The sequence below is a fragment of the Hypanus sabinus genome, chromosome 6 (genome assembly GCF_030144855.1).
Source record: "Hypanus sabinus isolate sHypSab1 chromosome 6, sHypSab1.hap1, whole genome shotgun sequence".
In the NCBI taxonomy this organism is placed as follows: domain Eukaryota; kingdom Metazoa; phylum Chordata; class Chondrichthyes; order Myliobatiformes; family Dasyatidae; genus Hypanus; species Hypanus sabinus.
Genome location: NC_082711.1, coordinates 56033854 through 56105942, shown reverse-complemented (window position 1 = coordinate 56105942; position 72089 = coordinate 56033854). Strand labels below are relative to the sequence as shown.

The following is a 72089-nucleotide window of genomic DNA, read 5'->3' as shown; positions in this document are numbered from 1 at the left end:
CTCCAAGCTGATCGCCAAACTTCACCAGTTTGGTATCAGCTCATCCCTCTGCAATTGGACCTTGGACTTTCTGACTAACAGACCCCAATCTGTTAAGTTAGACAACCTCTCCTCCTCCACTCTCACCCTGAACACCAGCATGCCTCAAGTCTGTGTGCTGAGCCCTCTTCTGTACTCCCTTTTCACCTATGACTGAATTCCTGTACATAGTTCTAACTCCATAATCAAGTTTGCAGACGGCACCATGGTGGTTGGCCTGATCAGAGGGGATGACGAGATGGCCCTACAGGGACAAGGTCCAGCACCTGCCGCATGGTGTGCCGACAACAACCTGGCCCTTAACACCTAGAAGACCAAGGAGATCATTGTGGACTTCAGGTATGCTAGGAGCCACACTCATGTCCCCATCTACTTTAACGGAGCTGCAGTGGAGTATGTATCAAGCTTCAAATTCCTTGGTGTCCACAGTCCTCACCTGGTCCCTGAACTCCTCCATCCTAATCAAAAAGGCACAACAGTGCCTTTATTTCCTGCAGAGCATCAAAAAAGCTCATCTCTGTCCCAAGATACTGACAGACATTTACCACTGTACCATTGAGAGCATACTCACCAACTGCATCTCAGTGTGGTATGGCAATTGTCCCTTATCGGAGCGCAAAGCACTCCAGTGTGTGGTGAAAACTGCCCAGTGGATTATCAGCACCCAATTGCCCACCACTGAGAACATCTACCATAAGCGCTGCCTGGGCAAGGAGAAATGCATTATCAAGGATGCATCTCACCCTAACAATGGATTTTTTTACTCTCCTCCCATCTGGTAGGTGCTACAGGAGCCTCCACTTCCGCACCAGCAGGCACAGGAAGAGCTTCTTCCAAGGCTGTGACCCTGCTGAACCTCACATGACAGAACTAAGCAGTATTGCATCCATATTGTACTGTCTCAGTACTTTTATATTTGTGTGCTGTAGCACTTACATTTTATTAGCAGTTATTTTGTAAATAACACTATGCATTTCTGGTTAGATGCTAACTGCATTTCGTTGGCTTTGTATCTGTACTCGGCACAATAACAATAAAGTTGAATCTAATCTAATCTAATCTAAACTCTGATGCCCCAAGCTGTAATAATGACACACTAACCACATGCTACCATGGTACTGAAGGTGAAAACTTTGATGAATTGTGCACTGATGCAGAAGCAGTTATCAATGTAACAGTGAAATACTGGTGAGTGCTACTATAGAATATTTGGAGTAAAGGTTGTTCCATATAGCAATTGCAAAGGTGGGCACAGTAAGGACTCATGTGAATACCCATAGTTACGCCTGTGATTTATAGGAACCATAGAACATTACAGCACAGTACAGGCCCTTCAGCCTTCCATGTTGTGCTGACCCATATAATCCTTAAAAAAAAGTACCAAACCCACACTACCCCATAACCCTCTATTTTCCCTTCACTCCCTTCACAAACCCATGTTGACTATCCATGAGTAGACTGTACTTCTCCAAATGCTCATAGATCCTATCCTTAAGAATCCTTTCCAGTAGTTTGCAGACTACCAACGTAAAACTCACCGGTCTATGGTTCCCAGGTTTCTCCCTATTATGTTTTCTAAACAAGGGAACTACATTTGCCATTCTCCAGTCCTCCAGCACTTCCCCTGTAGCCAAAGAGGATTCAAATATCATAGCACTGCTTCTTCTTCAGTAATCTCCACATTGTCCAGCACACAGGCCTGTTCTATTTCGACCTCACCCTGATCAAGATCCTTTTCACTTGTGAATACTGAAGCAAAGTATTCATTTAGGATTTCCCGAACCTCCTCCGCCTCCGGGCACATGTTGCCCTCTTTATCCTTTAGCGGTCCCACCTTCATTCTCATCATCCTCCTGTTCTTCACATATGCATAGAACGCCTTGGGGTTCTCCTTAATCCTACATGCCAAGGCCTTCTCATGCCCCCTTTGAGTTCTCCTAAGTCTTTTCTATAGCTCCTTCCTAGCTACCCTATATTTCTCATGAGCCCCTCCTACTTCCTGCTTCTTATATCTAACATATGCTTCCTTTTTCCTCTTGACGAGTTGCTTCACATGTTTCATCAGCTACGGTTCCCTTTTCCTACCACTTTTTCCTTGCCTCAGTGGGACAAACCTATCCTGAACCCAGGTCAAATGGTCCCTAAACTTCTCCCACATTACTTCTTTGTTTTCCCCTTTGAACATCTGTTTCCAATTTACTCTCGCTAGTTCCTGCCTCATCCCTTCAAAGTTAGCCCTTCCCCAGTTAAGCACTTTACCATTTTGTCTGATTTTATCACTTTCCATAGCTATGCTGAAGCTAAGGGAGTTGTGGTTACTGGGAAGTGAGAGGAGTCAAAAGAAAAATTGTACAGGCTAAGAACAAGTTCAGCAAGGTGGATAAGAGTGTTGGTAGAGGGGGACTGGTTAGATCTTTGTTGCAGCCAGCAGCAGAAGGTTTTAAAAACTTTTAAAATCTTCCTAATGGGGCTGAGGAGTGTATAAAGTCTGATTGTCCATACTGAAGGTGAGATAATGGGTGCCAGGGAATTCAAAGTTGTTCAAATGAAGGTGAAGGGAATGCGAGGTGTCTTGGATGTAGCTGAGAAACACATAAATATAGAAAATCTACAGCACAATACAGGCCCTTCAGCCCACAAAGTGGTGCCGAACATGTCCCTACCCTAGAAATTACTAGGCTTACCTATAGCCCTCTATTTTTCTAAGATCCGTGTACCTAACTAAAAGTCTCTTAAAAGACCCTATTGTATCTGCCTCCACCACCGTTACTGGCAGCCCATTCCATGCACTCACCACTCTCTGAGTAAAAAAGTTACCCCTGATATCTCCTCTGTACCTACTGTCCAGCACCTTAAACCTGTGTCCTCTTGTGGCAAACATTTCAGCCCTGGGAAAAAGCCTCTGACAATCAATGCTTCTCATCATCATAGGAGCGTCATAGGAAGTCATTCCTGCCTGTGGCCATCAAACTTTACAACTCCTCCCTCGGAGTGTCAGACACCCTGTGCCAATATGCTGGTCCTGAACTTATTTCCACTTGGAATAATTTATTTATTATTATTTAATTATTTATGGTTTTATATTGCTATATTTCTACACTATTCTTGGTTGGTGCGACTGTAACAAAACCCAATTTTCCTTGGGATCAATAAAGTATATCTGTCTGTGTGTATCTTACACACCTCTAACAGGTCATCTCTCATTCTCCGTCGCTCCAAGGAGAAAAGGCCAAGTTCACTCAACCTACTCTCATAAGGCATGCTCTCCAATCCAGTCAACATCCTTGTAAATCTCCTCTGCACCCTTTCTATGGCTTCCACATCCTTCCTGTAGTGAGGCGACCAGAACTGAGCAAGGTACTACAAGTGGGGTCTGACCAGGGTCCTATATGGCTGCAACATTACCTCCCGGCTCCTAAATTCAATTCCACGATTGATGAAGGCCAATGCACTGTATGCCTTCTTAACCATTGAGTTAACTGCATAGCAGTTTTGAATGTCTCATGGACTCAAACCCCAAGATCCCTCTGAACTTCCACACTGCCAAGAGTCTTACCATTAATACTATATTTTTTCATCATATTTGACCTACCAAAATGGACCACCTCACACTTATCTGGGTTGAACTCCATCTGCCACTACTCATCCCAGTTTTACATCCTATCAATGTCCTGCTGTAGCATCTGATAGCCCTCCTGACTATCCACAACACCTCCAACCTTTGTGTCATCAGCAAACTTACTAACCCATCCCTCAACTTCCTCATCCAGGTCATTTATAAAAATCACGAAGAGTAAGGGTCCCAGAACAGATCCCTGAGGCGCACCACTGGTCATCGACCTCTATGCAGAATCTGACCCATCTACAACCACTCTTTGCCTTCTGTGGGCAAGCCAGTTCTGGATCCACAAAGCAATGTTCCCTTGGATCCCATGCCTCTTTACTTTCTCAATAAGCCTTGCATATGGTACCTTATCAAATGCCTTGCTGAAATCCATATACACTACATCTACTGCTCTTCCTTCATCAATGTGTTTAGTCTCGTAAGGCATGTCCTGTCTTGCTGACTACTAATCAAATTATACCTCTCCAAATTTTCATAAATCCTGCTTTTCAGGATGTTCTCCATCAACTTACCAACCACAGAGGTAAGACTCGCTGGTCTACAATTTCTTGGGCTATCTTTACTCCCTTTCTTGAATAAAGGAACAACATTCACAACCCTCCAATCCTTTGGAACCTCTCCCGTCCCCACTGATGATGCAACGAGCTTCGCCAGAGGCTCAGCAATCTCCTCCCTCCCCTCCCACAGTAGCCTGGGGAACATCTCATCCGGTCCCGGTGACTTATCTAACTTGATGCTTTCCAAAAGCTAGCACATCCTCTTTCTTAATATCTACATGCTCAAGCTTTTCAGTCTTCTGAAAGTGACTGACCAAGGGGAGGGGTTCACAAGGATGATTTTGGGAATGAAAAGGTTATCATATGAGCAATGTTTGATGGCTTTGTGTCTGTTCTCATTGGAATTGAGAAGGATGGGGCTAGGGATCTCAGTGAAACTGTCATGATCCCAATTGTTAATCCCCTATCTTGCCCCTAATCTCCTTTGATTATGCCTTGATTCCAATCGTTAATTTCCCACTTGCTGTGGGAAATTAACAATTTCAGTTAATGCAACGGGAGTCCTACATTTTCTGAGATGCAATTTTCATCATTGTTCAACTTCTGTCAAAGAGAAGTTGTACCTCAACCTTGTTAAGCCACATCTGGAATATGCAGCTGCTGCATAGGACCCATACACAAACAAAAACACTACTTCCACCGAGCGAGTCCAAAGACAGGCATCCCGATTTGTCAAGAACACCTATGAGAGAGAAGTGTGTGTTACCCAACTTCTGTGTTCATTAAAGTGGAACTCTCTCCAAGATAGATGTGAAGCACACTGTCTGACCTGTTTTCACAAAATGTTAAATAGTCAGTTTGACATAGACTACCAATCCTACACCAAACCCAAACCTATTAGGAGCACTCATTTCAATTTGAAGCACTAACTACCAAGTCAGATGTGTACAGCAATTCATTCTTCCTCCTGCACAATTAAAGCATGGAATAATCTTCAACCTACCATAGTCACACAATCAAATCCAATTAAATTTAGACAGCTCTTCTTCTTCAAAAAAATCTCCTTAAGTCCACCTTCCACCACCTCCAGTTTAAATTATATGCAGAATATTTCGGAGGGTCAAGAACCAAGAACTGCTAATTCGCTTGATGACGGCACACCTGGTCTCCATCAAAAACTGCACTATAAGAACCCTGGCGTCACAACCACTGATTGCCAGTTTATTGGTCTATTCCCATGTGATAACTTTGTTTCCCAATTGCTTAGAACTATTAGTTCTAAGTTCAGCTCCAGTTTCTAGATATTCCATGAAAACCCTATCTCCATGTCAAGACTCCTTATCAGAGGTCCACGTCAAGATTCCTCCTGTTTGCTGTTCAACGTTCACATCTGTGCCAACATCCCCAACTCAATCGCCATGCCTGTGTCCTGCACTTGGGTTCTCCTCAGTCGCTCATTGCAACAGAAACCTTCAGAATGTTGAAAGGCCTAGACAAAGTAGATATGGAAAGGATTTTTCCCGTGGTGGGAGAGTCTAGGACAAAAGAGCACAGACTCAGCATAGAAGGGCATCCATTTAAAACAGATGTGGAGAAATTTCTTTAGCCAGAGGGTGGTGAATTTGTGGAATTTTTTATGACAGGCAGCTGTGGAGGCCAGGTCATTGGGTGTATTTAAGGCAGAGCTTGATAGGTTCTTGATTGGACATGGCATCAAAGGTTATGGAAAGAAGGCCAGGGAGTGGGCTGCAGAGAGAAAAAAAGGATTAGCCATGATTGAAGGGCAGAAAAAACTCGATGGGCCAAATTGCCTAATTCTCCTCCTATATCTTATGGGCTAAATGAGGTGCAAGTATGAGGAGATTTCACCGGGGAAAGACTCGGCAGTAACATTGAAACAATCAAGACAGCCTAGTTTCTGTATTTTGGGTAAGACATAGAAGTGAGAAGAGTGGAATTGGTGCTCTGTCATGTTCAAAAGTTCTGCAGCCAACTTAGATGAACAGGTCACCATCATTGTAGACTTTATCAGCAAGTGTGTAGAGGACTGTAACCGCCCTCAGTACAAATCCACCTCCAAACTCCTAGACCTAGGATTCAACAACTGCCTTTGCAATTGAACCCTTAAATTTCTGAGCAACAGATTACAATCAGAAAGGATAGGCAGCACCACCTCCATTATGATTATCCTCAACAGTGATAACCACAAGGCTGTGTCCCTACTTTTCTCACTATACACTCACACATTGTGGTGAATACTGCCCTAACTCCATTTACAATTTTGCACATGACACCACTGTACCGGGCTGAATCTCAAATAATGATGAGTTGGAGTACAGGAAGAAGATTGAGAGCCTAGCAGCATGATGTCATGACAACAACCTCTCCCTTCAGGTCAGCCAAAGAAATGATCATTGACTTCAGGAAAGGGGACAACGCATACATTCCTGTTTACACGCTCCTGCTGAGGTCGACATGGTTGAGAGCTTCAGATTCCTGGGAGTGAATATCACCATTAGCCTGTCCAACCACGTAGGTGCCATTTCCAAGAAAGTGCACCAGCACTTCTACTTCTTCAGAAGACTAAAAAAAATAGGCATGTCCCATTTTACCTTCAACAACTTTTATATAGGAAGCATGCTACCCAGATTATGGCTCACTATGACAACTTTACTGCCCAAAATCACTAGAAACTGCAGAGATGTGGACACAGCTCAGCACATCATAATAACTAACCTCCCTACAATTCTCACTGTTCTGGTAAAGGAAAAAGCATAATCAAAGAGCCCACCCATCCCAGACATTTTCTCTTCTTTTGTATTGAAAATGCCAAAGCCTGAAAGCACATGCCACCAGGGCAGGTCCTTTACTGCTGCTATAGGATTATTGAACAATGTAATAAGAATGGAATCTTGAGCTTGCTATCTACCTTGTTGTGGCCTTGCACTTCATTTCTGCCTGCAGTAAACTTGCTCTGGAACAGAAATATTCTGCATTCTGTTATTGTTTTCCCTTGACCTACGTCAATGCATTGAAGTGATTAAATGATCTGTATGGATGTTCTTCACTCTACCTTTGTCATGGTACATTGACATTAATAATTCTATTTACCTATGTGATTAGGTCAAACAAGATGTGATAAAATAATCAGGTCCTCTTGTTCCCATAAGTTGTGCAGTTTGACATGTATATTATTCTGCTCGCCTCTGCCAAAGTGTATCATTTCTCAGCAGTGAATTTCATCTCTTACATCTCCTCATTTATTCAACCTGTCTATGCATTCTTGCAGTATAGCACAATCATCCTGTATGTCTACCATACATCTCAGCTTTCGTCCATTACAAATTAAAAAAAATTAATGTCCTTAAGAAAGCAATTGAAATAAAACACGAGGAAAAGAATTTGAACAAAGATGAAGGTCTTGCTCGAAGTCAAAACTGGAATTTGATTGCAAATCAGGTGGGACAGCGGAAACCTGATTGGATGAGGACTAACCAATCAGGAGGGATGGATGATGGGTATAAATACCTCTGAACTAGACATGCTCAGGCATCATCCCTTATAAAGATGGCAGAGTTATCATTGACGCATCGGTTAAAATCAATACCTGTACCTGGCTGGCAGCACGCGAAGGATTTATTCATCATATACAACAGGAAAACACTATATCCTTTTTGTCCTCAATATAGTTCAAAATATATTAAGGCATGATACAAATGTGATACACCAACGTGCTTTGTTATATCACAACATATCAAAAAAAATTTACTGAGTTTCTTCAGCATTTGAAATCTGAACCTTCACCATGTTAATTTATTTTCAGCAAGCTGGCTCAATGCACCTGTAAACTGTCACAAACCTTACAGATTAAACAAAATAGCATTTGCCAAAAATGAAAACTATTGGCTTCGAGGTAAACTATCATCATTATACAAAATATCTATAACTAAGTAAATTATATTCATTATATTCATTAAGCTCATTTAATATTATTTAACAAAATCTTCTCTGATGGAGCATTAGACATGGACTGTGGAAGAACAGCTTGTTTCTGAGTCAACTTGTCTGAAGGAGGAAATTCCTCTGACGCAGTCATCTGAGAAGACATTGTCTCTAGCATAAACAAAATGCAGTCAACTCCATAACTTTTCATGCACACCAAAAACTGCAACGGATCAGAAACAGATACATTTCTATTTTCTTGACAATGCACCCAACTCATCTCTAAAATCTGCTTCATGTTTCCCAATTACCTCCTGTAATGTTACATCTTCACCCATTTTAAAATGAATGAACTCCTGGTATGGAGGCTCCAATGCACAGGATCAAAAAAAGTTTTGGAGGCGTGTAGACTCAGCCAACTCCATCATGGCTCTCGCCTCCTCACTACTGAGGATATCTTTAAAAGGTGGTGCCTCAAGAAGGTGGCAGCCATCACTGGGCACCCTCACCATCTGAGATATGCCCTCTCTTCATTATTGCCATCAGAGAGGAGGTACAAGAGCCTGACACACTAAATGTTTAGGAACAGCTTTTTCTCCTTTACCATCAGATTTCAAATGTTTATTTTATTGTCAAATTAAGCATGTACAATAGAACTCTGATATTTGTACTGGTTCTGTCCTACCTTGGAGAAATTCTGGAAAGATGTCTTGACTACATTATCGTGTATTCTGAATCAGCACACAGAACCAAACCCCTTAATTGCTCTGTTCGGTTTTTGGGGCGAGACAGATTTATGTCTGGGTCCGACCAAATGCCGAATATTATCCTTTGCCTCTCTCCTGGCTAGACGCTTGATCCTCCTTAGATGGAGAGATGTTGCCCCGCACACTCATGCTCAATGGCTTAACGACATCATGGCCTGTTTGGACCTTGAAAAAATTCATTATTCAGTTCTCAATTCGGATCTAAAGTTCCATAAGGTCTGGGGACCTTTTATCGAGTACTTTCATAACCTTCCTCTTGACTAGGGTTTTTTTTTCTTTTCAGTCCCTTGCTTTCAGCTCCCTTTTTTTTCTGGTAGAAGGCATTATTATCCTCTGTTGCTAAGTGTATTCACAGTCTGGGAGTTTGGCTGTCCTGACTTATACTCTCTATATTGTGTTGTGGTTGGTCTGGAGTTGCTGTTGTTTTTTCTTGTGTTGTGGAGCTTGGGGAGGACACTAAGCTTACTTGTCTTTAATTCAGGTGCTTTTTTTTTGCTAAATTCTCTTCCTTTGTAGTATATTGTTATTGTATGCTTAATTTTGCACTGTTTTAATATTCCTCATTGGGATTTGGGGTTTTTAATTTGTAAAATGTTTTGAAAAACTAATAAAAAAAATTTTAAAAAAAGAACTCTGATATTTATCTACTCCAGATAGCCATGAAATTCTGAAAGACCAACTCCCCCCACACACAAAAAAGAAACAAAACTGGCAGACCCTACAATCCCCTACCCCTCCCCCATAGAAAAAAACTGCGGCAATAACTATCCTCAAATCCTCACCCTCAGAAAAAACAGCAATTATAACAATCCCCAACCCCCTAACACTTCCAAAAAAGAACAGTAACAGTAGCACCAAAGATCAACAACCCCCAATCTCCCACCCTCAGTTACACATAAACTAACAGATCACCCACCCACCAATCGGCCACAAGAAAGAAAATGGCGAAGAACTGAAGGAGACCAATATAAAGTACAGTCCAATCACATAAGTCTCAGAATATTGAACAGTCCTTCTGTGACTCAGACCTCACGCCTGGTATGAGCACCTCAGAGGCCTCGGTTAGGAGCGATCACTGAACCCCTCGACATTCACCTCAAAGCTCCATGGTTTTGAATAGATCATGGATGCATGAACACTACCTCACTATTTTTTATTTCTTTTTGCATTTATTTTATATTCCTTATTTTCACATAGAGTAATTTTTATGCATTGCATTCTACTGCTGCTGCAAAACAACAAATTTCATGATACATATTAGTGATAATAAACCTGATTCTGATTCTGTCTCCAGTATCAAGCTCAAATATCCCATCTGTCATTTTATTTTCATACAACAGTTAGTTACTCTACTTATGTTCATTCATCTCCTTTCCATTAAATCGAGCTCATTTCCACCATATTGCATTTGGTTCATTATGTGAAAATGAAGTCCTCCAGTGGTGGGAGAGACTGGTCAAGATACATACATCCAAAATAGAAGCATGTACATGAATGTCATCAATTTGAATGCAATATGTCCATATATGGGACTGCATTAAAATGCTTGACCTCTTCAAAGATACCTCTCATTGTCTGTGCCATGAATTTATTAGTATCATTGATTTCCCTCCCAGCTTCTCTTAAGTCATCCCCTAAATTTACCCGGAGGGTGGTGACTATATTTGCATTAAGTTGCAGGCCCATCAACTTACCTTGTCTTTTATGCCATTAACTCTAACTTCTAGTTCAAAATGTTATTAATGCCTTTCCTTTTCAATAAAAAAAAGCACTTCAACCCTCTTCTTGCTAACCACAAACCAGCCTACAACCACCATTTCCCCTCCAAAGTATTTGATTGCTCTGCTGCCTGTCAGATGCAAGGCTTCTTGCTAGTCTGATGGTGCCATGCATACTCTATTCAAGCTCATTCTTCTAAACACATCTTCAGAGTCTGACATAGTGGTCTACAGTATCATCCTCAATTGCCTCTCCAATATTATCTACCCAAGTTGAATAGAACTTGTTTGGTTTTGTCTTTATTATTCTAGTCATAGTCAGAAAACCAAATCTAATGTCCTTTCATTCCACTTCCATGTTACCTTTGGTATTCTTCTGCCCTCTTCCTTCTAATGTCTTCTCATTCCATTTCCATCATGTTACATATAGTGTTCTGCTCCCCTCTTCTCTCTACTACCCTGGGCAACATGACCCAAGAAAACCTTAGCATCAGTGTTCACATGAAATCTGGTGGCATCAAGATCACCTCAACAGACTTGGCTTTATCCCTGCAGAATTTTTAAATTGTTGCTCTTTTTGAAAAAAGCAGAAATGTTCTTCAACTATGATGAATGAGGGCTACTTGTAATAGTGAATGACTTCTATGGTAGTTGGTTATTTCCACTGGCTGTTGGTTTAATATTGCACAATCTTCTGCTTGCTTATGAAATATATACTACAGGTTTGAATAGACTGGAAGAAGTGGTTGGTTGATTCTGAATGCCTTTCTGAATGATTTTATGTTTGTGCAGAAACAAGCACCTTTCAGGGACAAGTAGTGTATGAAAACTTACTCTTCAACTTTTGTGTTACTGGAAAAAAACAGAGGGGGAATGTAGAGCAGGAATAACTGTAGAGTAGTGAGGAGAGAGAAGACTTTCTCATCACAAAAGCCAAGTCTGTTTACAGAGCAATTCTCCTACCACAGCAAGGGTAAGGTCTAGTAGCCAACATATCTTTAATTCAGGAAGGGGCCTAATCAATGAAACTTTCTTACTGCTGCTACCACTGCTGCAAAGCTATGCAGGGTAAGAATGACATTGTTTGCCCCTGTCATATATACAAAAGCCATGATTACTTTGATAGTGTCCTTTCAGACTGTTGTTGGAATACTGTAACCAACATTGCCCACTTCCTGTATTCTGTATTTTATGAGAGGTTGCCAAGGTTTTGTAATCAAAGAGAAAGAGCTTCATTTACTCCACTTCTGGAATTCTCAGCAGCACATTTATTTTTGATCCCACACGATATCTGGTAACCACGCAAATAAAAATGTGATATGGGCAGGATTTTCTTCCAGTATCCATGCACCATGCAAAGCACTGCACAATGAGAAGAACATCACCATTCTGCAGTGTTAGTGCGCTTAGGTAACTTTTCTGTTATCAGAAAGAATCCAGCAGTAACTAGATGAGCAAATAATATGTAGAAATACACTGCATGCTGCACTATCAGACTACTTTGAAGGGACAGCCTTTATAATAGCAGACATGAAGCTAAAGAACACAAGGAACAAGAAAGAACAGAATAAAGAGGAAGAAGAAGAAATGATGGAGGCAATCCAACCACAAGTGGAGAAATACAATATGGAGGGTACAATGTGGTCTAAAAACTTCCTGGGTTCTACATAACCAAATAATTCCACTGTGTGAAATGCCACACGTTCTTTGCTGAAGTTGTATTTACCCTTGCTGAGTAGAGGGGATGGTAACCTACCTGATGGCAAGATTTTTATTCTTCCTTCCATTTTTATGCTAATGTAAAACCTACAGCAAATGATGTCAACAATAATGTTACACACAAGCTCATTTTCAACTTTGCTGGTCTGAGGAACAATAAAATTCATTCAGGATGCAACTATCCATTCCAGGAGCTTCTCCTTTAAAGAACGGGGTTTTCCCTCCCTCTACAATTGGTGCTGCCATCACCCACATCTCCTCAGTTTCCCATACATCTGCTCTCACCCCACGTTCCCACTGTCTTCATGGTGATAAAGTTCCTCTTGTCTTTACCTACCACCCCATCAGCCTCCACATCTAACACATCATCCTCTGCAACTTCCACCATCTCCAATGGGTTCCTACCACTAACATATCTTTACCTCCCCTCCCCCTTCATTTCCAGTAGGGATTGCTCCCACCTTAATTCCCTTGTCCATTCGTCCTTCCCCATTAATCTCTCTCCAGGTACATAACCCTCCAAGCAGCCTAAGTGGTACACCTGCCCACATACCCTCCCTCACTTCCATTCCTGGCCTCAAACGGTCCTCCAGATGAGGCAACACTTCACCTGCAATTCTGCTGGGATCATCTTTTGTGTCCGGTGCTCCCAATGCGGTCTACTCTACATTGGTGAGACCCATCGTAAATTGGGGGACCACTTCATCGAGCACCTCTGCACCATTCCCCACAAGCAGGAGTTCCTGGAGCCTAAACATTTTAATTCCAATTCTTAACCCCTTTCTGACCTGTTGATTTATGTCCTCCTTTTGTACAAAGATAAGGCGTGGAGGAGCAACACCTTATATTTCATCTAGGTACCATCCAATCTGATAGCATGACCATCAATTTTTCCTTCTGGTGTACAAATTCCCATCCCCACCACCCCCCTCCTCTATTCCCCACTCTGACCTTTCATTTCTTCTCACCTGCCTATTACTTTCCCCTGAGTCCCCTCCTCCTTACCTTTCTCCCATTGTCCACTCACTTCTCTATCAAATTCTTTCTTCTCCTGCCCTTAACCTTAGCCACCCACCTGGCTTCACCTATCACCTTCCAGCTAGCCTCTTTCCCTTCCCCCCACTGTTTTTATTTCAGGCATCTTCCCCCTTCGTTTTCAGTCCTGAAGAAGTTTCTTGGCCAGAAACTTTGTTTACTCTTTTCCTAGATACTGCCTGACCTGCTGAGCTTCCCCCAGCATTTTGTGTGTTGCTTTGGATTTCCAGCATCTGCATGTTTGTCATTCATAGAACAACCTGCTTTTCCCCAACCAAAAAAAAAAATGACGCTAAAAGGGCCAACAGTCAAACTGAATTCTTATCCTCACTTAGTCCCGTGACTCCCTACAACTTCAAGCACAGTTCCAAATGCAGCTTGACTGGTTTGTCTGTGGAAATCAGGCTTGAGTTCACACACAGCTTTCAAGCCACAGGATCACTGCTATTGATCTCTGCAACACCTCACAATTTTCTATTCACTGCCTCATTGGGGAGGTGTATTCAGTCTCCACACTCAAGGACAGTAAATTTCATCTAATTTCCTTTTTTTTCCCCCACAGCAGCACATAGACCAAACATGGGAACTTGCCGACATTGCTAGCTTCCCCAAAGTGCAGGAATGAACTCACAGAGGCTTCACAGGCAAACTCCAATCTGAAAGACCACACTGAAACCAAGAAGGGCATAGGTTTTGCCTGGCCTGCTGAGCTCCTCCAGCACTTTGTGCGTCTTGCTTGGATTTCCAGCATCTGCAGATTTTCACATCTTTGGGCCTCCACAGTCCTCCTACTTGTCAGTTCCAACTGTCTCTCTAGGAGTTTTGTCCCAACCTCATCCCATCTTCTTGACATTTCAAGTCAAGAACCCTCAATTAGTAGTGAAAAAGCAAAAAGCATGATTTAAGTTGCTGAGAAGGGAAGGGTCAAAGAAACAGGGTGAATGTCTGTGAGAGGATGCAGGTGTTGTTTCTTGCCCCACTGATGCTGTCTGACCTGCTTAGCATGCCCTGTATTTTCTGATTACCTTTAAGAGCTGGCTGCAAAGATAATACTTGCCATGCTATGTGTGTCAGCAATCAAAAGAAAGTACAACATATCAAAAGGCAAAGCTATTTTGAAATTGAAGTTTCAGCATGATTTTGCACAGGAAAACCTGGCAATGTTGATATGTGAATTTGGCAATTGACATTACTATTTATGCAAGTTTTACAGTGATCAATAAAACTATATTAATGTCAAAAATGCGGTGAGTAGCAACATCTAGTTTCTAAAACTTCATGACAATATCTACTTGTGATTTAATTCTGCTAGTCAATAAATGCACCTCAGCAATCTGCATGGGATGTTTTTCTTGAAGTGCAGCCATGGAAGAATTTCACATGTATAGTTGTTTTGCCTAATAAGGCAAAAAAAAATTCATGCCCTCATCTGATCTGGATTACTAAAGAATTTCAGGTAAGGTTTAAAAGTAGGACAGTGAAAAGCTGATAATAGCACTTGTGTGTAATGACCGATATTTATTTTTGTTTAAGGATATATATTAAAACACATTAATGATCTGAATACAAATAACTGACTTATGAAATCTTGCACAGGAAGACAGAAAATAGCAGAAGTAGCAGTTGTGCAATGTGTAACGAAACTTTGCATATCAACACCTAAAAAAAGTGAACATTCAACATGCTAGCAAAGATTTCACCGCATCGCTCCTCAATTCTTATTGTTTAAATGAGCTATGACTGACAGCTGTAAGGAAGTCTTAACTACTATTGGTTGGGTATTTGCAATGTCAATCACAGTATCAGTTGCCACCTCAAAAGTTTGAAGCAATTTAGAGAAGTGTATCATAAGCAACATTTGAGAGCTGCTAAGCAAGAGCAACTCTTCGGAAAGTGTCTTTGTTAGAAAAATATAAATTGAAATATGTCTTTCCGTAGTAAAGCAGGTCCCGGGTCTTCATATCGCCGAATAATTTTGCAGTCAAAATCAGCTGCTGGCAACTTATACTCTTCTCCAATACATCAGTCCTTCGCAAGCGCAAGGACCTACTCAACTTCAAACTCTGCATCTGTCAATAATAATGCATTGGACTTTTCCCTGCTGGACGCCTTAAGTGATGAATTCAAAGCCAACCGCACTAACGAGAAGGACAAACTCGTTGAGCTGAATAACCGCTTTGTCAGCTACATTGAGAAGGTGAGGTCCATGGAGCAACAAAACAAAATTCTACAAACTGAACTACAAGAACTGAAAGGCAAAAGCAATTCCAGGAAAGGGAATATCTATGAACAGGAGATCAGGAAACTGCGGCAAGAAGTAGATCAGCTCACCAAGGAGAAAACCAGGATTGAAGTGGCAAGAGACAACTTGCTGGATGATATTCACAAACTCAAAAACAGGTACAATTGTTTTTTCACTTGTGTTTTTGTAGAAGCCTGGTGTATGGCTAGCAGGAGGTAGATAATATTCTATTTACACCCCTGATTTATTAAATCAAAAAGTCAGCATTTTTGTTAGAAAAGACATCATGCCAAATTTAAATCTTGCAAAATTAATGGTGTACTGATTTTCTTAATTAACTGTTGACACAGCAAATTTGGAAACAGTCAAGTGGTAAGCATGTGCACAATAAATAAACAACTGGGTCCTCACTTGCCTTATGTGGTTGTTGTCACTCAGTACTGAACTTACTTGGTATGGTTTATGATTTATTGTGTTTGATAATAGAAACAGAATCTCATTTTCAAGTCTATTCCCAACCACACAAAGAAAGAAAACTAGCCAGAAAGGTAATTGAAGTAACAATGTCAGGCATTTGTAAACATATTCTCCTTAGTGGTGCGGCACAGTTAATAGAGCTAATAGAATGCAGTCTCACAGATCTGTGAACTCAAGCTGCTGCTGTGTGGAGTTTGAATGTTCCCCCTGTGGCCACATAGGTTTCTTACAGTTGCACTGTTTTCTGCTCAGTCTCAAAGACATTTGGACTGGTAGATTAAATAGCCAATGTAAATTGTGCTTAGCGTGTAGCTGAGTGGTAGAATCTGGGGCAGTTGTTGGGAATGGGGTGAGTGCAGATATACGTGAAATGGAAGAGATGTAGTTGAGGGCAGCCTCAATAGAAGAGGGAGGGGAACGCCGTTCTATAAAGGAGGACATCTCTGATAAACTGGAACGGAAACCTGTGTCCTGGAAACAGATGTGGTGGAGGCAAAGGAACTGAGAAAAGGAAATAGCATTTTTATAGTAGATGGGGTGGGATGAGGTATTGTCGAGATAACCATATGAATCAGTAGGTTTGTTAAAGATGTCAGTTGGCAGTTTGTTTCCAGAGATGGAGACAGAGATATCAGGACAGAGGAGGGAGGTGTCAGAGATGGACCAAGTGAACTTAAGGGCAGGGTGTAAGTTAAAGGCAAAGTTGATAAAATTGACGAGCTCAGCATGGCTGCATGAAGCAGTGCCAATGCAGTCGTCAATGCAGTGGAGGAAGAGATGGGAGTATAACCAGGGAAGGCTTCAAACATAGACTGTTCTACATAGCCGACAGAGGCAGGCATAGATTGGGCCCATGAGAGTTTCCATAGCTATCCATTGAGTTTGGACAAAGTAGAAGGAGCCACAGGAAATACTGTTCAGGGCAAGGACCAGTTCTGCCTGATGGAAGAAGGTAGCGGTGGAGGGGAATTGGTTGGTTAAATAGTGTTGTCCTGAAATTGAAACTTGTTCATCTCATTTAATATGAGTGAACTCTGGAAACATGCAGATCAGTGAGCTTCTGTCCTATTTTTCCACCATCTAAAATACTTCATTTTGCATTTGATTGAATTCTAATACATTGTTTATCTCAAACCGGATAAAAATAACTTCAACCATTTTGTATCACTAAACCTAAAATAAGTTTCCATAATTTTTATCATATTATAAAAATATAATGAGACAGATTTGCTGAAATGTAATATGAACCAATGCATGTATAAATTAGCTGTAATTTCTAACAAAGAAGAAATAAACTGTGAATTGCAAGTTTCAGCACTCAGTAAGAGGATTTGTGAAAGCAATGTCTTACATTTAACCACTCCATGATTTTAATGAAGCTACCTTATCTTCTAGTAAGTTTCAGGGATTAACAGGAAAATGATTTGATCATCATTAATCACTGGCAATCAACCTCCTTTCTTTAGGCAATGAATGAGTCCAAATATGGTATTTCATTCCTTAAGCATGATATTTTAAAAATGTAAAATTTTAAAGCTTTATTTCCTTACTTTTTTGTTCTATTTTTATTTTCTGCCCTATTTTCCTTGTCTTAATCCTATCTCTTTCCTTCACTTACACTTCTTTAGAATTTACCCATTCTAATTCAAATGCCTTATTCACTATTCCTCTGTTTACTTTTCCATCCTTTAATATAATTTATTACTATATTAGTTCCTTAAGACGAGCTCCCACTAACTATTAAAAGCTCCCAATGGTGTGCACCTCAAATAGCCTCTGACAACCAAGTCCAGCTCCTGGCCTTCACTTGTGGTCAGCCCGTTGGAATAATTTCTACTGACAGGAGAAGGGGCAAAGGCGGGTTACTGGCACCTTAAAACCAGTCGCTTCAGACAGATGGGGCTCGTCATGTGGTTGGCAGCTCGTCTGGAAGAAGGACAACTCTGATTTCAAGCCTCCATTGCCTTGTAGCTGTACCAACTCTTTGAGAAGCTTGGGAGTAAACCCCGAGGGAAAAATATGGAGCTGAAGTCCCTAAAGCATTGAGTTCAATGCTGACTGGCAACTCCTGTGACGCTGACGGTATCAAACCATATCGGTCTCTGCCATTCCTTTGGGTTCAACAGTTGTGTGTAGCTTGCTACATGGGCAACAGCTTGCTTCCCATATCATACTGCCCAGGCTTGCATGTCTAGACAGCAAGAATGCAAATTCCATGGTCAACTCTGACAGACAGAGGCCCTCACCTCACCGCTATACTAATCCTACAATTTACTGAGGCACAGTTGCCCTTTCTGTACTTTCATCAAGCATTTCCAGCAAACATATATAAAAGCTAAATGACCATAAATAAACTGACAAGGTAAAGTCATACTGTCATAGAAAGATACAATATGGAAACAGGTCCACACTGGCCATCAACCATTTACTTACACTGCTACTACATTAAACCCATTTTTTATTCCCTTCACTCTCTCATCAAATGACATCATATTTTACCATTCACTTACACACCAGGGGCAATTTACTGTGTCAAAATAACCTGCCAACACACACGTCTTTGCGATATGTCCAGAAACTGGAGCAGCTGGATGAAATCCACAATGTCACATGGAGAAATATGCAAACTCCATGTGGAGACAAACTATAGCACTCTAATAGTAACTGAGAAAAGCCATCCAATACTATTAAGGCCATTGAAACTGGGAGTTTATTTTACTTAGGAGATGGACACAAGAGTATATGGGAATAAGGGAAAGGTTATGGACCCCATACAGATTACAGAGGAGGAGGTGTTTGCTGTCTTGAAGCAAATCAGGATGGACAGATCCCCAGGACCTGACAAGGTGTTCCTTCAGACCCTCTGGGGGCGGCCCTAGCAGAGATATTTAAATCATCCTTAGCGACAGGTGAGATGCTGGAGGATTGGAGGACAGCTAATGTTGTTTAGGAAAGTCTCTAAGAATAAACCGGAAATTATAGGCTAGTGAGCCTGACAACAGTGGTGGGAAAGTTACTGGAAAGTATTTTAAGAGACTGGATATATGAGTATGTACTTGGATAGACAGGGATTGATTAAGGATAACACTCACAAAATGTTGGTGGAACACAGCAGGCCAGGCAGCATCTATAAGGAGAAGCACTGTCGACGTTTTGGGCCGAGGGTCTTGGCCCGAAACGTCGACAGTGCTTCTCCTTATAGATGCTGCCTGGCCTGCTGTGTTCCACCAGCATTTTGTGTGTGTTGTTTGAATTTCCAGCATCTCCAGATTTCCTCGTGTTTGTTGATTAAGGATAGTCAGCACTGCTTTCTGCATGGTAGTCTTTATACAAATCTTATTGAGTTTTTCAAGGATGTTACCAGGAAAGTCAATGAAGACAAGGCTGTGGCTGTCATCTACATTGACTTCAGCATGGCATTTGATAAGGTCCTACATGAGAGGTGGTCAAGAAGTTTCATTCACTCGGAATTCAAGATGAATCAGTACATTGGATAAGACGCTGGCTTTGTGGGAGAAGCCAGAGAGTGGTAGTAGATGGTTGCCTCTCTGACTGGAGGCCTGTGGCTAATGGAGTGCCACAGGGATCGGTGCTGGGTTCTTTGTTGTTGTCATCTATATCAACACTCTGGGTGATAATGTGGTTAACTGGATCAGCAAATTTGCAGATGACACCAGGATTGGAAGTGTATTTGGCAGAGAGGAAGTCTATCTAAGCTTGCAGCAGGATCTGGGCCAGTTGGAAAAATTGGCTGAAAAATGGCAGATGGAATTTAATGCAGACAAGTGTGAGCTGTTGCACTTTGGGAGGACCAACCAGGGTGGGTCTCAAACAGTGAACAGTAGGGCACCGAGGAATGCAGTACAACAAATGGAAATGAAAACTTGGGTCTATAATTCACTGAAAATGGTGTCACAGGTAGATAGAGTCATAAGGAAAGCTCTTGGCACGTTGGCCTTCATAGATCAAAGTATTGAGTGTAGGATTTAGGATGTTCTGTTCAAGTTGTATAAGACATCAGTGTATATTTACAAGGATGTTGCTGGGACTAGAGGGACTGAGTTATAAGGAAAGATTGAATAGGTTAGAATTTTATTCCCTTGAATGTCCAAACCCCATTTCCAGAAAAGTTGGGATATTTTCCAAAATGCAATAAAAACAAAAATCTGTGATATGTTAATTCACGTGAACCTTTATTTAACTGACAAAAGTACAAAGAAAAGATTTTCAATAGTTTTACTGACCAACTTAATTGTATTTTGTAAATAGACACAAATTTAGAATTTGATGGCTGCAACACACTCAACAAAAGTTGGGACAGAGGCATGCTTACCATTGTGTTACATCACCTTTCCTTTTAATAACATTTTTTAATCATTTTGGAACTGAGGATACTAATTGTAGTAGATTTGCTATTGGAAATTTTGTCCATTCTTTCTTGATATAAGACTTCAGCTGCTCAACAGTTTGTGGTCTCCGTTGTCTGATTCTCCTCTTCATGATGCACCATACATTTTCAATAGGAGAAAGATCTGGACACGCACTCTGTGTCTACAAAGCCACGCTGTTGTAGCCCGTGCAGAATGTGGTCTGGCATTGTCCTGCTGAAATAAGCATAGATGTCCCGGGAAGAGACGTCGCCTTGTTGGCAACATATGTCTCTCTAAAATCCTAATATATGCCTCAGAGTCAATGGTACCTTCACATACATGCAACTCACCCATGCCATGGGCACTGATGCACCCCCATACCATCACAGACTCTGGCTTTTGCACCTTTTGCTGATAACAATCAGGATGGTCGTTTTCATCTTTGGCACAGAGAACTCGACACCGGTTTTTTCCAAAAACTAGCTGAATTGTGGACTTACCTGACCACAGCACAGGGTTCAACGGTCTTTTGGTCCATCTGAGATGAGCTCGGACCCAGAGAAATCACCGGTGTTTCTGCATAGAGTTGATGTATGGCTTCCTCCTTGTGTTAATACAGTTTCAGGTTGCATTTCTGGATGCAGCGATGGACTGTGTTAAGTGACAATGGTTTTCCAAAGTACTCCCAAGCCCAGGTGGCTATAATTGTCACAGTAGCATGATGGTTTCTTAGGCAGTGCAGCTTGAAGGCTTGAAGATCACGTACATTCAATAGTGGTTTCCGACCTTGTCCTTTATGCACTGAGATGTCCTTGAATTCTCTGAATCTTTTCACAATATTATGTACTGTAGATGTTGAAAGACCTAAGTTCTCTGCAATCTTGCATTGAGAAATGTTCCTTTTGAACTGACTAACAATTCTCTCACAAATTTTGACACAAAGGGGTGAGCCACGACCCATCCTTGCCTGCAAAGACTAAGCCTTGGATGGATGCTACTTTTATACCCAGTCATGATACCTCACCTGCTACCAATGAGCCTGCTTAATGTGGAGTCTTCCAAACCGGTGTTACTTGAATATTCTGTGCACTTTTCAATCTTATTTTAACTCTGTCCCAACTTTTGTTGAGTGTGTTGCAGCCATCAAGTTCTAAATTTGTGTATAATTACAAAACATAATTAAGTTGGTCAGTAAAACTATTGAAAATCTTTTCTTTGTACTTTTGTCAGTTAAATAAAGGTTCACATGAATTAACATATCACAGATTTTTGTTTTTTATTGCATTTTGAAAAATATCCCAACTTTTCTGGAAATGGGGTTTGTAGATTGAAGGGAGATTTGAAAGAGGCATATGAAATCATGAGGAGTATAGATAGAGTAAATGAAACCAGGCTTTTTCCATTGAGGTTGGGTGAGACTACAACTAGAGGTCATGGATTAAGAGTGAAAGGTGGAATGTTTAAGGCAAACATGAGGGGATTCTTCACTTAGAGGGTGTTGAGAGTGTTTAACCAGTGCAAGTAGTAAATGTGATTTTGATTGCAATATTCAAGAGAAGTTTGGATAGATACATGAATGGGAAGTGTATGGAGGGCTATATGGTGCAGATCAATGGTAAATAGTTTGGCACAGACTGGATTGGCCAAAGGGCCTGTTCTTGTGCTGTAGTTTTCTACGAGTCTGTTTTATGAGGTATGAGTGGACATTGCAACTGGTTTGTGGTGGTTGATAAGTTAACTTCAACTGTTTAACTCATTTTCTGAATTATCCTATCCAGGCTGCAGATTGAAATACAACAACGCGAAGAAGCTGAAAATAACCTGTCAGATTTTAGAGAGGTAAGAACATTTGGGAAGACAACTATCATTCTGCTTTGAGACTTTTCTGTTAACATACTGGTTAATATGCAATAATTCATTGAAGTCATTAAAAGGTTAATAACTCTATTAAAGTAGCAACCATACAAACTTTGTCTAAGTACTGCAAAGAAATTATATTAAAGATAATTCCAAATATATTATGGTACCTACTGTTTGCTTGTTATTGAGTTTAAACAATGATCTTTTGAATCTTGTCAGGGTCTACTCTGAGATAGAACATAAAACATAGAAATTTACAGCACATTACAGGCCCTTCAGCCCACAATGTTCTTTCGACCATGTAACCTACTCTAGGAACTGCCTGGAATTTCTCTAGCATATAGCTCTCTATTGTTGTAAGCTCCCTGTACCTATCTAAGTGGATCTTAAAAGACACAATTGTATCCATTTCCACCACCGCCGCCAACAATGCACTCCACACACCCATCACTGTCTATGTGAAAAACTTACCCCTGACATCCACTCAGTACTTATTTCCAAGCACCTTGAAACTATGCCCCTTCATGTTAGCCATTTCAGCCCTGGGAAAAAGCCTCCGGCTATCCATACGATCTATGTCCCTCATCATCTTATACACCTCTATCAGGTCACCTCTCATCCTCCGTTGCTTCAAGGAGAAAAGGCCAAGTTCACTCAACCCTTTCTCATAAGGTATGCCCTCCAATCTAGGCAACATCCTTGTAATCACCTCTGTACTCTCTCCATAGTATCCGCATCCTTCCTGTCGTGAGGTGACCAGAATTGAACACAGTATTCCACAGAGAGATGTTTTAGAGATATCAATATTTGCTGCAAAATATATAACTAGTAGGACAAACCAAAACATGCAGCTCTTGAGTAAAGTCTAGACTACTAATGCCGAAGAAAATCCAGTTTTTAACTCCATACACCAGGGTGGATAGAGTGTAAAGATGACAACTTTTATATATTTTTCCCGACTATCACTTGGTGGAAAGTCTAGGTTCACACTTTACATTTATCAGAGCAGTGCTATACTTGACACTAAGAAATAATCCATTTTGCATACAAATTCTTGAAGAAGTTAAGAGAGAGACAAGCACGGGCTGGAAGATATACACACCATCTAAATTCAAGTGTTTTACACCAACTGAGTTACATCAATTGAGAAACAGAGCAATATATTTCAAGAACCCAAAACAGACCATGGAAAAGCCACTTAAAAAGGGACAACTGCAGCAGAATTGTTTAATTGATGTTAATACAGATAAAATTCTAACTTCTTTCCTGATGTAAGCTTAGGCAACCTTCCTCACAATCCTCAACACTATCATTTTTTGTATCATCTGCAAACTTACTAATAAATCCTCCTACATTCACCTTAAAGTTACTAATATATTGTATATCAGAAGCAAAAAGGGTTCCAGCACTGTTTCCTGCAATAAATCACTGGTCAGACTTCCAATCAGTAAAACACCTTGCACCATGCCTTCAGTCTTCCATCACCAAGCCAATTTGTTTATTATATTTATGACTGCAATATTTATGGCATCTTTTAGCACATTATTGTTTTCATCAGATTGAGAAGCTCATTGAACAGGCAGGAAAATGTGAAATAATTTACTGTAGCCAATTGCTGATTGATATCAAAGAGAAAGAAAAAAACATCAACTTTTCAAAAAAAGGAAATAAGCAGAAAATCCTGGAAATAGTCTTCAGGCCAGACAACATCCTCCGATGGAGAAACAAAGAAGAGTAGAACGCTGAAGTGATGGAATGCTGGGCCAAGATGTCATGGAGGGAGTGAACTCTTCTACACTGGCGGGGGTGGGGGGGAAGATATATTTCGTAGTGTCATCAAGCTTAAGATGTTAGAAATGGTTGCAAGTGGAAGCTGGAAGGATAGAAGGCTAGGACAAGGAGAATATTTATATGATTCTGGATTGCAGGTGGGTGGAAAACGTGAGAGCAAAAGTCCATGAAGCATAACTGACAGAGAGAGCTACATTGTGACTCTAAGTGTGCTGCGCACAGTCTGAGTGAAGGGTCCACAGTTAGAGGGAGAAAAAGAGAGAGGAGCACATATACCATTCAGTGTTTAATTGACTTGGCAGGGCTGATCTGAGAAAGAGCTAAACTCTGGAAAAGAATACTACAAATGTGACTTGTGTTATGTTGGCTGTGTACCCTTTCTAAGAATTTGTAGTATATTTTAGCTATGTGAAGAGAAAGAAGATGGTTAAGAACAATGTTGGCCCCTTGAAGAATGAATTGGGAGAAATTGTTATGGGAAACAGGGAAATGGCAACAGAATTTAATGCATACTTTAGATCTGTCTTCACCAGGGAGGACACAAGCAATCTCCCAGATGTATGGATGGGCCAGGGTCATAAGATATCAGAGGAATTGAGACAGATTGACATTAGGAAAGAAACTGTGATGAGTAGACTGGTAGGACTGAAGGCTAATAAATCCCCGGGTCCAGATGGTCTGCATCCGAAGGTTCTAAAAGAGGTGGCTCAGGAAATTGCGGATGCATTGGTAATCATTTTCCAATGTTCCTTAGATTCAGGATCAGTTCCTGAAGATTGGAGAGTGGCTAATGTTGTCCCACTTTTCAAGAAGGGAGGGAAGGAGAAAACGGAGAACTATCGCCCTGTTAGCCTAACGTCAGTCGTGGGGAAGATGCTTGAGTCCATTATTAAGGACGAAATAGTGGCACATCTAGATGGCAGAAATAGGATTAGGCCGAGCCAGCATGGATTTACCAAGGGCAAATCATGCTTGACTAATCTGTTGGAGTTTTTTGAGGGTGTAACAAGGATGTTAGATGAGGGTAAGCCAGTAGATGTTGTGTACCTAGATTTTCAGAAGGCATTCGATACGGTGCCACATAGGAGATTGGTGAGTAAAATCAGAGCTCATGGCATTGGGGGCAGGGTTTCAACATGGATAGAAAACTGGTTGGCAGATAGAAAGCAAAGGGTAGCAGTGAATGGGTGTTTCTCAGACTGGCTGGAGGTGACTAGTGGGGTACCACAGGGCTCTGTATTGGGACCACAGCTCTTCACGATTTATGTCAATGATTTAGATGAGGGCATTGAAAACTATATCAGCAAGTTTGCTGACGATACTAAACTGGGTGGCAGTGTGACATGCGAAGAGGACGTTAGGAGAATACAGGGAGACTTGGATAGGCTGAGTGAGTGGGCAGATACTTGGCAGATGTCATTCAATGTGAATAAATGTGAAGTTATCCAGTTTGGAAGCAGGAGCAAGAGGGCAGAGTATTGTCTGAACTGTGTCGAGTTAGGTAAGGGAGAAATGCAAAGAGACCTAGGAGTCCTAGTTCACCAGTCAATGAAGGTGAATGAGCAAGTGCAACAGGCAGTGAAGAGGGCAAATGGAATGTTGGCCTTTGTTACAAGGGGAATTGAACACAAGAGCAAGGATGTTCTTTTGCATTTGTACAGGGCCCTGGTGAGACCACACCTGGAATATTTTGTACAGTTTTGGTCTCCAGGTTTAAGGAAGGACATTCTGGCAATTGAGGAAGTGCAGCGTAGATTCACTAGGTTGATTCCTGGGATGGCAGGGCTGTCTTACGCAGAGAGATTGGAGAGATTGGGCTTGTACACGCTGGAATTGAGGAGATTGAGAGGGGATCTGATTGAAACGTTTAAGATAATTAAAGGATTTGATAGGATTGAGGCAGGAAATATGTTCCAGATGTTGGGAGAGTCCAGTACCAGAGGGCATGGATTGAGAATAAGAGGTCAGTTATTTAAAACAGAGTTGAGGAAGAGCTTCTTCTCCCAGAGAGTTGTGGAGGTGTGGAATGCACTGCCTCGGAAGACGGTGGAGGCCAATTCTCTGGATGCTTTCAAGAAGGAGCTGGATAGATATCTGATGGATAGGGGAATCAAGGGATATGGGGACAAGGCAGGGACTGGGTATTGATAGTGAATGATCAGCCATGATCTCAGAATGGTGGTGCAGACTCGAGGGGCTGAATGGTCTACTTCTGCACCTATTGTCTATTGTCTATTGTCTATGATAATTGCTCACTATATGTTGTTCAAATGCTTCAGTGTAGAAATGAGAAACTAGTTTGCCAACATGGGAATAAAATCACAACATAAATACTGCTGGACTTTCTGTAAGTTCTTATATTTAAAAAAATACATTGTTACGTTAAATTAGTGCATACCTTCCTGGATCTTCATAAGTGAATGAAATAATATTATTGAGGTATTGCATTGACTTAGAATTTGCACACAATGAAAAGACAATCACATTGAAAAATTAAGTGAAATATGAACAGAATCCCTACTTAATGCACCTTCAAATAAATGGATCCTGGATAAAACAGGCAACTGCTGTTCCATGTGTGTAATATAGTTTAATGGATGTTGATGGTAGTAGGTTAGGTTTATAGCTGTCGATTCAGGATTGGCAGTTAGTTAGTTCAGTACTGTGCACTGGATGTAATAAGTTAGAAGGCTAGAATTTCAAAGGACTACACTAGTGATAGGGAGACCAAAGCTCAAATCACATTTTGACCTTTGGGGAATTTAAATTGTTCTCAAATAAAAATAATGTATTAGCAAGCACTGAATTGTCATTCATATACATTCCATTCCTAATATGCTTTAATGAAAGAAATCCGGAGTCCTGTACTCATCACTCCAACTCATGACCATGTGATTGACCCTTAACTGCCAGCAAACCACAGATATGTGCCAATGACTAAATTCACTGGATTTATGCAAGCTAAAGCAATGGCTAGACCTGGTGATGCTACAAGCCTCACTGACTTAAATTGTGAGAGGTCTTCATGGCCATGTCAAAACATATGACATAGTTATTCTCAGGAAATTATACCTACCAGCTCCAATACTAGACAACTTTTTAAAAAGCTTTTCATGTTTTGGGCTCACAGACTTGCTTGCTTGGCCAGTAATTGTTGCTCATCCTGATCTGACTTACAGAGGATGATGGTGTGGAGCTATCTTGAATCACTGTAGTCCCTTGTTGTGAAGGCACTCTGACAGTCTGGTGGGTCTGAGAACCAAGGTTCAGACACTGGAACAATAAAAGATCAGTAGTATATTTCTAAATCAATAGTGGAGGGGAAAATGCAGGTGTTGGTGTTCCAATGTTCTAGATTTCAATACAGATGACCTATTTCAACCTCCATCATTTGGAAGAGACTGTGGAATCCCTCCTCAAATACAGTTGGCCACAGTAATTCCACATAGGTCCAACAGAGGAGATTAGAGGGCAAAATTAGAGCACATGGGATTGGGGGTAGTGTACTAACATGGATAGAAAATTGGTTGGCAGACAAGAAACAAAGAGTAGGGATTAACGGGTCCTTTTCAGAATGGCAGGCAGTGACTAGTGGGGTACCGCAAGGCTCGGTGCTGGGACCGCAGCAATTTACAATTTATATTAATGATTTAGATGAAGGGATTAAAAGTGACATTAGCAAGTTTACAGATGACACAAAGCTGGGTGGCAGTGTGAAATATGATGAGGATGTTAGGAGAATGCAGGATGACTTGGACAGGTTGGGTAAGTGGGCAGATGCATGGTAGGTTCAGTTTAATGTGAATAAATGTGAGGTTATCCACTTTGGTGGCAAGAACAAGAAGGCAGATATACTATCTGAATGGTGTCAAGTTAGGAAAAGGGGAAGTACAATGAGATCTGGGTGTCCTTGTTCATCAGTACTGAAAGTAAGCATGCAGGTACAGCAGGCAGTGAAGAAAGCTAATGGCATGTTGGCCTTCATAACAAGGGGAGTTGAGTATAGGAGCAAAGAGGTCCTTCTGCAGTTGTACAGGGCCCTGGTGAGACCATACCTGGAGTATTGTGTTCAGTTTTGGTCTCCAAATTTGAGGAAGGACATTCTTGCTATTGAGGGAGTGCAGCGTAGGTTCACGAGGTTGATTCCCGGGATGGTGGGACTATCATATGTTGAAAGATTGGAGCAACGGGGCTTGTATACACTGGAATTTAGAAGGATGAGAGGGGATCTGACTGAAACATATAAGATTATTAAGGGATTGGATACGCTTGAGGCAGGAAACATGTTCCCAATGTTGGGGGAGTCCAGAAGCAGAGGCCGCAGTTTAAGAATAAGGGGTAGGCCATTTAGAACGGAGTTGAGGAAAAACTTTTTCACCCAGAGAATTGTGGATCTATGGAAAGCTCTGCCTCAGAAGGCAGTGGAGGCCAATTCTCTGGATGCTTTCAAGAAAGAGTTAGGTAGAGCTCTTAAAGATAGCGGAGTCAAGGGATATGGAGAGAAGGAAGGAATAGAGTACTGATTGTGGATGATCAGCCATGATCACATTGAATGGTGGTGCTGGCTCGAAGGGCTGAATGGCCTACTCCTACGCCTATTGTCTATTGTCTATAATCGTTATCTTGTTTGACAATCCAGCATCCCAACCAGATTGGACTTTTATCATCCTGACCCCACTCATCTCAACTCCAAACAATTGCCCCAAGTTAAAAACAAAATTTACAGTTTAAACCATCTGAATTGTCAATCACAAAGCTTTTCAATCCTGCTTCCTATCCCTTAACAAGAAGTTGTGGACATAAAAACCATTAAAGACATTAGGTGCAATTTTGATCCACTTTCTCTTATTTCTGGAGACAATAAAAAAAATACAGTTATTGCCTTGGTGAGTAATCTATCTTAAAGACATGAAAAGACAAAAGGACAAGTTTTATAGTCTCGTTGAAAAATGTTCTTGGGTATAGCATGGTTACACAGCCACAAAATGTTTCAAATCTGAAACAAGAAGTGCAATAGAACAAAGGGATCTGGGAATACAGGTCTATAATTCAATGATAGTGGTGTCACAGGTAGACAAGGTCAGAAAGAAAACTTTTGGCACATTGGCCTTCATAAATCAATTTATTGAGTACAGGAGCTGGGATGTTATGTTGAAATTGTAAGATGTTAGTGAGGCCTAATTTGGAGTATTGTGTGCAGTTTTGGTCTCATATCTACAGGAAAGATATAAATAAAATTGAAAGAATGCAGAGAAAATTTGCAAGGAATTTGCAGGGACTTAAAGACCTGAGTTATAGGGAAAGGTTGAATAGATTAGGACTTTATTCCCTAGAATGTAGAAGATTGAGAGGGCATTGGATAAAGATATACAAAATTATGAAGGGGCAAAGAGAGTGTCAATACAATCAGCATTTTTCACTGAGGTTAGGTGAGATTGCCACTAGAAGTCATGGGTTGAAGGTGAAAGGTGAAATGTTTAAAGGGAACATCAGGGAGTATTTTTCACTGCGGTGGTGAGATTGTGGAATAAGCTGGATAGGTGCATGGATGGGAGGGATTTGGAGGGCTATCGTCCAGGTGCAGGTCAATGGGACTAGGCAGATTAATGGTTCAGCATGGACTAAATGGGCCAAAGAGCCTGTTTCTGTGCTGTAGTTTTCTATGAGTCTGTTTCATTTCATGCACAGAACTGAGACAAGATATTTTATAAATATATGTATGTGTGAGGAGGAGGTGGTGATCAGGATGGACTGATGTGTGAATAACTGATGCCTATCTGGGCATCAGTGGTTTTTATATTTTGCTAGCTTAAAACGTCTGCATTGTATAGGAGTACTATTTGGTCATGAGGGGAAGACTCCCCATGCCCAGCTTCAGATAGCGGAGTCAAGGGATATGGAGAGAAGGAAGGAATAGAGTACTGATTGTGGATGATCAGCCATGATCACATTGAATGGTGGTGCTGGCTCGAAGGGCTGAATGGCCTACTCCTATGCCTATTGTCTATTGTCTATAATCATTATCTTGTTTGACAATCCAGCATCCTGACCAGATTGGACTTTTATCATCCTGACCCCACTCATCTCAACTCCAAACAATTGCCCCAAGTTAAAAACAAAATTTACAGTTTAAACCATCTGAATTGTCAATCACAAAGCTTTTCAATCCTGCTTCCTATCCCTTAACAAGAAGTTGTGGACATAAAAACCATTAAAGACATTAGGTGCAATTTTGATCCACTTTCTCTTATTTCTGGGGACAATAAAAAAAATACAGTTATTACCTTGGTGAGTAATCTATCTTAAAGACATGAAAAGACAAAAGGACAAGTTTTATGGTCTCGTTGAAAAATGTTCTTGGGTATAGTATGGTTACACAGCCACAAAATGTTTCAAATCTGAAACAAGAAGTGCAATAGAACAAAGGGATCTGGGAATACAGGTCTATAATTCAATGATAGTGGTGTCACAGGTAGACAAGGTCAGAAAGAAAACTTTTGGCACATTGGCCTTCATAAATCAATTTATTGAGTACAGGAGCTGGGATGTTATGTTGAAATTGTAAGATGTTAGTGAGGCCTAATTTGGAGTATTGTGTGCAGTTTTGGTCTCCTATCTACAGAAAAGATATAAATAAAATTGAAAGAATGCAGAGAAAATTTGCAAGGAATTTGCAGGGACTTAAAGACCTGAGTTATAGGGAAAGGTTGAATAGATTAGGACTTTATTCCCTAGAATGTAGAAGATTGAGAGGGCATTGGATAAAGATATACAAAATTATGAAGGGGCAAAGAGAGTGTCAATACAATCAGCATTTTTCACTGAGGTTAGGTGAGATTGCCACTAGAAGTCATGGGTTGAAGGTGAAAGGTGAAATGTTTAAAGGGAACATCAGGGAGTATTTTTCACTGCGGTGGTGAGATTGTGGAATAAGCTGGATAGGTGCATGGATGGGAGGGATTTGGAGGGCTATCGTCCAGGTGCAGGTCAATGGGACTAGGCAGATTAATGGTTCAGCATGGACTAAATGGGCCAAAGAGCCTGTTTCTGTGCTGTAGTTTTCTATGAGTCTGTTTCATTTCATGCACAGAACTGAGACAAGATATTTTATAAATATATGTATGTGTGAGGAGGAGGTGGTGATCAGGATGGACTGATGTGTGAATAACTGATGCCTATCTGGGCATCAGTGGTTTTTATATTTTGCTAGCTTAAAACGTCTGCATTGTATAGGAGTACTATTTGGTCATGAGGGGAAGACTCCCCATGCCCAGCTTCAGAAAAGCTACCAGTTGGGTTTAGCAAAGGGTCTATAAAAATAATGTTTATCTGTCCAACAGGATGTCGATGAAGCTGCTCTGAACTGTGCGGATCTGCAACAGAAAGTTAATGCACTTCAAGATGAAATAAACTTCTTAAAGAAACTTCATGAAGAAGTAAGGACACATTGCCATTTAAAATTCCTTTGGTTTATATCCTTCTGTATTCAATTTAACATACCTTAACAATTGCTCAAAACCAACAGTTAGAACAATGAGGCTGGGTGGTGGCGAGTGAGGATGGGGAATAAGAAGATTATTCTTGGTTCTTGAGTCCAAAACTGTAATAGCTGAGTACACCAAGGACTATCCAATCACTTTAGGATTATGGATTTCTTCCTATCTACTAAATCTGGACTCTTTCTACTGTAAAGTGGGTCCAACAACAGTAAAATCATCACATGTATTGTTACTACAAAATGTAAATGATTCTTGACTGAGATTGTACCTCTGTGTCACATCTACATCTGATTAATGCAAGTCCATCTAAAGTCTGTATTCCTGTTTGGAGGGAATTATACATAAGAAAATGACCAAAAGTCACATCTCCTTTTAGTCACAAGCAGTTCTCAGTAGCCACTGCACTATATAGCAAATGCATACTTACTGTTTGTGTATGTACTGCTACTGACTTTCTTTCCAAAGCCATCAAGGTCCTAAATGGGACTTGAACAATGTAACACTGTCACATAATCAACCTAAAAGAAGCTCAGTCAGAAGAGCTGAACAAAAATATTTTGACAGGCTTTTAACATTCGTCACTATCCTTTCTGAGATTCAAAGACATTAAAAACTCGGAAGCTATTAAAAATCATCGCAAAATTTTGGAGGAGGTTTGGGGAGGAGATGGGCGGCAGAGATAGCATATGAGGAGAATTGAAGAGGTAAAAGGGTATCAGAATGGAGAATAGAAAAAGAGAAAAGGAGAAAGGGGAAAAAATTACCAAAAGTTAGTGAAATCTTTGTTCATGACATCAAGTTGCAGACTACCAAGACAGAATACAAAGTATTTCTCCTCCACCCTGAGTCTGGCTTCATTATAGCAGAGGACATGAACAGCCCCTCCCCCACCTTCTTATTCTGGCTTCTGAGCCTTTCTTTCCACTTCTGATGAAGAATCTTTGTCCAGCTGTTTATTCCCCTCTAAAGATATTGCCTAATTTCCTGAGTTCCTCCAGCATTTTGTGTATGTTGCTCAAGATTTTCAGCATCTGCAGAATCTCTAGTGATCAAAAATCATTCAATGTTTTGTTTTCTAAATATGAATATTTAAAAATATGTATTTTCCTTGTTTAAATAAAAGTTGATTGATTTAAAAATGCAAGTATGCTTATATTTACCTGGTACCTTTACATTTGTCCCACTTCATTGATAAAAATAAACACTGCTTATGACAGGTTTAATAGGCAGATTTCCCCAGTGAAATTGGTAGGATAGGAAATCATATAGTATGTGCTTTGTTATTGTACTTCATGCATACTCTGTCATTGGAGTTCACTATGCAAACCCCAGTGAAGAGCAGCTAGGAAGTTTGGGATTCCAATTTTCATATTCTGATGCCACGTTTGTGACACTTATTCTTAAGAATGATAGCAAGTGGTCTCAGAACTGTTAGCGCATGTCAGAGAGTACAGACTAAATTAAGCCTAAAATTATGTTAAGTGATGAGTCTAAATTATTATTTCTTCTTCAGGAACTTAATGAGCTACAAGTTCAAGAAGAACAACAAACTAGAATAGAAAAAGATTTTGCTGCTCCTGATCTTTCTATGGCTCTTCATGAAGCTCGGTCTCAATTTGATAAACTTGCTGCAAAGAATATTTCTGAAACTGAGGATTGGTACAAGTCTAAGGTACATTTTCAAATTTTTTCCTTCATCATTTATTATTCTAACCCTGTGTGTTTCAAATACCATGTTGGAAATATCATAGATGAGGAAATCTTTTTGAACACAATTGCCCAGAGAAAGGTACCAGTCTGGAATATGATTTTAAGGTGTTCAGTGAATGGAACTTGTTCTTACCAAAGATCCTTGAAGAGCAATGATCAATGGGAGGAATAGATAATGCAGATCCAAGGAAACAGCACTAAGAATCATAACCCATGTTGGTAGTAATGTCAGGAAAATAGTTTTCAACAAATGATGCTATAAGCTGTCAAATGCTGTTTTTAGAATTATAATGATTGGTTAAAATACAAACATTTCTAGAGAAAAGTGGAATAATAGATAGAAAGTGAATTAGAACTCAACCTAAACAGACAAATAATAATTAATCTAATACCTAAAAACCAAAGGGATTCAAAACAGGAATAATATACTATTTGCCTTCCTTGTCGTTGCTGTCACCACAAGCTAACTTCCAGTGATTTTTTTTTCTCATTGTAACTTGCAGTAATTTTTTATGCCTTAAACTGTACTGCTGCCACAAAACAATAAACGTCATGACGTACGACAGTGACAAGAAAACTGATACTGATTTGGACAAAGACACCCAGGTGTTTTTGTACAACTTCCACTCTCCTTAATTCCATCAAAGTGCACCACCTCTCACAGGAGGATATGGATATCACTTTAAAGGGGAGATGATTTTAATATTCATTATTCTTAATATCTTCAGCACTAATTATATTATAAAAGAATGACTCGCCCTTTTTCTGCATCACATCAGCTGGTTAATACTAATTTTGATTTAGCACACTGCTGAAAATTCACTTACTGTTGAATATACTGACCCTAATTATTTGATGAGCTCAATGATTTCAATGCCAAATCTATCAGCAAGAAGCTGCCATGCTTCAAATTGTGGACCATCTGAGTAATTCAGACTTCATTTTCTGGATCTTTTATGTGTATCAGTACACAAAATAAATAAATATTGAAGTTATCTTTCCTTATTTTGCTTATTTTACCTTTCTCTCCTGCTAATAATTCCTTCTCTATTTTTGTCTCTTTATTTAGCATTTTGTGCATGATTTAAGTATAATTTATATTTTCAGGTTAAACCTTCAGACTTGGCCACCACTTGGCCCACAGCAGATTCTTCAGTCTAATAAGTGAAGAACCCTAGAAATTGCTATCTAATTTAGTCTGTAGTAGCAATGGTCGTTGTGAACTTAGTCATTATGCCACAGAAGACATTTGGTCAAGGAAACACAGAAAGAGCATTGCACCAATGCGCAGAAAAAAACTGTACTTTCAAAGATTTTGTTTTTAAGCAGATTTCCGATCTGAATCAGAATGTGCACCGCACCAATGAAACACTCCGCCTCGCAAAACAAGAAGCGAATGAATATCGTCGGGAGGCCCAAGCACTAAAGTGTGAAGTTGAGGCACTTAAAGGAGCTGTAAGTAACACAAGAATAAATAGCAGACTCAGCCATATGTCATAGAGTCACCGAGTCATAAAGTTATACAGCACAGAAACAATCTTTTTTGCTCAACACTTCCAGGTGGACCAAGATGAGCTAGTACCATTTGCCTACATTTGACCTATAACCTTCTAGACCTTTTCTTTCTATACACATGTATAAATATCTTTTAAACATTTTAGTTATACCCACCTGTACATCTTGCTCTGCCAGATCATTCCATTTACCCATTGCCCTCTAAGTGATGGATTCCTCTCAGGTCCCTTTTAAATCTGTGTCCTCTCACCTTAAACCTAGGCCCCTACTTCTAGGTTCCCCTACATTGAGAAAAAGTCTAGGGCCATCCACCTCAGCTATGTCTCTCAATATGTTATGTCCCTCTATAATGTCGCATTCAACCTCCTATGCTCTCTGGGGTAAAAAAACACAGCCTCTGGACTGGAAAAAAATGTCTAATTTCTCCTTATAACTCAGACACACAAGAGGGACTGCAGATGCTGGAATTTGAAGCAACACACAAAATGCTGGAGGAACTCAGCAGGTCAGGCAGCTTCTATGGAGGGAAATGCATAGTTGATATTTCAGGACAAGATGTTTCTTCAGATCTGGAAAGAAAGAGGGAATTTAACCAGCATAAAAAGGTAGGGGGAAGGGGTGGAGCACAAGCTGTCTGTGAAAGGTAGATACAGGAGACAGGTGAAGGTAACAAATGGGGAAGTGGGTGTGGCAATGAGGTTAGAAGCTGAGAGGAGAAAGGTGAAAGTAATTAAGAGATGAAGAAGATAGAATTTAATAGAAAAGGACAGTAAACCATGGAATATAGGGGAGGAGAGGAGGTGAGATGGAGGGAGGAATGTGTATCGGATGGAAAAGCTAAGAGGATATGGGGGGAAAGGAAGGGGTATGAATGCTGCTGAGACAATGGAAAAGGGGAGAGGGCACAGAGGACAGTGCTTACAGAAGTTTGAGAACTTGATATTCATGCCATCAGATTGGAGAATACCAAGGCAGATTATCAGGTGTTGTTTGTCCAATTAGACCCTTCCCCTCATCCTTTTTCACACTGGCTATATCCCATCTTTCTTTACAGACCTGGAGGAGTCTGAATGCAAAATATCAACTATTTCCCGCATGGATGCTGCCTGGCCCAATGAGTTTCTTTAGCATTTTGTATATCCTTCTTTGTAACTTAAGCCCTCCAATCTAAGTAACATCATTGTGAATCTTTTCTGAACTTTTTTCTAGCTTAATTACATCCTTCCCATAGCAGGGTGGCCAGAAATAAGCACAGTACTCCAGTATGGCCCTACCAATGACACACAGGTGCACCATGACATCCCAGTTCCTATATTCAATTCCCTGCTCTAAGAAATCTTCGTTACTTCCTTAAAAAACACTCAGTCAAGTGGGTGAGGCACGATCTCCAACACACAAAGCCAAGCTGTCTGTCCCTTATCAGTCCCTGTCTTTTCAAATGCTGGTGCAACTTGCCCCTTAGAAATACTCCAGTAACTTTCCCACCACTGATGTTAGACTCACTGGCCTGTAGCTTTCTGGCTTGTCCTTGCAGCACTATTTTGTCATCCTCCCGTCTCTTGTGCCTGATCTGTGGCTCAAGCTATGTCTCCACCAGGGCCCCTACTGTTTCTTCCCTAGCTCCCCACAATGTGCTCGTATGCATGTAATCAGACGCCTGCGATATGGGGGGCATAATGGTGCAGCTAATAGAGGCACTCTCTCGCTGTTAGAGCAATCTGAGTTCAATCCTGAACTGAGAAGCTGTCTGTGTGCAGTTTGCACACTCCCTGTGACTGTTCCTAAGCTTCGCCAATTTCCTGCCATATCCCAAAGATATGCCAATATATAAGTGAATGGAACAGTGATAGGAATATGAGGAGAATAAATTGGGATTAGTATAGAAATGGTGCAAATAGTCTTGATTGCTGACATGGACTCATACCTGCTTCAGTGTTAGAAGACTGTGACTATGAATACTCTCATATTAATGTACTTTAATTTACAAATTTGTGTGACATACATTTTTAGCTTGTTAGTACTTTGAAATTTAGCAAACTGCTGCTGCTTCTTTCAAAATTCTTCTCAGCCTTGGCTGTTTTAGAAACATTTGAGGCATTTTTGTAAATGCATACGTACAGTATTTATTCAAGGTTTTCATTTATTTGTTCATGGGGTGCTGATGCTGTAAGCACTGACAGCATTTATTGTTTCTTTTTAATTGTGGCTGAAATGAAATGCCAGGTAAGAATCTATCACATTATTTGGCCTAAAGTCACATATAGACTAGACATAGTTGTTTTGGAGATTATTTTGACTATAATGGGATCTGATGTGCTCCTCACTCTCTAACATGACACCATGTTCAGAAATACTCCAGGTCAGTGTCATAGTTGTCAAAGAACGAGCTGGGAAAATATATTGTAGGGGGAACTAAAGACAATGGTATTGATCTTCCAATGGAAATCAATACTGCAGATGCTGGAATCTAAGGCCAAAAAAAAAACAAACTGCTCTAGAAACTCAGTGGGTCAAGTAGCATCTGTTCTGTCACTAAAAAGTCAACCATCCCTTTCCTCCAGAGATGCTGTTTGATCTGCTGAGTTCCTCCAGGTGTGTTTTTTTTTCAATCTTCCTAATATTTAGTACTGGGAAAAACTGCTCATCAAGTTCCGAATGTTAAGCAATCAGGATACCTATAGGGAGACATTAGAAGAGTTGAGAAAATAATCGTGAGAGGAGTTTCATCTACAATTGACCAGCTAGTCCCTGCACTGATGCTATATTGAAACAAGCCTCTCAGAATATTTTGGTGTGAGGGTTCCCTTCTTTCTCAATAGCATGTATATGTAACTCTCCAAGTAAACACAGCATAAATTGAAAACACTGTGATCTGGTGACTTCAAGCCCACAGTATCTGTTCAGAAATGAAAATTAAAAAGAGAACAACATAGATGCTAGAAATCTAAAATGAAACAGAAGATGCCAGAAATACGCTGTAAGTCAGGCCTCATCTGTGGGAAAAGAAACAATGCAAATGCTTCAAGTTGAAGACACTTCGTTTGTGCATTTCCAGTCTTCTCTGGTTTTACTTTATTCCTTCTTTAAAATCACACACTGAGCTACTAAAATATGATAAAAGCAAAGCTGCATTATGAAATATTGCTAAAAATGGGCAAAGAATGTTGACAATGTTTCAGTGCATTTCCAATATAGAGATACACTCAATTTAGAATGTTGACTGGTTTATTGATGCTTAGCTTTATTCAGATTGTATTTTTGTTCATCAACAAGCATAATGTAATTTCTGCTCCTTCTTTCAATTAACATAAATGGATATTCAACTGAGCTGCCACCCAAACTTATTTCCTATGCTAGTCCCACTACCCTATTAACTTTTTATGCCCCAAACCGTTAATAACACAGGTATCCTACAAGTGGAAAGTGCAACAATAACCAAGAACTGTAGATAATTTAATATAGAAAATACTGCATTAATTTAAAAACAGATCACATTTAATTAAAAATGACATAATAATAATTTCAATTAAATGTTCAAGCCATTGCAAAAGATGAAGTTTATTAGACTTTTTATTTAGAACATTACAGAATATGACAGATGCTGGAAATATGAAATCATTGGGGAAAAAACAGAAAATACTGGAAACTCAACAAGACAGTTTCAGTGGAAAGTGAAAACAGAATTAACATTTCAGGTTTGAGATTCCACTTTAGAACTGGGAAAAGGAAATAAAAATAAAATAATCTTAAATTACAGAGAAGGCAGTGGGGTATGGATAGGGCAAACAGAACACCTGTGATAGGGTGAGACCCCAAGTCATATGGATAAATGAGGCAGTTAGATGGTAATTGTGTTTCTTTGTCTGTGATATGTTGCTAATAATAGAATGTGGGACCTGCCCAGCAGGTCAAACTCTACAAGTTGAGTGAGTAGACCCAAGTAGGATCAAAGCAAGGACTGCTCCATGTATCTAACAAAACCACACGATAGCTTTCGTCCAAGCAAGTGCTCATAGTTATACCTTTGCTTTGAAGGTTGTGAAGGGAGTTGAAGGAGAAATTTTTCAATGTGAGGAGAACTTCATCCAGGTGAATGGGATCTGGTTAAGATTCCATGTAAGGAAGAAGTGGACATGCCCTCAAACCATACTGATATGGAATGGAGGTGCAGAGTATTGCTGATCCATAATAAAGAAATATTGGTTGGCTCTGGGAAATTCTAAACTATTAAAATGGTATAGGATATCCAAAGATACACATGTAAGAAGAAAGAGTCTAGGCACAAAGGAAAAATTAGATTCCCTGGTCTCAGTAGTGTCTAGGGTGAATTTAGTGATTAGATGTATCTACAGCTAACCTCCAGTGAATGCTGTACTTCACTGAGTATATTGGTGCAAAATTCTGGACCATCCTCTCATGCACACTAAAGCCAACAGAGGGTTCTCCAGAAAACTACTGGCTAGACTCTAACACATTGCAGCCCAAAAGTATGAAGATTCAATCTGGGTATTGGTACTAGGTGGGGTTTGAAATGCCTGGGTGGTTTCAGATTACTATTCACCTGGAGGCAGAGATGGCAATGTAATTATAAGTCACTTTTGAAAATTCATTTTTATGGCTACATAGGAAGTTAAGTTTGAGTCAGGAAAGGGAAGAATATGACAACAAACACAAGAAAAATAGTAAAGGATTATTTTTCCTTAATACAGAAAGAGCTTCTTGAGCGTCAGAAGGACGAATTGGAAGTACGATTTGGCAAGGAGGCTGAAAAATTCCAAGAAATAATTGCTCAACGTGATGATGAAATCAATAATTTGAGTGAACAGATGAGCCGTCGACTGTTTGAATATCAGGATTTACTAAAAGTTAAGACAGTTTTAGATGCTGAGATTGCAACATACAGGAAATTACTGGAGTCTGAGGAAATCCGGTGAGACTTCTGTGTACTTTTTACCTGCTTTTTGATATTGTCCACTCTCAATGGTGGAGGGAGGGATATGCCATTCTTTAAAGGAGGAGAACATCTCGGATGTCCTGAAAAGGAAAGCCTCATCCAGGGAACAGATTGACCAGATACAGAAGAACTGAGAAAAGGGAATAGCATTTTTATAGGAGACAGGCTGGGAAGAGGTATAGTCAAACACGAGAAAATCTGCAGATGCTGGAAAACCAAGCAACACACACAAAATGCTGGAGGCCAGGCAGCATCTATGGAAAAAAGTAAACCGTCATGGTTTTGGGCCAAAACCCTTAATCAGGACTGGTATAGTCAAGATAGCCAGGGGAATTGGTAGGTTAAAAAAGGATGTCAGTAGACACTTTGTCTCCAGAGATGGAGACAGAGTAATAAAGAAAGGGGGGAAAGGTGTCAGAAAAGGACCAAGAGAATTTAGGGACAGGGTGGAAGTTGGAGGCAAAGTTGATAAAATTGCTATGTTGTTAGGTATGGAAATGACCATTACTTGAGCAATCTCATATACTACACATCGGATACTGAAAAAGCATCACACATGCCAAAAATGGGTTACATCCAATTTTGTGATTGGCACTACTTCACCCAGAAATATCACAAACATCAGTTTACTTAATCTTTGCAAGACCTGTGCTTAAAATTTGGGTACCGATTAATCCAATGTCTCAGCTTCTGAGGGAAATTGCACAAAACTGGAAATTTCAAAGTGGACAATAGCAACAATGCTGTTAATTTAGCTGTTGATTCTATTTTATCTATTTTATGTTTTCACTAAGGATCAGTTACATTCTTTTACCTGTCTTAAATGATGGAAAAGCCAAACTTATGTCTTGCTTTTCTTGTGGAAGTGAAGCATTGAGACCAGAAATACATGATTATCATCATTCCTCTGAGAGACCACCGATAGAAATCAAATAAAATATTTACTATCCAGTATTTTATAATATGAGAATATCTTAAATTATGAACAGCAATGAGTAGTCATGACTTATATTGACATAAACAGTGGCATAATAGACATGCTGACAAAATACCTTATTTTACAGGATTTCCATACAACCTCCAATTACTTCTCTGCTCCTGAATGGTAAGTGACTACTGTTTTTTCAAGGATTCAAAAATGTTTAAATTTGACCATTCGTTTTTACAACAGTATGCTCATATGAGATACTGTTTATTGCTCTGGTTGAAGTATCAATGTCTAAATTACTAATATAAAATAAAAAAAGAAAAATGCTGGAAATACTCAGCAAGTCAGGTAATATCTATGAAGAACTCAGGTCCCAGCCCAAAACATTGCCTGTTTATTTCCCTCCATGGACCTGCCTAACCTGCTGAGTTGCTCCAGCACTTTGTGTGACTATGACTCTAATAGCTATGGAGGCTAAACTTACTGAATGATACAAATAACATTGATGATGACTGAGATAGAATGGTGAATCATTGGCAATTTGAAAGGAGATGTGAATTGGATCTAAATGCGAGAGTCAAAAATTATATGGACATTGTGATGTAAAACTATTGCAGTTGAGACAAAAGGCGAATATTGAAAATATTTAGCAGATGATATCACGTATTTGGAAATAGAAGAATGAGTTTGTATAGCAAGTTCATGTCAGGATAAACTAACTAGTTCAAATGTTAACTGGAAAAGCTAGTTATCTTAAATACTGGAATTTAATGTTGAGCCTTGAGGGTTTTAATATATCAGGTCAGAATATGAAATTTTATTCTTTGAGATTACATTGGGCTTTGAAACAATGTGAAAGTGGCCACAGAAAGGAAGGTCAGAGTAGGAGAGGGAGTGAGAGGGTCAAATTAAGGATGACAGGGAACCAGAAATTTCAGTCACCCTTACAGACTGAGTTCTAGAAAGCAGCCATCAAATCTGTATTTGGTGTCTCCAGCATAGAGGAGACCATATAAAGGACACTGAATACAGGTCACCAAATTGTAAGATTTACTTCATCTGGAAGGTGTGTGGTAAATGATGTTGCCTCCCCGACTGAGATGGAAGGATTCATTAAGAAGAGCACATGCTGCTGGAGATAGAAGAGAGGTACAGTGGGGGGGGGCGGGGAGGGGGGACAGTCATATCAGAATGCTGAAATGGGAGCGAAGGAGAAGCTGTCTCCTCTTGTAGAAACATCAATCCCACAGAGAGGCAGCCCTATATTGTAGCCAAGATTCAAGATCTCAAGATTCAGGTTATTATACAGTGAAATGCATTGTTTGCATTAACAACCAACACATCCAAAGGTGTGCTGGGGACAGCCCGTAAAAGTCAGCATATATTCCAGTACCAACATGGTGTGTCCACAATGTTTGGTAGAACAACACAGAATACGAGTGAAAAAAACAAGCCAAATTCCTCCCTCCCAAGCACGTACACAGTTCTAAAACACAGTACAGCCTCCAGTTGACTCAGACTCAGAGGTACTGGGCCTGCGACTATGCCAGTGATTCACCATTCGGGATTCTGGCCATCGGGCCTCCACTACTGTGGTCTGCTGGCTTGACTCTGCTTACGGGTATACCATGTCCATGTTGCTGGCTTTGAGTGTAGAATGGAGTCTCAGACCGCAGCCTGACTTGTAATTCCCCCATATCCCTGTATCTAAACCTAACCTAATCCCTAACTCCCATCTCTGTCCCCCAAACCATCCCTACAAACTGAGAAAGCAACTAAATCTGAGTCATGACCTTGAGGGAGACTGCAGCTCCGTGCCATCTTTGACCTGTGTAGAGGTCCACAGAGGCTCCCCAACCTCTGAACTGGAAGAAGCATGTCAAATCAAGAAGAAATTAATTATCTAGTGTGTGAACATTTGATGCAAAACAAAGGTGAGTGGAGATGGTAGGAGGCTACTGGGCCCCAGTTTAAGAAAGGAAAGGGGCCCTTATGTCATTTGGGTGTGGGATGGTGGTGGGGATTGGACTTCTGTGGTGAAGTGAGCTAACTGAGACCAAGAAACCTGAAACTATCAAAGTATCTGAGGGCACCAGAGATAAGACAGGACACAGGAGAAAGAACAGTCAGATAAGAATAAAGGGGTCCTATTGAACAAGAGCAGCCAAACTGATGGATCTACAAAGATATTCCTGCTTGTGGATTTTAGTGAGAAAGTAAATGCAGTTTACACATTTGTTGGGATCTATGTGGTATTGTTGTTTACTGCAATTTCAGCATGTACATGTCTGACCCCACTTCTTTTCTTATTGATCTCCTGCTATTTACACACATCACACAGATCAGCTGCAATTCGCAAACTTTCACCACTATCTCTCGGCAGGCACCGTCACTATTCGTACCATTTGGTCTTTACCTGACTGCAGATATTCACTCTCTCCACTCCCCCTCCCCCACCCCCGATCTTCTTCACTGCAACTTAAAACATTTTGTTTCTGACTTTTTATAAGATCTTATGAAAAATCATCTACCTTTATTAGTTGAGGAATTGAGTCCAGAAGTTACATTGGAACTTTATAAAACTCTAGGTGGCCGCATCTGGAATATTGCATTCAATTCTGATCACCCCATTATCGGAGAGATGTGAAGTCTTTGGAGAAGCTGTAGAAGAGGTTTACCAAAATGCTTTCCAGATTGGAGGGCATGTGCTAAAGGGAGAGGTTGGACAAACCAGTTCTTTTACTCTGGAGTGGCGGTGGCTGAGCCGAGACCTGATAATGGTTCACAAAATTATGACAGAGAGAGTAGATAGCTGGTATCTTTTTCCTCAGGGTCAAATTGTCCAATACTAGAGGGCATGCCTTTAAGCTAGGAGGAGTTCAGTTCACAGGAGATGTGCAAGGCAAGTTTTCTTTTACAGAGGCATGGTAGGTGCCCAGAATGTGCTGCCGAGGATGGTATTAGAGGCAAATACAGTAAGGGTATTTCAGAGACTTAGATAGGCACCAGAATGTGCAGAGAATGGAGGGGTATGTAGGCAGAAGAGATCAGTTTAACTAGGCATTTAATTAATAGTTTAATTAGTTTAGTACAACAGTGTGGGCCGAAGGGCCTGTTCCTGCACATGTTCCATGTTTTATGTTATGCTGCCAAACTTCAAATATTTTCAGTACTGTATTTTCTGTTTTAGTTTACATTTGCAGCACCCGCCTTTTTTGTTGTTCTGAGTTACAGTATGAAATGTAGTCTTTTGAAATCATCTTTTCTTTTATGCTCCAATAGACTTTTCATTGTTCCAATAATTCATCAATTCAAGAAAGATTTCTATTTTTAAATCAATCTAATTACACTTGTATCAAGGCACTATTATATTACCATCATTGTCTTACAGAAGAAGAAGATGGATTGGAAGTTCGATCACCTGTCAGGCAATTGTCAGTGAAGACAATTGAAATCAAAGATGGGGAGGTTAGTTTTTGCTAATTAATTTTATAAAACTCATCTTTTTAAATGAATTATTACAACTCAATTTTACAGGAATTATAATATGCTTTTCTTTTTCCTGGTTCCAGGTAATTGCTGAAACCACAGAACATCATGAAATAAAATTTACTGATGAAGCTACAGACCTAACTGAAGATTAAGTTTCCAGTTAAAGAATAGGAATTCTGTCTTTTAAGAGGCAGTACTCTGAGCAAAAAAGAAAAATGAAAATGGTGTTTTTGTTTCTCTGTTGTCATTCTACAGATGCTGCCTGACAAGCTGAGATAATTTTGGCATTTTCTGCTTTCAATTATTTCTTTTTCATTGTGAAGTTCTAGAGCTTTGCAGCTTCATTTGAAGAACTGGACAGAAGCATATATCAAATCATTTTTGAAATAGTACTAATTGCTGCAGAGGGTAGTCAAACAGAACATAGTTGCATAATAATTAGTCACAGAATTGTGCACACAGAAATGTAGATGGACATAAGGATGCTCTGGGCCTGATCCCATTTGCTTGCATAGGACCAAATTCTTTTCGCATACATTAATCAACTTTGAATTTGAAACTCTGTACTCTGTATCATTGTATTAGGCATTGCCATATTTGCTTAAATAAATAAGATAAACAGGAGGAAATAATATTTCTCATCCTGAGTTTTCTATTAAATATTTCAGTAACATCGTTCATTTGTTGAATGTATGACAATTAACTACTTAAAATGAGAGCATCATCCTTCTGAAGACAAGAAATACAAGATAGAATTAATCAGCCCATTTTTTGAAAGATATTTTAATATCATAAAAACATAAATGATTCCCTTTGCTGTAAGTCACTCCTACATTTTGTGAAGCTTTAGGTCAGCATTTGCTAGTTTTCTACAGTAGTTTGGCTTGTGTGTAATTTTATTCCTACAATTCCAGAAAACTTACAGCTTCTACTGAAAACTCCTTTCTGTTTGGAATAAGATCTTCACCTGCAGAGAAACTAGATAGTAAGAGCTATGTTTGAAGGAATTCTTAAGTTCCCAGGAAACAACTTGAAATATATGCCTATGCTTACTTTGGATGTAATGCATTAGCAATCTTTACCTTGCACAGATAGCTAGTGGGAGACTCAGGAGTATTTATTGTCATATTTGAAAGTGTTGGTTAAAGGGAAATAAGTAGAAGAATGAATTAATGGAATTGTTCCAAGAACCGGCAAAAACTCAATGCTGAATGGATATGTCTTAAGGATATAGGAGAAGTACGTATATGAGAAGATAGCTGTATTCATGGAAGTTATGTTGCATCCTCCAACAAGACTCAAAGACAAAAGTTTGTTGAAGTGTTGATACCACAGTGATCTTGAACTGTTTTTTCTCCAGCTGATTTTGCTGGTATTAGGAACACCAGCCAGTCTACGTTTTCTTTAAGCAAGTGACTGAACCCCCAACAACTAAAAGACTTCAATTATTCACAATGAAATTCATAAATATTCTTTAAAAGAACAAATGGCTATTTGATTATTTGGATTGATATTCTGATGGCTTGAAGACCCATTTATATTGCAAGATTTTTTCGTCTCTTAACTTTATGACCTTACATAGAAATAGTGAAGCCTGGAACCAAATTTGGCATATCTGTTTCCAGGGAGGAGGGAACTTAGTCACCTTATTGGAAACTGGAAGAACTGTTGGGAAAGAAAGGACTATAGAGACCATCTGACAGAGGTATTCAAAATTTTTCCACTGCTGCTAATGTTTAATGACTTCTCAGGAAGCAGGAATTTCTTCCTAACTCGGTTGCTTTATAACAGAAGTACCTAACCTTTTTTATGCCATGGACCAATACCATTAAGCCAAGGGTCCATGGGAACCCTTACTTATAAAGGTATCCACTGAAGATGTACATCTACAGAAACAATGGTAGCCGTGGCCCCAGTGAGTGCCAGCCACAAAAGCTGTGGCTGTGCTTAAATAATGATGAGCCAGACTCCTAAAAGATTAATTAACTCTAAACACAATTACATCAGCACCCAAATTAAGTGTGACAACTTAAATTTAACTGGGCTTTTATCATGACAGAAAGGATGCCCCACCCAGTGTATGTCTGATAGCATTACATGCCAGCATCCAGCCACAAACTCACCACCTCTAATATATTTACATGTCTATTTTTTCCATTCTCACCAATTCCATCTGATATTTTTCCCTCAAAACTGACCATGAAAATTTAAGGGAAATAATATCAGGAACTGTCCATTTTAGAGAAATGCATCTCTAAACCATGAACGGGTTTCCTACTTTGTTATATGAGTCATGCAAGGAGAGTTGAAATGAAAGTTGTAAAGGACTTCTGTGTGACTAAAATATTCCAGTTCTCTAGCAGGATGTAGGAACTCTAAATATTTAAGTATTAGCATTCCATATCTTTCGTTCATATCCTAATTATGATTCAATGGTGCTCCGGGCTGGAAATTGTGTTTCAACTCAATCCACAAAGGAGCCGTTCACTTTTAGGAGGATTTTTTTGGATTACAAAGCATAGAGACAGTCCTGCTGCAAATAATATGTACATTCCCACTTCCAGTTCTCTATCGTTTGATAATGACTGAAGGTCCATCAGCAATGGGCTGCTTTAATCCACCTTTTCATATCTGAGCTTGGTGGATGTTGGTACATTTTATCTATGTCCATCCAGCATCTGGTATTTTTCAGAAATCGCTGCACAACTGAGGTTGATTTAATGTTTTTTTATATTCCAGAGGATTTGGCACTGCAGTGTTCTACTGTTGCTTTGATCACCATGCATAACCACAGACTCTCGTTTCAGCTGATAAACTGGAGTGATTTGCACTGAGATACAACACTGAAATTGTCATTAGTATCCCTGCAATTGAAGGAGACAAGAATGACGGTTTCCTCCCAGTTAAACATACTCCAGTGATCCTGGCTTGACAATGTATTATAGGCTTTGTGATAACAGGACAGGGATGGTGCCGTTTTCAATAGACAACTGGTTTTAACACTATGCTAATGTCTGGAGATTTGAGGGTGGTAGTCTGTAATTCCACTGACTAAGATCCTTGACTGAGTCACCAGAAAGGAGACAAAAAAAGGAAGTAAAATTGGAGAAGAGAAAATAGTCCTGTTATAAAAATGTCTTAAAACAGTTATCAATTGAATGATTCAAATGTGAGGGTATAACCACACGTGATGTAGCATTAACAGCTTCTCTCTTTTCTGTCCCTACTTTTAACAAAGTTAGTCAATTGTGACTCTTTCATCTCAGTCATGCTGACTTATTTTAATCTTCAACTAAAATTATAATATTTTTATTTTAAATTGCACACCCTCAAATCTTCTCAATCAGCTCTATTTTAGTCCTCTTCTGTCGCTTACTAACAGTTTCTATGTTTTTGATTACAGCTCTATTTCATTCATCTCATGATTTATCACAAACATTCCTTCATGGATTACTGAGTCATATATTTGTGTATTAACATACTGTTTTGGGAAGGTGGAAACATCAGATTTCCATTCAGCTGTTGTATCATGGATAAACATTGTTCTTCCTTCCAGCTACCATTTCAGTGCACTTCTCCATTGTTCCCTGCCAGACCCATTGATCTCCCTGCCACACACATGCACGTGATTTATGATTCACTTGGAATACACTCTCCTGGTGAAAAAAAGTGATGAAAATTATCACATGGATTACTTGCTAAATCTAAAGTTACTTACATTAAAAAAAATGTAATACCTGTCTCATTCTGGATTCTGTTAATGAAAGATCGATTCATTACAAATTGGCAAGCCTAATCAGGAATGCTGGTATTTGCAATGCTATTGGGATGCATAAATGATCAGTAATAGCACAGGAATCTCAGTAATCTGGGGAACACGATGAAGGAATATGAGAAGAAAGATAAAAATCTTTCAATGGATATGGACAGAGTTTAGACAGCTCAAGTTTATGGATGGTGGAAAATTAGAGTCCAGGCAAGAGAATGTTGGAATAATCAACTGCATTTTAGCCTGAGGCAGTGAAATGGAATCATTGGCATCATTGTGGTGGAACCAAAATTTACTATTTAGTCTTTCTAGCAGAAAACATTCTGTTCACCCATTATCGGGTGCTAGAATACAGAGATGTGACAGAGTGGATAAGAGAGTGCTCCCAAATATTTTCAGTATACATATGGAACAACTATTGGACTAATTTTCCTATACAAGGGCATCTCACACTTTTCCAAACTTGTTTAGTAAATAGAATATTTTGGCTACAAAATTAGAAACAAAAAACTGGCAGCAAACACCACAAGACCATAAGAGAGCGGAATAAAATTGGGCTATCAATCTGTCTTCAATCTGTTTATCTATTCCCAGCCACCCCATATAGCTCTAGGTGACACTCTTCAATTTGACTGTACCCAAGAGTCCTTCATGCAGATTCTCTAACACTCTAGTGCACAGTTTAGAGGTCTATATGTATATCATCTCTAACTGACTTTGACTGTGGAAGGATTGTTAGTGCCAAATGGAATATATCAAAAATTGCTGATCTCCTGCTATTTTCACACAAAACAGCCTCTGGAGTTTACAGAGAGTGGTATGAAAAACAGGAAAACATTAGGTGTGTTTCATATCACTTAAATAAAAGCACGCATGCAGGAGATAGCTTTAACTAGTATACTATCATTGCTGTGTGTGTATGTGAGAGAAAGAGAGAGAGAAAATGAAAACAAAGCACATCCGTTGACATCAGATCAATATGCATGCGTAGACACCAGTCCATATGTAGTGTTAAAGGGAGACATGGCTCTAAAGGAAATAGATTCATACATTACATTTCTTCTCCCTTACATTAATGTAACATAGAACTGCATCTGTACAAAACATTAAATTTTCCTTTTACCAACTATATTCAAATAAACATGTTTTCACAATAACAGTCCATAACTAACTTCACGATACTAAAGGTTCATTTTTTTGAGTGGCACTGTTTCTTTCTGGATAGCGCCTCTGGACCTGTGAAATGTATCAGGTTTGGCAGGTGTCTTGTCAATGATAATGTTCCACAGCACCTCTAGACCTGTGGAGTGGCACTATGTTAGGTAGGTGTCTTATCTAAGACAATGTTCTCGGTCACCGGTGTCATGTTGCTGCCAGTGATATCATCACTGGCTGTAATGTGTCTGTTTTGTTGGATGCAGTCGAATCATGTGTGTTCTTCCATTGAGCATCTAGTATCTGGACTACACGACATCTCCATGTGTGACATCCAACATCCACTGTGTACATCTGCGGTTCAGATTTTGTAACTAACCTATCGGGTGTCTACTTGTGCTGTTGGTAGTCACATGCTAGAACCTCCAGTCCAACCTTGAAGCTATTTGCTGATTCACTTGGCAACTGGTTGATCTGTATATTCCGCACTTCAGAATAGGTCTGGTTTCAGGAGGTTTACGTGAGATTCCTGCTCATCAACAGCATTGCAGGTTGTCGCATTAACAGAATTCCGATACACAAAAAGGAAATTGTCCACCTTGTACTGTAGAGAAATGTCCTCCTGGTCTTTGCTTTAATGGACTTCTTGAAGGTTTGCATAAACCTTTTAGCTAACCCATTCATTGCTGGGTGGTGGGGAGCTGACCTGAAATGTTAAATACCATTTTTCTTCAAGAATATCCTGAACCCCTCAGATATGAGTCTGTTGTCACTCACAATTCCTTCAGTTAGGCCATTTCTGGCAAAGATAATCCTCAGAGGCCTTTGCTGAGGTAGTGAACTTCACTGGTATAACCTCCAGACATTTTGAATGAGCAACCGCAGCAATCAGAAGTATGGAGTCCATGAATGGCCCAGCAAAGTCAACATGCACTCTTTGCTATGGTGGCAGTGGCCACTCCCATGGGTGTAATGGTGCCTGTAGGGGTGCATTTTGAACATTTTGGCATCCCTAACAACTTTTGGCCAAGTCTTCAATCTGTTTATCTATTCCCAGCCACCCCATATAGCTCTAGGTGACACTCTTCAATTTGACTGTACCCAAGAGTCCTTCATGCAGATTCTCTAACACTCTAGTGCACAGTTTAGAGATCTATATGTATATCATCTCTAAATGACTTTGACTGTGGAAGAATTGTTAGTGCCAAATGGGGTGGCTTGAATAGATCAAAAATTGCTAATCTTCTGCTATTTTCACACAAAACAGCCTCTGGAGTTTACAGAGAGTGGTGTGAAAAACAGGAAAACATTAGGTGTGTTTCATATCACTTAAATAAAAGCAGATATACATTTAGAGATTTATACATCTATACACCACGAGATCTATACATCAGTGTTCTTTGACATACTGACAGTTGGTCTTGTCTCATTGAGAACTCTGGAAAAATAGGATTACCATGAGCTGGCCATCCTTGCATGGTGATGTCATAGACTTTTGACAATGTTAGGACATTTCTCGTTTCTCTTAGTATTTCAGAATATGTTACCAGCAACTGGTCCATTAACACTGTGTGGAACACCTCTGCTGGGTCGCAAAATGAAGACTTTTCTTCTTCAGGTTCCAATAGTGTTGTTGTGTTGTTTGGTACCCTTGAAATCGATGTCATCCGAGAGGGCACTATGAATAGTGACCAACATTGTAACCAGGTAGCAATTATCACTAGAATTCCCTTCCCAGGATTGAAAAAGAACACAAGAGATTCTGTTCTGTCACTAGCGTAATTTTTTTGTCTGTAGAGGCAGTGGTGGATCTTCTTCATTCCCCACACTAGACTAAGGGGTTCTCGGTCAATCTGTACATAGTTGTATACTGCACTTGTCGGTGATTTTGAACCAAATATAATTGGATGTTCAGATCCATCTTTCATAGTGTGTGACAAAAATAGCTCCAATGCATAAGGGGACACATCACATTCCAGTCTGATGGGCGGGGTTGGGTCAATATGGGTGAGCAGTTCATTGGATGTTATTAGTTTCTTTGTTTTCTTGAATGCTCTTTCACATCGTTCTAACCATTCCTACCTTGCTCCTGTTCGCAACAATGTACTCAAAGAGTGCAGTACTGTCGTAATGTTTAGGAGAAACCAGTGGTAGTAGTTTACCAGGCCCACATATGCCCAGAGCTGTGACACATTTTCTGGCTTGTGTGCCTGCAGCATCACTTCAATCTTCACTTATGACTTATATAACCCATGCTTGTCAATGACATGTCCACAATACAAGATTTCATTCTTGAAAAACTCACATTTCTCTCTCTTTGCGTGTAGACCATACTCACTCAGCCTGGTAAGCATTTTATCAAAGTTCTGGAGGTGCTCTTCACCATTCCTGCCAGTCAAGATGATGTCATCAAGATAACGTTGTGTCCTGGGCCATCGTGGAGCACTTGGTCCATTGCTCTTTGCCAAATTGCTGGAGCTGATGCGGTGCCAAAGTTGAGACGATTATACTGGAGCAGTCCCTTGTGAGTGTTGATTGTGAAGAACTTCCTGCTTGGCTCCTCTCTGTCCATTTGCAGATAGAGTTGTGACAAGTCAACATTTGAAAACCTCTCACTGCCTGCCAACGATGCAAAAATGTCTTCTACTCATGGCAGGGTATACTGCACAGTACACAGCACTGGGTTGCTGCTCATCTTGAAGTCTCTACATATGTGAAAGGCTCCAGCCATCTCTTTCTTGATCACCAAGATAATGGGTATGGCCCATTCGTTCTGCTCAACCTTGGAGAGAATACCAGATGCCTCCAAGCTCTGAAGTTCCACATCCATTTCCCTCTCTACCCTTCTCCACTTTTCGCAGGGCTCGTTCCCTCCATGACTGCCTGGTCCACACGTCCTTCCTCACAGATCTCACACATGGTACTTATCCCTGCAAGCGTAAGTGCTACACCTGTCCCTACACCCCCTCTCTTACCACCATTCAGGTTCCAAACAGTCCTTCCAGGTGAGCCAACACTTCACTTGTGAGTCTGTTGGGGTAATCTATTACATCCGGTGCTCCCGGTGTGGCCTCCTCTACATCAGCGAGACCTGATGCAGATTGGGGGACTGCTTCGTCGAGCACGTCCGCTCCATCCGCCACAACAGACAGGATCTTCCGGTTGCCAGCCACTTGAACTCTGTTTCACATTCCCATTCGGATATGTCCATACATGGCCTCCTCTACTGCCATGATGTGGCCAGACTCAGGTTGGAGAAGCAACACCTCATATACCGTCTGGGTAGTCTCCAGCCTCTTGGTATGAACATCGAATTCTCCAACTTCCGATAATTCTCTCCCTCTCCCTTCCCCATCACACTTTCACTCTGCCTCCTCTTCCAGTGCCTATCACCTCTCTCATGATTCTGCCTTCTTCTACTACCCATAGTGCTTTCCCCTTACATTCCTTCTTCACCTCTTCTGCCTATCCCCTCCCTGCTTCCCCTCGCTCATCCCCTTGATCTTTCCTCCGATTGTTTTTTCACCTGGCACCTTCCACTCTCCCCCCCACCTTCTTTCTTGGGCCCTTGCCCCTCCTTCTTCAGTCCTGACGAAGGGTCTCGGCCCGAAACGTTGACTGCTCATTTCCACAGATGCTGCCCGACCTGCTGAGTTCCTCCAGCTTGTTTGTACGTGTTCATTTTAGGGAGCAATGCATAAGGCATTATGGAATCCTGGTTTTGCCGCTTCATTCAATTAAATTCTAGCCTTCGTGCCTGTGAGTTTATCAATACCCATCTTGAACACCGCTCATTAACATTAAGCAGCTGTGCTAGTCTCTGGTTAGTGTTACCATTTGGGCTGCAGCTGCCACATTGAGAGCTTTGATTGTGTGTCAGTCCAGTTGGATTTTTCTCATCTGAGCACATCTAAAAATGTTAGCCCTCCTCTTTTCAACACATAAAGCTCTAATCACTGTGCTTTGCCTCCATACATCATATTTACTTTCAGTTTGCCTTTGGGAGATACTTTTTCACCTATGCAGGTCTTTAGCATCACTGAGGTCTTTTCTAAAGTTAGCTTGCAGAACAGTCAGTTGTAGTCAGCCTCTGAAATTACAAACAAAGCTGATCCTGTACCCAGCTCCATTTTTATCTTTACAATAAACACACCTGTTTTGATCCACATGATTTTGTGATCTGCTTCAGTAATACTATGCAGTTCTAGGTATGACAGCTCACCTCTGTCAGACTCTGTGTTGTCTGATTCTGTTTCACATTCAGTCACTTTATGCATTTGCTTAGTTTTGAGTTTGCAACTTTTTACTTGGTGTCGTTTCTTTTTGGTTGTGCTTTGCAATCTCAGTCTCTGTTACCTTGTCTGTGACACTTTCTGCAATTTTTTTCTTTGAACCAACAGTCATTTGCACCATGGGAGGATTTGCCACATTGATTACATTTTTGGCTTTTTGCAACATTCAGGGACATTTTGTGCATTTCACATTCTAAACTCTTTATCTGTAGATTTGAGGTATCCTTTACTGAAGTCTTTAAAGATACTGCAATGGTGAATGTCCATTCTAAGGTTAAATCTCTTTCTGACAGTAGCCTCTTCTGGGTGCTTTGACAATGCATGTCACATTAAAAACTTGTCCCTTAATAAATCAGAAAATCTATCTCTGAATTTGCATTAAAGTTTGCACAGTTCTATAATGTATTCAGAAATGCTTTCATTCTTTGATTAGTTCCTTCTGTAAAATCTAAAACTCTAGGCTATTACCAATGGTTTAGGGCTCAAGTGATTTTGTAAAGTTGGAACAATTTTGTTGAATATCTTGCTTGCTGGCTTTACGAAGTTGCTCAAGATATTGCACATTCTAGCACCCTTTAAGCTAAGAAGAGTGGGACCTTTATTTTCCTCATCCACATTCTTCACATCACAATACAATTCAACCCACTCAATATATGACTCCCAGCCTTCATTAGCACTAACAAATTCTTCAATTTTCCCAACTAAAGCCATTATCACGTTATTTTCACTTTAACTATGTCAGTTATGCATCACCTGCTGTGTACTATGCAGTACTCATGCGTCCATTTGTTAGTACCCATGACGGCATTCTCCTTACTGTTTAACTCTTTCTTCTCGCTGTTTTGTCTCATAATCATTTTGTAACTGTCAGTGCTGTTTCTGATATTCTCTGACATTCAGGTTCATAGTCGTCGCCAATATCTTGTCTTTACAACTACATATCAAAGATGCATGCATTAGATGGTTTTAAATGCTGTATTCACATTGCAGCAAGAGCAAGAGAACAATGCATGTGTAGACGACAGTCCATATGCAATGCTAAGGGGAGGCATTGTTCTAAAAGAAATAGATCCATACATTACACAGTGAATGTCAGTTCTGTTGGCAAAACACCTTGTTTTGAAAGAGGTCAGAAGAGAATGGCCAGACTGGGTCAAGCTGACAGGAAGGCAACAGTAACTCAAATAACCAGACATTACAATAGTGTTCAGAAGAGTATTTCAGAATGCACATGTCGAACCTTGAAGTGAATAGGCAACAGCAGAAGAAGATCATGAATATACACTCAGTGTAAGGTATCAAAGAAAGGAAAGAGAGATTGGAAGAGAGACTTCTAAAGGAGGAACGTGAAATGCAATATTTCGCATCAATTTATTTAGCTGATACAGGACAGAAAAATGCCTCTTCTCCTATGCGGGCTTGCAAGAGAATGATTCTATCTGTCCCACTCTATAGCTTTTTGATTTCTCTGCAGATTATTCTCTCACAGGTGCCCTTCTACTCCTCTGATGATTTTGCCAGTTAATTTATTGCAGCCAATTAATCTACGAGCATACTTTTGGGATGTGTGTGGAGGAGGAGAAACGAGAATCTACTGGGAATCCACATGGTCACAGAGAGAATGTGCAAACTGCACACAGGAATCACCTTTGAATCGACCAATCCCAGGTGTCACCATGACATCAAATTACATGCAGGAATGAGGCAGCATGTTTATGAATAGTTTAGCATCTGACTGGAGTGGTTGATTAGCAGAAATTAAAAATGACCATGTCATTATATAGATGTGCAACTTTTTATTGTGAATTACTAATAACTTTCAGTGACAAATTTATTATTAAGCACAAGGTTCTTTCTACTGTGAAACTGAGGAGAATGTACTGTAAGTTAGTTAGCAATTTAAGCCAATTTACAATTTGTGGGGTAATTCTTTCTCTCTACTGGCCAATTTATTAACATGCCTCATTCAAACTAATTTTCCTCAACAAAATTTTGCCCAATATGCATCTGCACAGAACCTCTGGGTGGGGGTGGGGAGTGTATATAAATGATGCCAAAGAGCAGATTTTCTGTAGGGTTATAAGGTAATTTATGGAAATAGGAAGAGAAGCCAGAAAACCAAATTCTCTACGAGGGTCGGAGTGGATAGAAATGGATTGCTGATGGGAATGTGTACTAGAGGTTGAGAGGATAGTGGATGAGCATATCAGAGGCTGCAGACAGTTAAGAAGGATGAGGAATATCATTGTACTATGACAAAAAGAATCATAGATAATTTATGATTTCCATTCAGAACATCTCACTGCCAATGCAAAACCTGACTGGAATAGTTTAAACACAGAGTTTGCAAATGATGTGCACTGATAATAGAAAACCTAGCAGATTTACACATAGATTAGTCAAATAAAAGTGAGATTTCCTGCAACAACCAAAAGTGCCTGAAACTAGAATGAAGTAATGTTCATATTCATCTCAATGCAGTCTTCCACACTGATACAAAAATATTAAAATTCATTCACTCACTGACCACCAGAAAATATCCACATTTTGAAGAAAAGGCTCTGTTAAGCATTTCAACAAACAAAAAAAAATCATAACTACTTCAATGCTATTAATATAGTAAAATTTCCAATGGCACTTCAGACAGACAGACATACTTTATTGATCACGAAGGAAATTGGGTTTCATTACAGCCGCACAAACCAAGAATAATGAAGAAATATAGCAATATAAAACCATAAATAATTAAATAATACGTTAATCATGCCAAGTGGAAATAAGTCCAGGACCAGCCTATTGGCACTCTGACACTCTGAGGGAGGAGTTGTAAAGTTTGATGACCACAGGCAGGAATGACTTCCTATGATGCTCAGTGTTACATCTCGGTGGAATGAGTCACTGGCTGAATGTACTCCTGTGCCTAACCAGTACATTATGGACTGGATGGGAGTCATTGTCCAAGATTTGCATGCAACTTGGACAGCATCCTCTTTTTAGACACCACCGTCAGAGAGTCAGAGAGTCACCACCGTTCACTGGAAGTCAATTATACAGGTGGTGGTGGGATTGGGCCAGTAACTATGAGCTTATTTGACAAATTAGGTTTTGAAGCAGTATCGCAGGGAAGGAAAGGCAGGGAATTCCTGCTTGTGGCATCAACAGCAGCAAAGGGCATGGCTACTAATAGAGGAGTGATTAAATTCTTCTCTGTGCTTGATGCCAAATAGGAGGAACACAGATACTTGAAAAGGATAAATGGCTGGAAAATGTTTCAGAGATTTGAAGGGATAAAGCATTTAGTGGGGAAATTTGAAAACGTTAATGTTAAGACTGTTCAATTGTGAAAACAGAACTGATGGGTGAACAATGCATGATTAGAATATAGTCAACAGCATTCTCAGTGATCTTAATTTTATTAACACAAAAGGCTGGCCAATAGTCTGGAGAAAGTAAAATCAAATCCAGAGCAGCAAAGACTGTTAGTGAATATGTTCATAGTCAGGAGATTCAAACAACATCATGGAAGTAGAAATCAATGAAGAAACAAGATTGTGACCTGAAGTTTATCCTCGAGTCAGAAAAACACTGAATATTATATATTTTCTGGTTTATCTTTGGGCAATTGCCAGGGAAAGGAATGATTAGAGGACAGTGTTCATAGTACTTTACAATTGGATTGGGAATGCAGGGAATTTCACCTTTTCCATTAATGAATGGTAAATAAGAAGCTCAATAATTTAGTAACACTGTAAGTCAAGAGAGGTGGTGCTGCTACAGAGGTGAAAGTCATCAGTGTAACTGTTGAATCTGACAACCACAGCTGGTACATGCTTTAATCCACCTCTTCACACAGATGACCAGGTCAATGAAAATGTAGCCATAAATTCAAACTTCTGTTATGGAAGGAGATTTAAGACAATTGATGAGAAAACCCAAAATTTGGGTAGGGATTGGGTTTGAGCCAGAGAGAGAGAGAGAGAGTTGTGGAGAGGAAGGGAAAACGTGCTAGTCAAGCATTTCATTTTATGCCAGGTTGTTATCTTCTGCAGAATAGCTGAAATGGAATTAATAGTAAGTTCAACTGTAATTTTTAAAAGGGAATCAAATAAATAGTTGAGAACGATATCTTTGTAGGGCTATGCTATAAGATTATTTGTTCCTATCTGAAGGGTCTCAGCCCAAAATGTTAACTGTACTCTTTTCCCTAGATGCTGCCTGGTCTGTTGAGGTCCTCCAGCATTTTGAGTGTGTTGCTTGGATTTCCAGCATCTGCAGATTTTCTCTCGTTAGTATTAATTTATTTCTAGGTTATTGCTTTTGACCTGCTGTGACGGCATTAGTTTTAATTGGTTTGAGAGTTTTTATTTAGCAGCCCAGTTGGTCTAGCATATTTTATTTTCCTTCGTTTAGTACAGTTCTTATTAAAGCCCAATGAACTGTTCATTCAGTGCTTATGTCTCTCCCTCTGCACTTGGGCCTCCACTGAACTCTTGTCATGCAGACTGTTGCAGTTCAATCAGGTGAATTACCAAGACTTTTCCGAAGTAAATTAGAATTGGCCAATAAGTGCTAATGTTGCAGAAAAACAGTTAACATTTCAAGTCAAAGACTCTTTGTCTAAACTGGGAGGAGTTTAAAGCTCTTAAAGCTGCAGGGAAGTACTGTGTATTGGTAAATTGGTTTACTATCGGCACATGAACCAATGTACATGAAAACATTTATTTTGTATGCTATTCATATAGATAATTTCATCACATCAGTATATTGAGGAACTACATAGGCAAACAATAACAGAATACAGAATAAAGACTTACAGATTCAGAGAAAGAACAATTCTACCAAGATAGATTGTGAGGTCATGAGTCCATCTTATCAAACTAGGAGATTCTTCAATAGTCTTTTAATAAAAGAAGAGAAGCTGTCCTTGAGCCTGGTGGTACGTTCTTTCAGTCTTCTGTATTTTCTGCCCAATGTGAAGGGTGGGAAGGGAAAAGACAATACAGTCTTTGATTATGTTGACTGCTTCACTGATGCAGTGAGAAATTTAGACAGAGTTCATGGAGGGGAGACTGGTTTCTGTGATGTCTTGTGCTGCGTCCACAACTCTCTGCAGTTCCTTGTGGTCTCAACCAGAAGAGTTGCTTTACCAAGCCATGATGTATCTGAATATGATGCTTTCTGTGGTGCATCTATTGAAAGCTGTGACAGTCAACAGGGACATGCCAAATTTCTTTAGCCTTCTGAGGAAGACGAGGTACTGGTGCACTTTCTTGGCAGTTACATCTATGTAGTTGAACCAGGACTGGCTGTTGATGACATTCACTCGGGAAGACATGAAACTGTTGACCTTCCGGATCTCAGCACCACTGATGTAAACAAAAGCATGTGCACCATCCCCCTTCCTGAAGTCAATGACCAGCTCTTTGTGTAGGATGGTGAAAGTATGAAGGAAATGGATGTCTCTGAAAGGGTAAAACCGGGGTGCAAGTTTATCAAATCGCAAACAGGGGAGAATCTGCAGATGCTGGAAATCCAAGCAACACACATAAAATGCTGGAGGAACTCAGCAGGGCAGGCAGCACCTACAGAAAAAAGTACAGTCAACATTTCGGCCTGAAAAGTCTGTACGTTTTTCCATAAATTTTGCCCGGCCTGCTGAGCTCCTCCAGCATTGTGTGTGTTGTGCAAGGCTATCATCAGTTTGTAAAGGAGAACACGTGGAGAGTGAGAACTTTGATAAACGTGCAATGCCCTGGTTCACATGGTTCTTGTTTTCCCTCTGTTGTGCTTTTCTGTTCTCTGTGTGAGCTGCTTGTTTGGGTTACTGTTAAAGATAAGAGATAGGAGAAATGTGTGCCACCCAATGGGGATGAAAGGATTCAGGGGAGGTTTCTCTGGTGAGGGACACTAAGGCTGGGCTTAGGGCTTTTGAGAGAGGAGAAGAGAGAAGACGCTAGAGAGAGGAGGTCGGAGGAGTCGACCCGGAGTGGGGCTGGGATTCGATGAAGCCCTGGGAGATCGAAGGAGGATCAGCGAAGGGGAAACCGTGAGCTCCAACTTGTGCGCATCAGACCGTTTCATTTAAAATGAGCCCTCTTCTTTTTTTCTTTTCCTTTAGTCAAATTAAGAATTATACTGTAAAGCTAAATCTTTTAATTGCATTGGGTGTGCTGCCTGTTATTTTGTGGTATTTATTTGTAACAGGATAACAAATCATGCAGCATCCACACAAACAGGGATTTGGGGGGCTTGCACTTCAATCTCCCTCTCACATTTGGGGGTGGGGGGGTGCCGGGTGTTTTCCCCAGATTTATGCAGCAGACCTAACCACAGTGTTACAAACAAATGTAAGGCTTGTGAAATGCAGAGTGGAAGGACATGTCCAGTGTGAAAGGCTGCACGTCCCCACTTTCTAAGATAGAGAAATAAAAAAAATAAGCTGCGCTAATTTGTTAATCTGTTTCTCCTCTCACATATGCTGTCTGAACTGCTGAGTATTTCCAGCATGTTTTCTCATTATTTTTTCCCCAGATATCCAGCATCTGGCAGTTTATTTGACTTGCACCTTTCATTTCTCTGTGTTCCCTCTTTCTTGTTTACAGGTTTAGAAAGTTAGTCAAGATACAGGGGCCAAAGGACGTTTTTGTTAAAATAGCCCAACATAATGGTTTCCTGCGCTTTTGGATTTGTGGTGCCCAGTTGTTGCCATGGCGCTAAATTATTCGGCTTGCAGACAAAAGGCGCCCTCAGTGTAAATCTGTCATACGGTAGTTGTTCAAGTAGCTGCTGAGAGGAAAACGCCCACCCTTCCCGAATGAAATCCCATTTTCTCCCAGAATATAAACTTTTTCAAACTCATTCCAAACCAAAGAAAACGCTACTCGAAACATCGTGGAAAGCAAAATTGTGTAGAGATCGAAATAAACTTATTATTATTGTAATGAACCGTTATATTCGACTAATATTTAGTCCGGGTTGAAATACACAAAGGGAGTAGTAAGGGCGTTTTCTCTGAGGCGGGTCGGGTAATATATTTTCAGAAACGATGAAAAAGGTTCGGATTTCTCCAATTATAAATACAGCGGAAAAGTAATTAACTGGATATTTCACGATTCCAAATGGGATCTTTTATTTAAAAGCTGCATTGAGTTTTTTTTTACTGTTCGCGAGATGCCTAAAAGTTACAGCGTGGAAGTTTGACGGAACCGCCCTCTAGCACACTGAACCAAGAACCCCACCCAACCCAGGAGCGAGCTGTATCATCAGTTTACTCACTATCACCCACGGACACCCGGCGGAAAGTCTGTAAACGTGCTTTCTAGAACGGTCTTGTGGGTTTCATTAACAAACCAACTTTCGCATGTTTTATTTTAAGTCAAAATTAAACCAGGTAACAACTATTTATAGGTTTTCATGCCACTAAATAAGAAGGAATATATTTTGCTCTTGTTAAATGCTTGTCACCAGAATTAATTTTGACTGTGTTGCAGTGACCTCTGGCGAAAATGTTTTGGCGCCTTCCAAATAAAAAAAATTGCCAAACAGTCAACGATGAGATTAGTAATGATAATGTGACTAAGTTTAAAATACTCGATACAATTGGGTGGGAACGGAGCCGAACTTAGCGATTAACGGATCTGCCTGGTACGGTAAGCAAAAGGGAGTACTATCCCTGTCTTAACATTTCAGATGTCCTGATGCTTGCAGCCACCAACATTAAGAGGGGAGAAAAAAAATAGCCCTACCTCCAAGCTGTGAGTGGTCCAAACAAAGCCATTGCTAACTGCCGAGTGGTTCTTCCAACGTCAATCATAGCATCAGCGCTGTCTCGTTTATCGTCGGGGGAGTACCAGGACTGTTCCCTATAAATGCTGGGACTCGGTGTACAATCCCTCTCTTGCAGTCGCGATATTTCTCCTCGAGCAAGAATATTCAAGTGCAGCATCCAGCAATGGAGGGATTCAGAACAGGCAAAACCAGTTCCTACCGCAGGATGTTTGCAGAAAAACCGATCAAAGTTACAACCAGCCGTCGCAGCTACACGGTTCGCGGGAGTCCGCAGAGCTTGATCACCAGTTACCCCGCCAGAACGAGTTACAGTATGCCAATCAAGGCGAAAACTACGAGGTTTGTGAGGAGCAGTGGTCCGATAGTGGCTTCGAGCAGCAACCTCAACTTCGCTGTAGTGGATGCCCTGAACACGGAGTTTAAGGTGAACCGCAGCAATGAAAAGGCTGAGATGATTGAGCTGAACGACCGCCTGGCCAGTTTCCTCGACAAGGTGAGGGCACTGGAGCAACAGAACAAAACCCTGCTTGTCGAACTGGAGCAGCTGAAGGGTAAACGGCCATCCAGAATCGGAGACTTATATGAGCAGGAGCTGAGGGACCTGCGTCTGCAGGTTGACCAGATCAGCAATGAGAAGTCCAGGATTGAGATGGAACGCGATAACCTGGCCGATGATCTTCAGAAGCTGAGGGAGAAGTAAGTCACACCAGCCGTGTTCCCACTGCTTTTATCGGGGCCTGGGCTGTAAGGTCGTTTTCTTCACTTGTAGAAGAAATAAGTACCAACGTTCCCATAGAATCCAAGACACACCCTCATATTGAAGCTCTCATCGCGGAACGTGATAGAATAGTTTGCAACACCCTTAGTATAAATAGTTAATTCTGGTTTATTGCTCTTCAAAAAATGTGTTTTAGCTAGAAAGTGTTAAATGAATGTCAGGCGCTGGCAAAACAATATTAACGTTTCTAGTGGATGCCCTTGCCCAGAAACTTCCGCAGAACCCCTTTTTCTCCCATTGAAACGAGATTTAAGTGTAGTCGCCAAGGACGTACCAAAACGTTGGATTATAACATTTCTGACAGCTGCCTCGCTATTTTCGCAGAGAATGCCCTTTGGTTTCTGTGCCGGATTTGATGGATTTAGTTTGTGCGCTTCCCGCGGTTTTTGTGTAGATGGGATGCTTTGAGGTGTGGCAGGGTGTTGGGTGGGGCGGTCGAGACAGGAATTTGCGGGCTGAACTACAAACCAATTGCGCTCTCTCTGAGTGCAGGACAAGGCACACGGCCCTCCTGATTTTCGAAAGTTCTTTTTTGCTATCTGCCAGCATTCTTAATATAAATGACATTCTGCATATAATTTGGTGCCACGAAGAGCCTTATATTCAATGTTTTTAGAAGTATAAATACCTCCCGAATTAGTCAAGGAGTGCTGTAACGAGAGAGCATCCCAGCAATAGACAATGTATTAATGTGAAGTCGTTCGACTAAAAATGTAGATTGTCAACCGCTCCGAATATTTTGGCTGTAACCGTAATTAGATTAATATTTTAGGGGGGGGGGGAAGGATAAATCTTTGCAAACAAATCGATTTCGTTTTCTGTAAGACAGAAGAGGGGCGAATAGTTAGCATGATCAATAGATTGAGGCGGAAGAGCATAGTTAAAAACCAAAAATCACGGACCTGCGCTTCAAATCGGAGTGGGCGTGACATATTATATAAAAACTTCCTTACAGGTTGCAAGATGAAGTTATTCAACGGGAGGATGCTGAGAACAACCTGGCAGCTTTCAGACAGGTGAGAACGTGATCGGCTGTACCCCAAGCCCTCGCCCTGCTCTTAGCCAATTCCCTAACAACTCAGCACAAGCGCATTGGACTGCGCCCTTCCCCATCCGGCCAGGGTAAATCTGTAATAAACGGGGAAGCACACCCAGTAAATTGTGCCACGCCTAAGGCAAAACAATGGGAAGGGTAAAACTCCAATTTCCATAGAATTATGTCGCAGGAAAGCAGGCACTTCAGCCCAAATATTCTGTGTCAACCAAATTAACTTATCTGAAGTCCTATTTGCCTGTACTTGGCCCATATCCCACTAAACTTTTCCTACTCATCCAATTGTCTTTTACACATTGTAATTGTACCTGTTTCTACCACTTCATCTGGCAGTTGATTTCACATACCCACGAGACACTGTTTTAAATTTTAAAGGACTCCTTTAAATCTTTTCCATCTCACCTTAACCTATTTCCCTCAGGTTTTAGACTCCCCTGCCTTGGGAAAAAGTGACATTCCTCAGCCTCCTTCTGCAGGGAAAATAGCATCAAACTATCCGGTATCTTCTTACTACTCTTAGCCCTGGTAACATCCTTGTGATTCTGTACTGTTTCCAGCCTAATATGATTTCAAATAGCTAGCTGCACAGAATACTCCAAATGCGGTCTCACTAACATTTTTTACAGTTTTAACATCTTGTCCCAACTTTTCTACTCAATATCTATATTGACAAAGGCAAACGTACCAAACATCTGCTTCACCACCCTGTTCACCCGTGTTGCTACTTTCAGGGATCTCCCTACTTGTAGCCCGAGGTTGCTCTGTTCTGCAACACACTCCAGGGCACTGCTACTTACTAAGTAAGTTCCTGTATTGGTTGAACTTCTCAGAATGCAAAACTTCACACATGTCTGAGTTGAATTCAATCTTACATTCCTTGATTGTTTCCCAGTTGATTTAAATCCTGTTGCAATCTTAGACAATCTTTTCACTGTCCACTACACCACCAATTTTGGGGTCATCCACAATTTTACTTACTACCTTCTCAATTCCTTAATACAACAGAAGGCACAGCATTAAACATTGGGGCACAATCACTGTTCACAGGCTTACGATCTGAAACACCCTCCATTACCACTTTCTGACCTGTTCCAACAAGCTGATTCTGCATCGAACTGGCTAGCTCACTCTGAGCCCCAAATAATCCAACCTTCAGAATCATACCACACCTCATTTTACTTTAGGGCCGTCCTTTCCTGTTATTTAACCCTCTGTTATTCCAAAATGTTTCTCAGGCATTCTCTAATATTGCAACCCATGTATTTGTGTGCAAATGTGCACAGTTCCAGAAAGGAATGTAACCAATATAACCATCTTGTGCCTGTTATCTGTTCAAAAACCTACATGCAATCAAAGGAAATTTATAGATGTTTCTATGTTTTTAAAAATATTTTAATGCTTTGAATACTTGATCTGCTATCAATTAATATCCCTTAAAAAGATTGATCATGCTTTTGGTCATTATTTGCTCCATTTTGCTGCCCTTTCTGTCAATCATTGATCATAACACTATTTCCAAGCAGTTATGACTCAAGCCATGCAAGTTACATTTTTGTTTCATCTGCCCACCAGAAGGTGAAAGAACAGGGAGAATGAGTTTATCTTTCGTTAGGAATAATACAAATTCTTGCATTTTTACCTGTCTTTGAAGTCAAATTTGGTGCATTGAAATCCTACCATTCAGCTGCCCATGAATGTCAGGGGAATCTGGCCTGCAGCGAGGGAGAGGGGATTGAGGAACATGACTTTATTGTTCATCTATTGACACCCATTATCAAGAAGTAGTTATCAAGAGTTGAAAATTTCGCTCCTTTCCCTAGTTCAGAGGATGCGGCTGTCACGGGAAATAGTTAGGCCTGGCCATGTTTTGTTAATTCAGCATAGATCAGAGCCCAAAGCTTTGAGATAGTGATTCATTGACTCCCTGACTCAGCCATGTTTTGCTGATGGTATTTTAGAGCCACTGTCTGGAAACACAAAAGAATTGCCTGGGCAGTCATGGCCTGCGATTTCTTTCTTTCTCTTCCTGAGGAAGTGGCTGGTTTATGGTTATTGACTGCATGCTTGCACTCACTCTCCCTTTCAAGTCCATTTGGGCAGAAGAATTGATCCTAAAGAAAACATGATTTTGTTTAAGACCTTATGACACAGGATCTGAATTAGGCCATTTGGCCCACTGAGCCTGCTCTGCCATTCAATCATGACTGATAGTTTTTTCCTCTCCTCAGCCCCATCCCCTAGCCTTCTCCCCATAACCTCTGATGCCATACCCAAACCAGAACCTATCAAACTCAATCTTAAAATATACCCAACAACCTGACCTCCACAGCTGCCTGTGGTAACAAATTCCACAAATTCACCACCCCCGGCTGAAGAAATTTTCTTCACATCTCTTGTTTTACATGGACACCCCTCTATCCTGAGGCTGTGCCCTCTTGTCCTAGACTCCCCCACCATGTGAATCATCCTTTCCATATCTACTCCGTCTCAGTCTTCAATGAGATCTCTTAACAACGCACACAAAACGCTGGCTAGGCAGCATCTATAGGTGGAAGCGATGTCGACATTTCGGGCCGAGACCCTTCGTCAAGACGTCGCTTCTCCCTATAGATGCTGCCTAGCCTGCTGTGTTATACCAGCATTTTGTGTGTGTGGTTTGAATTTCCAGCATCTGCAGATTTCCTCATGTTTGCTAATGAGATCTCCGTGCATCTTCCTCAGTACACATTTCTGTGCCCTTGAAAAGCAGTAAACTGAACAGCACCAGCCTTAGTTGTACAAAAGTTTGTGCACCTTACTGTCAGAAGATTCTTAACTCCCCGTCACATAAAACACAACTGTTGGAATAATAGTGGCTTCAAGAAGGCAGCTGCATATTTTTGTTCGTGATGTAAAATGATCTCCAACAAGGATTTGCCTTGGAATGCAGTTTCACTGAACACATGGCATGCCAGTAAATTAAAAAAATGAATAGATGCCTTTGTGCACCAGGCAAACAGTGGATTAGTATAATTGGGGCAGCAATGTGGTATTAATGAGAAACAATACAAATTTTATTGACAGTTTATATATTTGCCCTTTTATTGTGCTCATTGTAAGTGTATTTTGGTACTCAAATTAATTTGTATTTGAAAATGTTTATTATGTTACTGAATAAAAAGTAGCTAATTACCAATTTTATCTCATTAGCAGAGTAAACAACACAACATTCAAATATTATCTGTTATCTAACCCTATCTGTTGATATTCCTAACTTGCTGACAGTTACACAGACCAACAATATGAAGAATTAATGTACTAATAGTTAAAACTGAACTCTTATAATAAATTGTAAAAAGAATAATAATTGCAATATGCTGAGATTGCTGATTCAGTATGATATTGTCATATAACCCTAAAAGTCCATAAAAACTTAACTTTGATTCTGGTCAATAATTCAGCCAAAGCCTTCTAACAATCAGTCTCCCATGTCATTGCTCAGACAGCATAATTTCTGTAGAATTTTGTATAGCATTTTTATTTTAATAGTAATTATGGACATTTGTATTTTCATAATTGTTTGAATAAATACATGAGCCTAGTACAAATAACTGAGTAATGATGCACCAAATCACATTGATGGCCTAGGTAACATAACATGAATAATGTTATTTCATAACTGACCCATTTTCTAAACTATCCAGCACTGTAAATCATGAAGTGCACTACAAATTAAACCAATTAAATCATGAATGACTGAACTTGACATCAAAAAAATCAGATGCCTGCATATTTTTCTGCTTGAATGCTGATAGATTCTGTAACTTCCTTTCAATTCTGAATGTAAAACTGCTTATAATTTGGTTTAAATGGCAAGTGTCACGTTTTCAAATATAATTCCTGTGTGGAGGGGGAGAGTAAGTGTCTATAGATTTGTTGAGCAGAAACAATTGTCTTTGTGCTGTAACTTCTGTATACAGCTTCAGTGTGCAAATGTTTCCTGTGATGCTGTATCGATCTTCCAGAACTTCATGGCTAACCATAAACACGAGCTTCTGCAGATGCTGATGATCTTGAGCAACACACACAGAGAAGGAAGGATTAACTCAGAAAGTCAGGCAGCGTCTATGGAGGGGAAATAAGCAGTCTGTTTCAGTCTAAGACTTCATCGGTGTTAAATAGCAGTCTTTTGAATCTTCTTTAAATAAGCAGTAATTTCAAAATGAATAAGAGCTCCTATTGCCTATCAGAAATATATTTTTTACCAATGAAATAATTCATTGGATCCTAACTTAAAAATGGTGTATTTTTATTTCCCTTCATTTATTTTTAAGAGTAAATGGGAAATAAATTAACATGTCAGTACATTAAATATGATTACAATATATGCTGTAATAATTACAAGTGAAGTCAAGCACTGAGATTATTTTAATAAAACCCTTGTAATAACTGCAATCAATATATCTATTGTATGCAAAAGGATGTGGATGATGCATGCCTGGCACGCTTGGATTTGGAGCGTAAAGTTGAGTCACTACAAGAAGAAATTATGTTCTTGAAGAAACTTCATGAAGAGGTAAGCATGTTCTATTAAGTAATTTGAATGATCATTAGTATAATATAGAATCTGTAATACAGTGCTTCAGCCAATGGGTGACTTATTTCCGTGTATTTATCTTCCTTCCTCAGGAAGTTCAAGAATTGCAAGCTCAAATCCGAGATTCACAGATCAAGGTTGAGATGGATGTGGCCAGACCTGACCTGACTGTAGCACTCCAGGAAGTTCGCTCTCAGTTTGATAAACTTGCTGCTAAGAACATTTCTGAGACTGAGGAATGGTATAAGTCCAAGGTAAAGCATTTTTAGTGGTCAAATACTAAAATCTGTCAGCAGTTAAAATCTAATCTGGTAGAGCTGAAAACTATAGCCTCATTGAATAGCCACTTTCATGTTTTATATCAAATTGGATCTTTTCACACTTGTATCTTCTAATAAATTTCTGCAGTTAAACTAACTACACTGACACTCAAAAGCATTTATTTTCAGGATTATTACTCAAAGTGACAGCATATAATTGTTCCCAAACTCCATTTATTCTTTGCACTGAACTGTATATAGTAAGTATTCTACCTTAATACCTATTCCAGTTTAGTCACCCAGATCATTAATTACACCCGATCCTCTTGTCTACTTCCAGGTCACATGGTAACAGAGAAAGGAAAAGATACAGCACAGAAATAGGCCCTTGAGCCTACAGAAACCGCACCAATTTTCAAGCATTCAATTATACTTATCCAACACAAATCCCATTTTGTTCTCCGCACATTCCCACCAACTCCCCCCCCCCCCCCCCCCCAGATTCTACCACTTGCTTACACGTTGCGGTAATTTAGTGGTTGATTGGCCTACTGACCCACGTCTTTGGGATGTGGGAGGAAAGCAGAGGATCCAGCAGGAACTAATGATGTCATAGGGAGGATGTGCAGGCTCCGCGATGTACCCAGGTCTCTAGGTCTCTGCCTCTCTGAAGCAGTGACTCCCATTAGCTGGCACCCCTTTTTTGTTTAAATCATTCAATTTAACGCAGTAATTTCTACATCAACCAAATAATATGTAGAGATCATTTCATCAAACTGATTAAAAGTGACAAGAATGATTGAGTTACTTTTGTTTGGATCATGGTAAAAGCAGAAATGTACAGTCAGATCCACTCACAGAAATCTGTATGTTGGAACAGCTGGCCGATATAAATGATTCTGCCGCTCGTAACAATGATGCTCTTCGCATGGCAAAACAAGAAAACAATGATTACCGCAGACAAGTCCAGACACTGACCTGTGAAATCGATGCACTGAAGGGAACGGTAAGTTCTCCAAGTACCTAAACTCAGCCAAGTCAATAGAACCATGTGCTTTATCCACCAATTACACCACATTATATTCATAAAACCAATTAAAATATTAAAACATGAAGTGTTTAAAAACATGATTCAGAGCTACGTTAAGAGCTAATGGAACAGGTATCAAAATGCTGGCCAGGCCACATTGCTCAAATGCATTAAAAAGTAACTTGGTCAAAAAGGTTAACATCTCAAGTAAGGAAAGAGTAAGAGGCAAAATATGGAATTAATTCCTGATGAGGCTTAAGCTACAGAAGGCAAGGCTGCTAGAGTGAAACAATGAAAACTGGAGGTGAGCAACAGGCCAAAGCTGAAGTGCAAAGATTTTGGAAGATCATTGGGTGGAGAAATTTATAGAAATAAGTATGGAAGAGGCAGACTGTCATGGAGCTGGAGAAGATACATGATTGCAGGCTTATGACAGGGTCAAATAGGGATACCAAGGTTATTGGAAATTTTATTCTGGTACATAAAAGTGGCAGCAAAAGGGAAATGGATTCAACTAGTGGCCTGGGGCTGGTGTTTGTGCCAAAGGTGAAGAATAAGGCTTTGTTTTTCTTAATATTTAGTTGGAGAAAATGATATCAAAAGAGGTTCATAACAGTTTATTCAGAAGAAGATTGTGTAGATGAGATGGTGAGGTTGAAATTTGATGGCATCAATGTGCACTGAAGCACTATTACTATGCTGTTTTAAAAAAATAAGGATAAAAGTTAAGTCCAGAAATCTTGATGGACAAGACTTATAACTTGTTGAACTAATTCATATCAGGTGCTCCTTCTTTCACTCAAGACAAAATCGTTACAAGAAGTGCAGTATTTCATTTCAATTAGTTATTATTTACAAAACAGCCATGTATAACAGTGTTATACTGTTACAGCCAGTTTTCTTCAAACAGATGATACCTTGAGTATTGTAGCCTGTTTTTATCAACCTGAGACAAAGGGAAGAACTTCACCCAGAATAGAGCTGCAAAGATTATCTCTAAGCTTGTGTCTTGGAAGAACCTTGGAGAAATTTGGGAATTTAAGCTTGAAATGCTGTTTCCCAATTTTATACTTGCTTTATATTATCCAAACTTAAAATGATTACATACATTTAAAAACATTTCTATGTCCAGTTTACTTTTTAATTCAACATTTAATACAGTCAGAAACTTCAGTACAAGTCTTTCATTTCAATTGTTAGCTTTATTAATGTAAATTTCCCTAATCATTTGAGGAATATTTTCAATTAGTGTAAAAAGTAAAACTCTGAAGCACTACCACTGTTCTATGCCTTGCTCAACATCCCAACTTAAAAGAGTTTGGAAATTAAATTTGTTCACCAGGTGTTTTATGCAAGTGTAATGAAGATGAAAAAAAAAGTAAAACTGTAGGTCAGTCAGCATCCAAGAAAAGAGAAATAGAGTTAAAACTTCAAGCTAAAAGAATATTCATCAGAACTGACCCAAGGTCATTCTGACTTCATTGATATTGTTTGACCTGCTGTGTATCTCCAACCTGGAATAGTGCTGGGATTATTGAAACAAATATAATTCTATTTTTCATGCACCAATACAAGTTGAATACAAGGAACTAAGGGAAGAAATTGAAATACCAAAACAATTTGTTTCTTTAAAACAGAATGAATCCCTTGAGCGCCAGATGCAGGATTTGGAAGAACGCTATAGTACAGAGCTCAGTGGTGCTCAGGACAACATTTGCCAGCTTGAAGAAGACATCAGTAATTTGAAGGACGAGATGGCACGTCACTTGCAAGAATACCAAGAGTTATTGACAGTTAAAATGGCTCTTGATATTGAGATTGCAACATACAGGCAATTACTGGAAGGTGAAGAGAACAGGTAATATGTTTTTGTATCATTAAAAAAAAACTTCATTACTCAAAGGTATATTAGATTCAGAGGTTAGTTGTTAAAATGCATAGATTTCTTTATCTTATAGCTGCACTGATGTGAAGATTAAACAACTTTATGAAACAGTTTTGTCATCTGTAAATAGGGTGCTCTTTGATATTACTGTACATGCAAAAATGGTAAGCTGATTAGAGTTCTGTGGCTTGACATGATTTGTGCTAATACAATATAGACATCTGAATAAATGTTCCTTAAGCTCTCTTAAGTATTTTGGCTTATAAAAGTTATTATTCTTGACTAGGCCAATTACAAGGATCAAATACCAATCATGGGAACTAAGGATGGTCAATAAATGTTGCCTTAAAAGGAATATCTATGTCCTGAAATTTTTTAAAAAATCAACAGTGCTCTATGCATGCAGAGCAGAGCAACAGCCTTGTTGTTTTGGGTTGGAGTTTGCAAGTGTAGTAATTAACTAGATCTTAATTGCTTTTGGGCTCTTATAATAATGAGTTTTACAAAAAAAGCCTCATTGTTCTGGAGGAACTTCTTGGTTTTGGGAGTGGCGAGGGAAGGGAAATAAATTCTACAAGATGTAAATGAGGCCAAAATCGTTGAATTCCTCTTTCGGAAGTTGGCTGCTAATTGAATTCCATAGAAGGTTAAGCTCAATAGAGTAAAAGGAATTCTTCATTGGTATTTACATACTGTTATTTTTTATTTAGGATTTCTATGCCTGTGCCCTCATTTGGATCACTGAGCCTCTCTGGTAAGTTAACTCAAGATTAAATGGATGAAATTACTCAAATTAGGAAATGGGGAATCTTCATTGATATTTTGCCCAAAGTAATATAATATTAATTATACTTCCTTACAGATGCCTTGTATGAGCAGCAGCCAACTGAAAGTCGAACATCAAAGAAGAAAATTGTGATTAAAACTGTTGAGACTAGTGGTGGAGATGTTAGTATATGTGTTCTTTAAAAATACACTCAAAAGAATGGACATATTTTACCAGCAGAATGATGATGTATTTTTGACATTTTGTTTCTATTTTGCAGGTGATCAGTGAAACTACTCAGAAAATTGAAGACTGAACTTGGTCAGCACAATGAAGCTGAGGCTGTTTCAAAGCAAAAAAAAGATAGACAAGAATGTGCTGCTTGTCCTCTTAATCAAGAATACTGTTGGCTTTTAAAGTGCCTTTCTGCATCTAATTGAAGAGTGCCAAATTCAATAAAGTTTTGTTGTAAGCTTTATAGAAAAGTTAAAATACAGTAAATGGCTTTACTGAAGTTATATTCCACTCTGTTTATGGAGAGAGTCACTAGTTTACA

At 39.9% G+C, this 72089-nt stretch overlaps 2 protein-coding genes across 3 annotated transcripts in view; both read left to right on the top strand.

The window, feature by feature from the left end:
- Positions 1 to 15100: 15100 nt before the first annotated feature.
- Positions 15101 to 44848, top strand: LOC132395485 (glial fibrillary acidic protein-like). Its single transcript, XM_059972180.1, has 9 exons — positions 15101 to 15742; positions 22210 to 22270; positions 31423 to 31518; positions 33095 to 33253; positions 34621 to 34746; positions 39516 to 39736; positions 40825 to 40865; positions 44080 to 44156; positions 44261 to 44848. Exons 1-9 carry the CDS (start codon positions 15267 to 15269, stop codon positions 44330 to 44332), a joined length of 1329 nt encoding a protein of 442 aa, XP_059828163.1. The 5' UTR covers positions 15101 to 15266; the 3' UTR covers positions 44333 to 44848.
- A 16405-nt stretch (positions 44849 to 61253) lies between these two features.
- LOC132395484 (type III intermediate filament-like) overlaps positions 61254 to 72089 on the top strand; it is a 10961-nt gene continuing 125 nt past the window's right edge. Inside the window, exons 1-9 of one of the 2 annotated variants that reach the window (XM_059972177.1) lie at positions 61259 to 61880; positions 62918 to 62978; positions 67476 to 67571; positions 67685 to 67846; positions 68733 to 68858; positions 70520 to 70740; positions 71478 to 71521; positions 71630 to 71715; positions 71814 to 72089. The exon at positions 71814 to 72089 is cut by the window's right edge and continues 125 nt beyond it. In XM_059972177.1, the coding sequence (XP_059828160.1) occupies positions 61348 to 61880; positions 62918 to 62978; positions 67476 to 67571; positions 67685 to 67846; positions 68733 to 68858; positions 70520 to 70740; positions 71478 to 71521; positions 71630 to 71715; positions 71814 to 71849 (1365 nt within the window). In that variant the 5' untranslated portion in view covers positions 61259 to 61347 and the 3' untranslated portion in view covers positions 71850 to 72089. Of the gene's footprint in view, positions 61881 to 62917; positions 62979 to 67475; positions 67572 to 67684; positions 67847 to 68732; positions 68859 to 70519; positions 70741 to 71477; positions 71542 to 71629; positions 71716 to 71813 lie in introns of those variants that run through there. The other variant, XM_059972179.1, reaches the window with a different exon arrangement.

Bases quoted from the DNA above. Each gene is read 5' to 3' on its own strand.
- LOC132395485 (XM_059972180.1), top strand. From the start codon at position 15,267: ATGTCTTTCCGTAGTAAAGCAGGTCCCGGGTCTTCATATCGCCGAATA. The intron at 22,271-31,422 runs GTAAGAACATTT...TCTGTCCAACAG, and splicing joins ACCTGTCAGATTTTAGAGAG to GATGTCGATGAAGCTGCTCT. The intron at 40,866-44,079 runs GTAAGTGACTAC...ATTGTCTTACAG, and splicing joins TACTTCTCTGCTCCTGAATG to AAGAAGAAGATGGATTGGAA.